The sequence below is a fragment of the Oreochromis aureus genome, linkage group 1, assembly GCF_013358895.1.
Source record: "Oreochromis aureus strain Israel breed Guangdong linkage group 1, ZZ_aureus, whole genome shotgun sequence".
Lineage (NCBI taxonomy): Eukaryota > Metazoa > Chordata > Actinopteri > Cichliformes > Cichlidae > Oreochromis > Oreochromis aureus.
Window position 1 is genome coordinate 30,951,528 of NC_052942.1, and position 72,089 is coordinate 31,023,616.

General features: G+C 39.0%; 1 protein-coding gene and 1 long non-coding RNA gene across 2 annotated transcripts; one reads left to right on the forward strand and one right to left on the reverse strand.

Moving 5' to 3' along the window:
- Positions 1–11,919: 11,919 nt before the first annotated feature.
- On the reverse strand, positions 11,920–23,246 carry LOC120440257. Its single transcript, XR_005613112.1, has 3 exons — positions 23,185–23,246; positions 15,551–15,678; positions 11,920–12,006 (listed from the first exon to the last, which is right to left on the reverse strand). It is a non-coding gene; the product is annotated as an uncharacterized LOC120440257 (long non-coding RNA).
- Positions 15,674–57,845, forward strand: insyn1 (inhibitory synaptic factor 1). Its single transcript, XM_039612405.1, has 3 exons — positions 15,674–16,648; positions 16,755–17,130; positions 56,989–57,845. The coding sequence occupies exons 2-3, from the start codon at positions 16,987–16,989 to the stop codon at positions 57,805–57,807; spliced, it is 963 nt and encodes a 320-aa protein (XP_039468339.1). The 5' UTR covers positions 15,674–16,648; positions 16,755–16,986; the 3' UTR covers positions 57,808–57,845.
- The last annotated feature ends 14,244 nt before the right edge of the window (positions 57,846–72,089 follow it).

The following is a 72,089-nucleotide window of genomic DNA, read 5'->3' on the forward strand; positions in this document are numbered from 1 at the left end:
AAGAAGAAGAAGCTGTGTCCCAGAATTCATAGCGCGGACCTGCTCAGTTTTCAACAATGGCGGCAGCTAGTTAGTTTTAATATCACTCTTATTATTCTTTCTGGGTCACAAAATAAACGTTTAACATATTTTCAGGCGAGAATATAGCTGTGTAAACCTCAAATATCTGCTCAGTTTATCAAGACATCACATATTTTCAAAAGTGCTCCGACGCTGGAGACGTCTGTTACCCACCAGCTCGATAGCTAGCTGGGGTTGACGGCTCACTAGAGCCTGTGAGAACACCGGACTCCCGGCAAATCGTTTTCAAACCCACCGCCGTCTTTCGCTACTCAGGTTAAACATGATATATAAGTCACTTAGATAACTTAAAAATGATATTGTTTGGCTTTTTTTTAGTATTTTATTTGTTCCTGAGTAAATCGGGTTGGCTGAAATTAAAGTTAGTTTTTACACAGCTGAATAAACGTCAAGCAGACAACTGATTATCAGAAGTGTGAGATGCTCGAGAAAGTACTCCGGTGTCCTGTTATATTTTAGATAGCAAGGAGCAGACGGCTGAGTTTTTTAAACTCCACCAAACAAACTACAAATGTCATTAAAATTTAATAAACTATCATCTTGTCTTTAATTTTAGTTAGCACATACCTTAAACACTTAAAGCTGTAAGTTAATGATAGTTATTTAAGAGCAGATGCATGCTGGTGAAATAAGCTGTACGTTTTACATCCAATGGATGCATGATCTGATTAGTCGACTAATTGCAAAAATAATCAGTGACTAGTCGACTATCAAAATAATCGTTTGTGGCAGCCCTAATTATATACCAGCTAGCCCATCTTCAGTAACCCTACAAAAGTCACTGCTGTTTAGTTTCCTGTCTTCATTTATGTTGGAAGTGACAGCAGAGCTGTACGCTTTAATTTTTTCAGAAATCTCTCAGTCAGAACATGCTATATCATGTTTAGGTAGAAACTAGCGAGCTAACTTCCTGCTAACTTCTAACTCCGTTAAATTTAATAAATTCTGTTTTCATGGCTGTCTGGATGTTAAACTTAATTTTTACACCTGGTAAAGTAGCAACACTGATCATTTTATTAAAGATGAAAGAATTTTTTAATTCTCAGTGATGCCGCAGTGTTCATTTGACTTTGGGGCCTGACTACGGTAGCCGTAATGCTCCAACAGTTCATCAAGCGGTGCGGCTTCGTAGCTTACCAAAGTCGTACTAAAATATTTTTTGACAGATTTTTGAGCGCCGCGTACCACATAAAATCGGTTCGAGGTCAGTAAGCACAACCAGAATTCATACATAAGGCGCAATGTCGATTTTTGAGAAAATTAAAGGATTTTAAGTGTGCCTTATAGTCCGAAAAATACAGTAGGTGACAATAAAACACCTTAAAAATGTAACTATAACAATACTATAATTAACTAACTTAATGTCAGTGTGCAGAGACTTCTTTGTATATGTTTTTTTAGCTAAATGTCATACTCTACTCTCCTTCCATTCAAAAATGTAATTGTTTTTCATAATTCTTTAGCTTTCCACACCCAAAGTGAAGTTTTTGACAGTGTTGGGTGAGCTCTGCATAAACAACTTGATAAGTCACTTAATTATTCAGTCTGCCTTGAAATATGATTTATAAGTAAATAAGCAGACTGCCAGTGGAATGGGGGTAATGTCACCTTTTTAAATGGCATCTCAGTTGCCTCGAGAGATTTCAAGAAAATCTGACTTTAAAAATAAATCAAAACTACAAGATTAATTTTAAGCAGAACACTGATAAGGTGTCCCTAAGTGTTTTATATGGCTGTCATTGTGCAAGTGGCAGTGATATTTTTTGTGGCTGAAAAATTTCACCCCTTTCTTCATTTCTCCAACCCCTATCTGTATATCTCTCTTGACAATCTGTACTGTAGGCAGAGATAAATCAAATTGTGATAGAAAATATTCTACTTAACTTATTGACTTTGCTCAGGTCACAGCAAAAAAGGAAAAGGCCTTGAAAATTACTTGATTACAATCTTGCTTTTATCACTTTGCTCCAAAATCTGCTCAAAATCAGAGGATTCCTTCTACGTGGTTGTTGCAAGTGACACGATAACAACCAAGAGACTGCCAGTGGTTCCATGTCAGCTTGTTATCAAAAAAGCTACTGTAAATTTTTGGATGAGTATTATAGATAAGAACAAGAAAAAGTGCATCCATTTTGCTTGAAGATTCGACTTTCCTTTCCTGGCTGCTACATCTTTCAGCTTTAACAGTAACATTCAGCCCCTGTTTTCTCCTTCTTATTGTCTATGTTATTCATGCTCTTATTAGCACAGTGCATGTAGGCATTAATGTCTGCTCCATGCATTTAGATATTTCAAATTTCAAATCCCAAAAGACAACACACAGTGGGTATTAATCTTTTTGTTTTTTTCCTTTGGTTACCCACTGAGATGTTGTGTGTGAGCTTTGCATGTGTGTGACAGAGAGCGAGCAGTTGCATTAGAGAAACTAGGTAGAGAAGAGCATGAGAGGTATTTGTTTTACAAAACTGCAAACTGAGAGTTTGTTAACTGCATGTTTTAAATAAAAATACATTTGAAGAGATCAAACTTGTTGCCAAGTTAGTAAAATATCTAAAGGTGTCACTACTGTAGTTTTAATGATGTTATTGATGTTAATGATGAAGGTAATATACACAAAATTGGTGCTATACATTTGTGGCACTGTACAGAATGCATGCAAGATATCTATTAGAAAGATAGATCGATCCTCTATAAATTATTTTGCAGAAAATTACATTCCCACGGGAGCATCAACACACACATAACACCACAGATCCCAAAAAGCAAAACAATATTAATTCCTAATCAAGTTAAAATCATATAAATGGGAAAAAACATCAGTAATTAACACTTGCAAATATGCAAACATAATCATTATCGTCATCATTATCATCATTATTATCATCATTATTATTATTATTATTATCATGCAATAAACAGTCTTATAGCAGCTGGTATTGTCCCCCCCCCCACACACACACACACCGTTTTGTCTGTTTGTTTATGGGCTCATGTGTTTGTTATTCTATACTATTCTATATTTAAAAGAAGCCACACACCATAAAAGCATGTGGCTCAGGATGACAAATCTCCTCTCACTATCTAAAGCCATGCAGCCCTCCAATGCATGGCCGGGGCTATGTTTCCTAGTCTCTGACATACAAGCAAGTGGCCTGCCTGCTAAACTACCCCAGCTCCCCAAATGGAGTTCTCATTTTCAAGGGGAACGGCTGCATGGCATAACGCACTTTGTCTTGGGAATTACTTTTTCTCTGCCTGTGTGGCTCCCCTGGATGGACATGGCTGGCTGGCTCTAGGGGAGACAGATGGAGGCTGCTGGCTAGCCTGACACATGTTGAGCGGCTGTGATGAGTCGGTGAAGAGGGGCGGCAGGATAGAGGGGCACAGCACTCTGTCTATGTGATGTGTTGATGAGAGCAGGGAGAATTGGAGGGTGGAGGCCTCACTTGGCCTGAAATCAGCTGCCGACAGACTGAAGCTACACTAACCTGTATAGTGAACGTTATTTGGATCAGACTAACTGCAGTTTTTATCACTACTGGGGAGATTACCCAACTCTCAGGATTTTAACTGATATTATAATGAAAATATTTATAAAACACACTTTCTTTTTTAGTGATGTCTTTGGCAAATTCAACTTAATTTGATCTAATTTAATCTGTATGTAATAAAGAACTGCAGTAGGTGCTGACTCTTCTTGCATTAAAGCTCCTGGTGTGACGTTCAGAGAGTTCTGACACATTCAGTAGGCACTGAATTGTTGAACCCAGCTATGATGATGTTGTTGTTCATGGAGGTGCTGTTACAAGAGTCTTAAACATTAATCTCCTGTTACCAGTGGCTATAAGAGTGACGTAAACATGTTGTAATTTCAGCTGGAAATTAGTTAATGACACTGACAAGGACACCACAGACAACACCAGAAAGATCAGAGAGGTCATTTACGTCAAGCATGATCACTATTATTCATTAATAACTACTTGTTTTCCAGTTATGATCAACATACACATCAAAATATATAATATATATGCCTGGTTCCACTCCATCCAGTGAACGTGGACCATTATATATTGTTATTATAAGCTTAAAGTTCAAATTCTAGCAAACCGCAGGTGTGAGCCCCTTGATTGCAAGACAAGAAAAGCCAGATAAAGAAATAAGAAATGTCACAGCAACATGACAATTCTGTAACAATCTGTAATCTTGTAGTTGAAACAATTGGCGATATTTCATATGCCCCACAGATGCGTCAGATCATTCATAAATATATTTTTGCTTTTTTAAGCTATGTTTACAGCTTTGCAAAGCCTTTAAAAGAAAACTGCAACCATGTAAGTCAAGCCAATGCAAAGATAATACTGATGTAAAGGAGCATATAGGCATTACTTTGCTTGTGAACATCATTAAGAAAAAACTTTCAAACAAAAGATTTTCCATGAAACCATAATGAGGCGGAGTGCGTGAGTAAAAAGTGAATTTGAGATGATAATGAATCCACTGATCCACTGTTCTACTGATTAATGTAATTCATGGCTGCCTGCATCCTAACAGTGCAAATGTTTATTAGAGGATCACACTTTTGGTGGTGTCTGGTGTTTCCTGCTAGATTCCAGACCATGGCAATGAGAGAAAAACTTGGGGTGCCTTAGGCCATGAAACAAAACTGGCAGTAGACATCAGGGTTGAGCTGAATAATTTAGCCTCACAATACATTTTCATATTCACATTCATTTTCACTGGCACGTTCACTTGAGAAGCTACCTCCTCTACTGCCCGACTGCATCTTTCCTTTCAGACCCAAAATAGCTGAATTAACTGACTCCTCTTGAGGAATAGAAAAGGCACCACCTAAAGGTTTGGTGTGATGTACTGTGAGGACTTTGTTGATGCTGATTAGGAAAACTGTCTCAGGGGTTGATCTGTTAGAGCAAAGCCATTAGTAATGACACCAGGTGCACATTTAATTTACAGCATTTCCCTGTGCGCTTGTGCTTTGCTGAATAGTGCCAACAAATTATTATTGTTATTGCAAGACAAAGAACAACACAAAGTCAGAAATTCTTTAGCAGTTAAATGGTAATTATGGTATTTCAAGAGATCAGTGAGGCAGATAACACAATTCTACTGGAAAAAATACTCAAGAAGCCAATAAATACAATAACACTGGAGAAAAATATAGACAGAAAACATTAATTGATAATTAAACTATGTACAATTACTAACAAAAAGACCTTTTAAAGTTTGATGCTAATTGTGTAAGCTTCAGATATTCATACTTGCAGTGGTGAGAAGTAATGAAGTGGAAATACTTTCTGTTATATTGATAAGTACTTTTAAATTTTATTTAACTTTTTACTTTGAATCCCTAAATTTTAATATAAATATTTGTACTTTCTGCTCCTCACATTTTCAAAACAGGCTTGTTACTTTAGGTTTACAACATTTAAGGGGAGTTATTATTTCCCAACACCTTACCCCTTCAAACATCAAACCGATTTAAGCCTAAACAGCAACACATGAAATCAATCACGTGGAAAAAGATGAAAGAAGCAAAAACATATAATTTATGCATAATTTATAGCGCTATAGTCAGAGGTTAACTTGAGCTGGTGTTTTTTTTTGGCACACCACCAGAACGAGTGCAGATGTCCATAAGTTGTGCTTATGGTACTTCAGCATTTGGACTGACTGGACTAATGTTTTTAGGTGGCAAGTAATTTCAAATGCAGCGTTTCCATCAGCTTAATAAACATCAGCAAACACACAAACTGTTTGCGTGCAGTTTGTCGCACACTGTCTACTAGCTAAATGTACAGCTGCCGTGTTTACTAGGAAGAGAAAAGAATGAGATATGACTTCACTAAGAGATGGAGTGAGATGTAAGTAAGACAGGAGAGGAAGAAGAGAGGTTAAAGTTAAATGAAAGAACTGCCCTGCTCAGTGGTATTTGATCAAATGGAAATGTAAAGCTTACACGCAAGTTCTCATTTGTTAAATCGGATATTGGATTTATATATGATGTGAAGTTATGTTTTTTTAATATTGGGAAAGGTCCTGCAAAACAACCTGAGGCATACAAACTTTGTGTTATTCAAATGTTGAATGTCAATGCTCTTCAGTTTAGTGTAAGATAAATACTACAGGTTAGCTTTTCTGTACTTGGAGGAATTTACAGCAAAGCACTGTGTTGGACTGGTGCACAGCTGCTGTGGCGTTCATGACAAGAGTTAGGTTAGAAATGGTTTTAATTTAAACTGCTGATGCTTAGATTCATTCATTGTGTCTATCTTAATAGCATCTAGCATAAAGACAGCATAAACAGTATACTGTCAGTATAGTGGAAATTAGCCAAGACAACTCATGAAACTTCTGCTTACGTTGTGTTGAATTCAGTTGAGAAAATCCAGAAAGAGCGGTAAACCTCAGAGCTCCTCAGTGTCCTAATATTATTTTATTAATATATTAATTTAGCAAAAGGTTCAGGTTGCTTTGCACAAAACACACATATCTATACTTCCACTAACTGCTGATGCAGTGGTCCAATTAGTCAAATCTGTTTATTGGTATAAAAAAATAAAAAAATCTGAAAACTCAAGCTTGATCTAGAAAAAAAATATAATCTTGTAAGGTAACACAGTCAGAATGGCAGCACCAGAATAGGTGAGTCTGAAAAATATTTTTAACGCACAAAATATTTGCACAAATCTTACACATCCAGTCTGTAACTATCTGGACACAATGACAAGAGGTAGGTTTGGAGGAGTAAAATTAAGGTTTTCAATTCCTTTGCATTCTGTCCCTTAATGCAAAGGATAAAAGATTAACACTGTTCAACACGTTTTTCCTACTTTTTATCAACAAAAATATACCACGTTTGCCGCAGCAGCAGTGCATTTCTATTACACAGGTAATGTCTGAATACCTGGAGGGCAGAGAGGATTCAGTATGTTGGACAACAAATCAAACAGATCAAACAGATACGATACAAGAAAAATGACAGCAGTTCTCTCTGTTTCTATTAAAGCGTTTCCCCCATAATATCCTACTTCAGAGCACTCTGTTTAATTAAGCTTGCTTGAACAGGTGACAAACACATAGTGAGGATAGTGAGGATTATTTTCTCTTTGAGTGAGGTAGATTTACACAAGAATAATGTTTGTCTTCTCAAGTCTTTTGCAGCAGTGAGACAAAACATACTTGTCAAATAGGCAAACAGGTGTGCAAAAAGAAAAGCATGACGAGGAAAAGGGAGAGAAGGAGGGGCAACAAGGAAAACGTGGAGACAGCAGAGATGACCCACATTGGTGCGAGTTGTTATGAATTCACAATGATGCTGCTGGGCTTGTTAGCACACGGCTGGGGAGCCAGGGGTGATGGGAGATGCACAGTCGGCTACCTCGGCTAACCCCTCTGCAATTCTATTACACTTGTTTATAGCTCTTGGCAAACCGAACACCAAAGATACTTTAGCTTCTCAGAGAAGGGCAGGGTTAAAGGGGGATGACTACTTAGCATTTCACAAGGAGACACAGAGGGCATCCTGAGCAAAGTGAACACGTGGGGGAAGTGAAGAAAGACTAGAAAGGAAGATGCAGATAGAACTGGGCTGACTTTTATACTGATGCATGATAATAGGACAAAACAGTAAAACAAACATTATGGGATTAAATATTACTTTGACTTATGTTTTCTTCTAAGCTTTCTGTAAATTCGGGCCTTCATTACGTATTCTGTGAATGATTTGTAAACATGTCCTTGGTTTCCATGAACACAATGTTGTTGAATGACAGTTGGTCATCCAGTTTCCGTGGCAGTTTGAGAGATACCAGCTGTCACAGCTAATGTAAGTGTTTCTGGGCAGCAAACTGGGGATGAGAGTAGCACCTGCAAATTAGCAACTCTTGTCATACACATATGCACAAGCACAAAAAAGTGTTTTTTGTCTGTTTACCTCTGCAGGTGTCAACAGTTTTTTCTCTATTAGTTAAACTGTGGCAGTTTCTTTACATTTCAAATGAAAGAAAATGACAAAAAATACTTTGCTAGATTAAACAGCAATTTAAATGAATGAATGTAAATTGCATAACTTCATTACTATTACTAATGGTTTCAACTGTGTATGGGAAGAATTTGATTGATTAAACTGTAACTTTTACATGATTAGAAAACATCAAAACACCTAAACAAACAGGACCACAGTCTGCACATCTCACACATACATAGATGCAACATGGATTTTCAGTACAGCAGTAAATACATTCACAAGAGATACCTCAACCAATGACAGTTACTGAAGGAAGAATACTGCAATCATGTTTTTCAGCGCATATGGCTTTCTATCCTTAAGGCAGTGAAAGCATATATAATGGAAGCCACAGTATGTCTCAACATGCTGGGCTCATTTCTATTTCCACTGCATCCTCACAGGAGGAGATAACCACAGTGACCCATAATAAGCAGGAAAGAACCATGACAGTCCCCATCCTCAATCGTGCTGTGTTCAAGTCACAGTTAACTGATGGGCTCGTCATGTGTGCTCATGCTCTTGTGGTGGAGTTAATGGGAGCTGAGCACTTTTTGTTGCCATTTCACATTAAAAGCTTCAAGTACAGTTTGAGGTACTTTTGGAATTCATTTGATTTAAAGCTCAGAGGCAGATGTGGTACATTTCATTCAGCTACAGTTGCAGTCATTTACCACATACATTTCTGTTCAAAATGTCACATCAAAACTTAAGATAAGCTTATGAAATATAATAAACTACTAAAGCCCACATCACAGAAAAAGCAATATGTAGCTGAGGTGTCATAATAGTTTATCTACAATATATATGGATTCTTCATTTTCCACTTTCCACTATTTTCTGAAATTAACAGTAGCAACAATATCATATATTTCAAGAAATAAGGAACACATGAATTTCTTGAAACCCCATCCCGCCACGCCACGCCACGCCACGCCCCCTCCCCCGCCCGCCCCATTGCAATGTTTACAACTTTGTAGCACCCCTTTCTTCTTTTAGCAACAGTCAGTAAATGTCTGAAAACCAAGACTAGCTGTTGTTGTTTGGGAGGGAAATCCTGTCCCATTCTAGCCTGATGTACAATTATAGCTGCTTAACAGCCCCCGGGGCTCTTCTTTCTCCTAGTTTTGTTTCATGATGTGCCAAATTTTTTCAGTTCGTGAAAGTTCTGGACTGCAGGTAGGCCAGTTCGGCACCTGGAGGCTTTTACTCCGAAGCCATGCCGTTTTACTAGATGCAGTATGCGGTTTAGCACCGTCTTGCTGAAATAAGGAGGGCCTTCTCTGGCATATGTTGCTGGATCACAATTCAGCTCAATTCAATTCAATTTATACAGTGGAAAATCAAAACAACATCAGAAGAAGGCTTTTTTGCAGTGTGGTGAACCCCTGTTTATCTTTACTTTTTAGAAATTCCACCATTTTTTTTAAATACCCAGTAATGTTACTGACCTGTTGCCAATTAAAGTGCTTAGGTGAAAATGTTCCTCCAGGTGTTTGTTTTTAGTACTACTTCATTTTAATCTTGTTGTAGCTCCAATCCCAATTTGTTTGAGACATGTTGTTGCCATCAAAATCAAAATGATCAAATTCTTTTCACTAAATAGTAAAATGTTTCATTTTAAACTTTTGATGTGTTTTCTGTTTTATTGTGAATAAAATATGGGTCTGTAAGTTGTAAGCCATTGTATTCTGTTTTTATTTCCAACACAACACAACCATAGCATGCAAAATTTTTTCATTTGCTTTTAGCATGACATTTATCATTGTTGTTAATGGCCCCATCCCACCCCAGCCAGGCCACACTGTAAATAGTGCATGGCTATAATTAAATACAATTAACAGACATAGCACAATTGAAAATTTCAGCTCCAAACGTGGCTTGAATATAAAACAGGTCTATGGTTTATAATGAGACAACAGGTTTTCTCTTGCCAGGGCCCCTAGTGTAGCTGCATGCAACAGCCACACTTTAAATAAGAAAAATCAATCAAACACTTAAGCTTCATTTCACTGTATGAGAGCATTGCTCCATCACAGGGTTCTATTGTCTACATGCACAGTTCCATTGATGGGGGAAGAAAAACAAACAAAAAAAAGACACACACACACACAGACACACAACACATACACCCAGAGATAGAACACACACAGGATGCCAGATGAAATATCAAAAGGTCAGTAGACAGGCAAGAGGATATGGTGGTGCCACTGTAAGACAGGCTGGGTCCTAGCTCTCTGTCCCCGAGTGTTTGTCTGTTTGAAATCAAGGACAACACTGGAAATTGTAAACAAGCCTTAATGTCTATGTTTATCCATGCATATTTTAGATGCCAGATGCGCCTTCCAATTCCTTAGATTCTCAAATCCGTCTCAGTCACCATAAAGCTAAAAATCCAAATACGGAACTATGATTTGCAGAGATTACATAGAAAAATACTTAAACCTCTTAGAGAGTGTGCAAATTATCAGTTGAAATGCTATAACTATACATACATTTAACAAAATTATGCTAGACACGAACTGAGTGCCAGGTGGTGCTTAATCCATGAGTATATGGTGAATGTGCACTGAAAGTTCCATTAATCCCCAGAGTTCGTGCATCATGGTTTCATGTGATTTATTAACACAGTGAATGTACCCTGTAACAATAATTACTTCAGGTCATCAGTCAAAAAACAAGAAACGTTCAACTTTTTTAATGTCTGTCGACCATTTTAGTCTTCAATCAAGGCAAATAAAAAGCAACATGTCACAACTGCACAACAGTGCCACACGATGGTCAGGAGAGGGAAAAGCATAATGGATAAGGATTAATTAAAGGAACAATACCTTAGATTGTAGCTTATCACTTGGCAGATGAGGGAGGAGGAAGTGTTTTCTCATATGTCTCCAAGTTATTAATAATCTCAAAAATATTATAACAAATCTATCAGAGTAAAACACCAGCTCGGGATTCATTTGATGAATGATCAGAATGGGGGATCTCTACCAAAAGAAATGGATTGTTACTGCTGAAGTCCAACACACAAAGTAAGAAACATAGTTGCTAAACGGAAAATAGAATTCTGCTAGTTTATTTAAGCATCAAACCAGAAGGACCACTTTATTACGAATGGGCAGCTACATAATTACATTCTGTATTCTGAAATTCAGTGGAATGGGAGAGGGACAATGTCGGCCACTGCTACGGTAAAAAAACGAAAGCATTAAGAGTCGTGGTCCACTAAAAAGCACGTTTTGTTTATGCACATAAGACTTATGTCCTTGCAGAAGACATGGCTCCATATCTTTCTTTATTTCAGCAGTAAATAGACGATAATTAAGGAAAAGAAAAGTATTGCTAGGGAATGGAGGGTGTGCAATCAGAAGCATAGAGGGAGAACAGTACCATACAGATCAACAAGGTGATACACAAAGTTACTTTTAAGATTTTTTCAGTAGATGTATCTTTCATAACTTAATATGTAAATATATTTTCTAGTCAAAACACTTTGCCATCCAAGTTTTTGATGGCTTGATAGTTTTTTTGGCCACAACTGTTTGCATATCTGCTACCTTTTTGGGCAGTTTTCTCTGCAGATGTTTTTCATTATGCAATTAGAGTACTGCTGAAATGCAAATCTTTTTTTGTTTTTTAGTGAAGTATTTTTTTCCAGAGAGTGCCAGTGTTTTATCCAAGATCGGGTAGCCTGTATGTACTTTAACGTTTTGGAGTTAGGTGCAGTATTATTGTGTAAAACTGTAAATATAAACCAATTACAAGCCAGGACAAAGTTTCAAACAAATATGGAAAACTGAGGAAACAGCTAGCCTACCTCTATCCAAATGACAGTAAGTTCTTGAAGTCTCTGCCAATTTCCTGGCAACCTCAAGGTGATGACAAGACTGCCAAGACTGAACCTGGCCAACAAAAAGAAACAATGCATTTGTTTTTTGTGGAAATCAAAGAAAGGAAAGACAACATATAATTTTAGTGGCATTGGTAGGTTGAATTAATTATTTTAGAATATAGCCAACCTCTCTGTTTCCTCTGGTTATATATTTTACTCCAAGATACTATAGCATTCATCCCACCTAGTCATCCTACCCAGCCAAACTGTAATGAAAATACTAAATCCCTTCCACAGCCTCAAAAAAGCCTCTTGAGTCTTTTAAATGAGAAATTTTTTGACTTCACTGGGAGATAAACTTGTTTGGAAATACACAATGCAATGCAAATAAAATTTCTCCTGGCTTCATTCTTATGGTTGGAAACTATTACTATAGTTTCTCACAGGTAACACCCACTCTGCTGTTTATATATGTATTTGGTGTGTGCGTTTGTGGGTCTTTGCCTGCACGTATTGGTGTGTATCTCTGTGTATATGCATCTTTGTGTTTGTCAGCCTGTGCCCAACTAGAAAAAAATTACGTTCTATAAAACGTCTCTATAAACAGCATGGCACAATAAATCCAAGGCAGAAATATTAAGTGGAACCAATATTTTGCTGGACTCACTCCAGATTTCTAGTAAAACTCACAACTTGTGATGATCTTAGCATTAAAAATATATATTTTAGAGGGGGAAATAATCCAACTCCATTTCAGCCAAGGCATCATTGTCATGGAGCTATCTGCGTTGTGCACCTGTGCCTTTCTACTGAGAGGTCATTTAGTTTACATTCTCTCTTTTAGGCAAAGCTCTATTAAATACACCATGCATACCCAAGCAAAAAAGGATTTTTTGCAATGTCACAAAGAAAGAAAATGACTGGGAGGAAAAAGTGCTGCAAACTGTTGCTGTGTTCTAAGAAGGAAGCCTCCCATATGTGCAGAGAAACGAAGCAGTGAAGCTACAAAGGAAACATGCTCAAGGACACCTGTTCCTTGCAGGGAGCAGTTTGTGAGAAGCATCTTGTCTGTGCAACACTGCACCAGTCATGTGTGAATGAAAAAAAAAGGGAACAGGATCCACTCCCTTATCGCCACATGGAACCACAATGTACTTTTGAACGTGATGACATATTAAAAATTTGATGGAGTCCTAGGATGACACAGCGTGACTGTGTACTTAGGAAAGTACAATGCCGACTTTGAAGCATTTCTTTATGACATTATTTTTAAGCCAAACTAGATCACTTATTGATCAAAGAAAACAGCAAAAGGTAATTACTACTGTAATTAGAAGTACAGCATCAGCATAATGTCTGTGATGCTGGTACTAGAAACCACAGAGGACTTCAAAACAAATTCATCTGCATGAAAGACCCAAGTACCCTGAATCAACTCAGCATTTCCCATTACAGTTATACCAAGGAATGTGAAGCCATACGAGTATACTGAATATACCAGCCTATATATACCAGTATAGACTGAAGAAGTCACTTGGATGAGCGACAAAACGCTTCTCCCACTGAAAACGCTACATCCAGATGAACAGAATCAACTTTTTGGGGCATACTACTGTAGGTGGAAGTGATAGAGTTGAGTTGCTTGTGGGTGTATCGTTTACTGTAGGGCAGGTGTGTGAAAACAGTATCGACACTATGATTATGATGACTAAACTAACGTTATATGTTAGCAGTTACATTATGTAGCTATAAAAGCAAAATTTAAAAAATGGATATCAAATGATGCTGCCCTCAATGTGGCTTAGACATGCTCCGTAGACACTGCAGCTATTATCGCTTTTTTAATCAATGTCACACAGTCACAGCTGGTGATTTTAATTATTTTTTAAATATAGTTGTTCTGGTTGTATTTACGTTCAGACCTTATGTCTGAACTCTAAAAACAATTACCAGACCTTTGTGACCACAGAGTTATATATCAGCATCTGCACAGAGCCTCTGTCTGTTCGCCACAGCTATCTGCCAAAAACTGCATTTTCAAGAAGCTGACATTTTCAATTGGCTTTTAAAATATTAGTTTCATATTACGTTGATTATGGTTGTGTTACGTATGGCTATGCATTGTGTAGAAATATAAATTTTGATAAAGAGGACAAGGGAGGAAAAAAAAGTCAGCATGGTCCTCCCTTCCTATTTTTGTCTCTCAGCGAGATGAGGTCATCAAACACCAACCTGCTTTGTATATTAATGATGCAACAGCCAGGGTTCTTTGGACACCCTGTCCCTGGAGACTGCTCGTCTGGCAGCAGAGGAAGACTTCATCTTGATTTAAGAGAGATAACACCCTCGACAGAACTGTGACAAAGGCTAGATAGGCAGTGTGAGAGGAGATAGTGAGGGAGTGTCGACACCAGTAGAGAGGAGAAGACAGGACAGGAGGGAGGCAGAGGAGGGACTGTGTGATACACTGTGCCTTTAAAGCACCAAGCCCCTCCTCCACAGAGCCAAGCAGAAGAGCCGAGTGGTGCTGGCAGGAGCCTGAGCCCAACGATAAACTCTGGCATCAGCTTCCCTTCATCCAGCAGTGAGCGAGGACACAGTGAGGGCGTAGGGGCAGAGGGACAGGGACGGAGAAAGAGTGACAGAAAGAGAGGGAAGTGTGAGAGAGAGGCAGAGAGAGACAAACCAGGCCGATAGACAAAGAGGGAGAGGCTGTCATAAGAATCACACAGCTCCTTTTTCACAGTAGCAGCTCAGTTGATCTGTCTGCTGCCTCCCGATGTAGGCGAATGCTGAAGGGGATGACGGGTGGTGTGTTACGGCAGCATAGCTATCTGAGTGATGGTAGCGGCCGCAGCAGCATCACAATCCGAAGCAGGGGCTCTTCTTGCCACTCTGGCTCTTAGTCATCTTCAGCGTCCGCTCTCCCTTCTCAGAGTGCTATCAGGGCCATTCATCGTTCCCATCTCATGCCTCCTGCCTCCTCCTCCTCCACAGCTTCATCCTCCACTTCTACTCATCCTCTGATGAGCCACAGCCTCAGAGTGAAATAACCCTGCTAATAGAAGCTTCTCCCTCTGTCAAGACAGTAAGTACGGGAGGAGGGGGGGAGAACTCTGTGTGTGTGGGTAAGGGAGAGAGGGAGTGTGTCTGCGTGTGTAAGACAGAGAGGAAAAAGAGGGAGTGAGAACGGCAAGAAGGAGAGAAGATGTTGGTGTGTGCGATAGAGGGACTTCTAAAGAACCAGCAGGTTGTGTGTAGCTTCAGTGATTCTGCTGTGCCTGGACAGTAAGCTCTGGGCATAGCAACAGCAAAGTGATGCACAGAAAAGGTGAGTAGGTGTGCGTCCCAGCGGATGTGTGTGAGCGTGTGTGAGCGTGTGGAGGTGAGGCAAGTGCTGCTGAAGTACGAGATGCATTTTAACAGAAGCAAGAAATAATCAACGCAGTTAATCCCTGACCATATCTGAGTCTTATTCACCCGACTGATGCTGCTTTTCATGCTGCTATGATTTAGAGCAAGCTTTAAAAAAGAAAGGAAGATGAGACATGAACGAATAAGTGATTGCTTTCCTTCCTGTATGACCAGGTGCCATGTGTGATTGGCCAGCATACCCTGTGGCAGTGGCATCGCCCTGGATTTGGCGAGAAGCTCTCCCCCCTGCTTGTTCTCTGGGGCTCCTTTGGGAAGCTTTCATGGGATTTATCTTGTCCTGCTGGATGGCACGGAGCTCTCTGCCTCTCTGAAAAGAGTCCACAGAGAAAACATACATTACACGGATAAGAAGTAAAATAATTATCCAATCACAGCACAAGCAGGCAGACCGGGTTCCCTTAGCAACAACTAAAGGAGACGAGAGAATCCTTTTCTCTTTCTGCTCCTTTGGTTTTTGGGCACACCCCTGTGGACTGCTGTGGGTCAGTCTTTTGCAAGAGGACTTCAAAAACATTTTTACATAAGACAAGCTATCTCCGAAATTCCAGAGGAAGGTGCTCATTTGCCTTCAAGTCAGCTTGTTACTGTGTCTCATTGGCACAATGAGTTTTTTGTTATGCCTCCACAAATTCGCATCGAAAGTCACACTGCACTGGCTTAGAAATCAATTCATTTTGATCCCACGCCACCTGGAATGAGCCCTGCATTTTGGGGGAGATTTGACACTGTGTGAAAAGACCCACTCTTACATTTCTCCCTGTCATGGACAAGAAATGAAGGACAACATGATTAGGTCATCAACTGCAAAGAAAATGGATGAGAAGCAGAGTTTATTTTGATGTGAGTTTCTACTGAGAGTCTTTTTTCCTCGGAGGAGGTTACACTGCACTTGACAGAGGAATATTCCCTTTTTTAAACAGGAGCTGTCCTTTCTGTCTTTTAAACAGTAGCCCTCAGTAATGGACTATTTTTAGAAGGCAAATCTTGGCCCGCTACCAATAAAATCGAACACGATCATTTTGAGAATCGAGCCACTGCTGGGAGTTTTATTTTTCTATTTCAAAAAGGTTATCGTGAACCCTTTCCCTGTTTTCACTTTTGTATGTTAGCCTGCCATTATGCCACTGTGTTTTACACGTAAAAAAGAGTGTTCAGGACAAATGGAAGAAAGAAAAAGCCTTTTCCCTGTATAGACAGGCATTTTAAATAGCATCTCCTTGAGAACAATTTCAAATATATACACTGACACATGAGATGAGTTGGCTCAACATGATTATGTAAGAGTTTCATACCAGCTTTAGCCCATGAATTTTCCCTCTTCTTTTTCGATGGATTTACAGCATTTGACTTTTCCCATGCTCCTTTTCTCTTCATTTTTGGAAGTGTCTTCAAGAAGGCATGGATGCCAGAGTGTGACCCTGTGCCGAGAGTGCTGGCGAGGCAAGGTGTTTTGGCTGCCGAGGTGCTTTTAAGATGTTGAGGTCTCCCTGCGTGGCCGGGGCCCCTGTTCGGATCAGTAGCACTGAGGCTCCTTGTAGCCAAAGACATGGACCCCGACTCGGCTCCCCCACGCCCTCAGCCTGTTGGCCACTGGCTCCACGTCACCCTGTAAAGGATGTCCCTCAGCAGAGCTCCGGCCCGGGACACCTCTGAGACCCCCAGCCCGAGAGAACGCATCCGCAGCCACATGAAGATGGTGATTGATCAGCTGGAAGGAATTCTCAAAGAGCTCAAGGATGTGGCCAAGGAACTCCGGGAGGTGAGCATCAAAATAAGTTTACAAATATCAGGCTTTTTCATTTACAGAGGACTATAGTAAGGAAGAAAAGCAGGCAGGGAGATGACAATGGGTGCAAGGTGGGCGTGCTTCTCTTGTAAGCTGCATTAAATTAAGTGTAAAATTCTTTTTCTAGCATAGAGATATTGATTAAGATTTGACAGTGATGAGATCTAACTTTTCTGTGTGTTTGTAACAAAAGAATGTTGTTTATTACAACCACACCAAGGCTTTTCTGCTCTTACAATAAGCCCACAAGAACACAGTTGCTTATGGGCAATTACAAATGTCCTTCATGTGTTCACTGGTGTCTTGTGGGAGGTACAGTAGATGTGAAGAGCCGCTGAAAAGCAGCAAAGCCAGGCTGAAAGGAAATACAGACACAGGCTTAGATAAGATACATGACTTAGCGCCGCAATAGTTACATAACCATTTTGTTAAGAATCAGCTGGATTCTTACTGTATTTTTGAAACTGCCATGGTAACACTGTAATATGTGCATTTTAGTGTGTGTGTGTGTGTGTGTGTGTGTGTGTGTGTGTGTGTGTGTGTATACACCACAAGGTCTGAACAAGGATCTTCAAAGAGACACTATGTGTGTTGTTATATGCACGTACAACCATGTAGACTTAAAAAAAATCTGCGTGATGTTTGATAATCAGTAGTACATCTGTTTATGTGGGAAAGTACAAAATCTCTTTAGGATCTTCCCCCTGCAGTGTCCTCAAAGATGTGAGCTCTTCTTGCAAAGCTCTTCTGCAAGAAGAGATGAAGGCAGATATAGACAGAGACAAATGAAACCTGAGTAAACAGTTTTGTCCGACCCATTCCATATCCTCCAAGCTCATGACATGATTAGCCTCCCACCTGCTTCTGGGATCGACACGTGTGTCTAAATGTGTTAAAAAGGCAAAATGGTGGATGTTGGTGCATATAATCACCCGAAGAAGGAGGGGTGTGGGTGGCTATCATAACTTAGTTCATCACCCCACAGGAACCTTTCCCCCCACATTCTCCCTGACTCCCAGCTCTGTCCTACTCACTACGCTCTACTTTATGTACTTGCACAGTTGGAGGTGCAAGGGCACCGCTTGCAGTGCACCTTCTCTCTGGTGAACAAGAGAAGTCGGCCCATGAGCAGAAGTGATTGATGGTTATGGGACAACTGCAAGTGGAATAATGCTGGCTGGAGCTATTTATAAACAAAAACACAGGCTGTGCCTCTGCCAGCTCCAGTGCATATTACCATTCTTATCCCAGACCCCATTAGAGAAGGCTCTGCAAAGTGGCTCAAATGTCATTTTTTATTGGAAGAGCACATTCCCACATATTAAAATGGTTAAGGAATCATATTAACTGAAGTAGCAACTGTGATACTGGTATAAATATCCTACAATTAACTGACCTTTGGGGTGGGAGTCTGTATCAAAGGGAAATGGAGAAATAGAATCAGTGTAGTGCTATCAGATGCATGGAAGCCTAATGTTCCATAAAATCTCTCATTCTTGGCCACATGAAAGGAACACTATAATAGACAACAACTGTCATATAAATAAATGATGAATTGCAGTGTGAATGTAGTGAAATAAATAACTCAGTGGAGGAGCGGTAATGACTGATTATCACCCACAAGGTCTTTGGGGAACTGAAGATAGAGCTCTGAGGAGTTAAAGCTGACATTCTAAAGGAAAAAGCTGCCCAGATATTGGGAACCTACGAGTGTGTTACTAAACTTACTTCACGGTACCGCTTTCAAAGCTCAAGATCACATATGTACCATGTCACTGTGCCAGCTGGTCAAAAGCTGAAACCAAGACGCGATTAAAACATCTAATTTTAACACATTATTAGTCATGTTGCCAAAAAAAAAAATCTACTTACATTTAATTTTCTTTTCCTCCATATTGCCTGCAGTGTTCATTTAGATCATTTAGTCAATGACGTTAAATGTCACATGAATTAAAACACTTACTTTTGGGAGGTTTTCTAATTATACTGTCTGGATTTTAGAGCATTATGTACCCACAGTTAAATAATGTATCCTCTGCGTTTTTAGTCGATTAAAGTAAAAAGGATAACACTTTCAATACTCATATAAAAGGGGAATCTCTTTGTGAACAATATAGATTTTTTTTAAATATGTATCACTGCAGAATTGTAGCCTTCCATCAAGAGACGTCATCACTATCTAGATTCTCAACTCAATATAACACTAGATAATTGGCACGAATAAACATCCATTAAATTGCTGTTTAAACACTAAACCCAGTCAATGTGCTGTTATAAGCTAGGAAAATAAGGCACAGTTTAAAAATGACTCAGTGCTTTTCTTCACCTTCACTCAGTCTTCCCACGAGTGACTACCATTTCTCATAAAGAGAGAAAAAGACTTAACATGGGGTCACTTTTGGGTCTTACTGGTTTTGACTTTCAGACCTCACCATTCCCATCAATAAGCATTCTTTCAACAGAGGATGTGCTCAACATCTTAAATGACACCAAATATAGGTTCACAATTGTTGCTAGAGTTTGAGCACCCATACAGCCTAAATGAACTCACCAAGTTTAATGCAAATCTGTATTATGCAATTGTACAGTATAGTGAGTGCATGCCATTCAGATTTACTTTTTTTTTTTATTTGTTATGAAAACAAAATATTTCTGGAAAAAAATTTCACAAAGATGGAGCTGCTTCAGGAAACTTTCAGGAAAGACTCAATGATTGCTAAATTAAAAAGCAATCTCAAGCAAATTTTCATATAAAGGCGTGCTTCTGCAAAATCTTCACACAATACACGGATATCTTCTCCACGCTAGTCATTTGGCTCAAACATTAACACTACAATCACCTTTAATTCATACAAATTAAATAACATGGCAGCCGGTGAAAAAGCACCACAGTACCTGACTGGTTTGATAAAGCTTGATCTGAATGCCAGCTGCACACAGAACAATATATATAGTTCCTCATATTTTGTGTTAAACATTTTAGGAAACCATGCCATATGGTTTTATACTCACATAAATATAACCGATTATGATAATACTACTAAAACTACCCATATGCACCTTCTAATATAATCGTGAACTTATCCAATATAAATTCTGAATAATCCTAGTGTACATAAAAATGTGATTATGGTACGAATCTTGAAATTGGAAGACTGTAAAATATCAAGGTTTTCCTTTCCATGCTGCAGCAATGTCTCAGGCAGCAAATCTTCCTCACATGTTGAAGAAAAATGTAACATGGAGCACGGGTAGTTTTTCAAGATTGCTCCCTTCAAAAGCCTATTACTGTCAACTGCAGCCTGTCTTACTTGTGAATCCCATTAAGGCTCCATGACAGGTAAAATGAAAAGGACCTAAAGGAAGGACATTGGAAGGTAATATACTGATAAACTACTCCATTTGTAGTAATAATACTGGCAGGAGTGGCGAGACTAGAGGAAATAATTCATTTAGATATCATGTCAACCTTGGACTTTTTGCAAAAATGGCAGCAAACAGAATGCAAAGTAACCTCTGAAAGTTATTGAGTTCTTACTTTTGCTCAAATAAAAATTTAAAAAGAAAAAAAAGGCAAATATAGAAATGCAAATGTTAGAGTGAACCCGTGATGGTTATTGGAAAAATTGGGAAATTGGAGATTAAAATTAAAAGAATTTAATGAAGTGCTACAGAAATAAAAATGAGGCACAGGAAAAGTGTATTATATTTGTTTTAAATGTTATGCACTTATGTGGTACATGTATTTTGACTTTTGTTGCCATGAGTCACTCTTGGAAATGAGATTTTTTTACCTGGATAGATAAAGGACTAATAAAAAAGCACCAGTGGCATCAACTAACGTAAAAGGTTTTGGCAAATTATATTGAAGCAAATACAAATGATGGGCTGTTATTATGTGAACATGGGTTTTATGCTATATGATAGCAAGAGCAGAAAATACTTCATGCCTGTGCTCCTCTCAAGATATTTAAACACAGGAAGCTAATCAGGAAGAGAGGAGATAATATAAGCTAGAAAAAAAAAGGCAATTATCAGAAGCATAAGACATCAGAGAACTGGCCTCGATCAGTCAGCCTTTTGGTAGTTGTATGCATATGCTCATGTAATGCTTAAGAGCGACTTACTACCCTGAAGGAGGAGGATAGAGGCAGCAACAAAAGGCAAGCGTCAGGTGAAATCTGTGTACTCCAAATGTCAGCTTTTTTTTCCCCCAGCGATGATGTATTGAGTAACAGTTCCATTAATGGGACTGGTCACTAAGCCGTTTCAGAATTATATAATAGAGATTTCAGTGTGTCATTAAAGGCACCAAGTGACCAAAAACAAACAAAAACAACAACAAAAAGCAGTCATCACCTTTTTTTCTTGTGATTAGCACCAGCATCTTTTGCTTTTAATTTTTGCTGGTGTTTTAACAAGAGAACTTGTGCTCAACAAGCTAAGTTCGCCTCTAAATGGCAGATGCATGCGGCACAAATGGGTGGTCTATTTAATTTCTATTCATCACCCAATACCATCTGCATGATCCCTCTGGCCTGGCTGTCAAATCAAGACATCTGTGCTAAAATGGAGTCTGTCAAAGAAAACTGCCATGTAAATTATCTGATCGGGAAGGCTACTATATTGTTTTCATGTGCGAGGCATACGTAAATGCCATGTTATTAAAGCCTGGTGTGGATAGTGAGGTAACCAAGCACCTGGCCTCAGCCTCAGAGCCATCTGCCAAGCCAACAAGCCAGTTGTGTCTCCTGATCAAGTCTGAAACCAGTTATGACACATCCATGTCGAAGTGGGGGTGGGGGCACAGTGCCCCTCTGCTGAAGCTACCATGCTCAGCGCTGAATGAAATCTGTTCCAAACCCAGAGGCAGCCTAAGGGAGACTCAAACCAAAATCAAAGGGCCTTTTTTTTTCTTTTTTTTTTAGAAGAAGAAGCCATATCCTCTCCTCACTCTGTTCCCTCCCCTGCTGCTGCTGCTACTGCTGCTGCTGAGCAGAGCAGGGAGCAGAAAACTGCTTAGCAAGAACACTTCAACATTTAACCATGAGAGTGGCTCTTGTAATCACTAGCACTTTAACTCAGTGAGTAGAACAATATAGAGGACAGTGGTAAACACACTCTCATACCATAACATTGTTGAGCCTATTACAAGAGAATATTTGCACAATTTAAGGGCATAGCAATGGTATTAGGAAATCCCCATGTGGAAAATGGGCCACTACAGAGTGATGTAATAAAGTTCCATTTATTTCCAAATTTTAGATCTGACCCCAATTGACATGTGTCTAATGAAATATCTTTACAGCAAATTTAAAAATATAGCCGTAATGATAAATGAAATCTTGGGAAAATTCAGGATAATAACTAAAATGTTTTTCTAAGACATACATGCCATCACGCTGGACTTACTACAGAGCAAAAACCAAAAAAAACTGTCTATTTCTATTAATACTCATGATAACTAATCAACTTGGCATGTGAATGGGATTCATTTTGTTTGTCCAAACGGACGCCTACAATAAGAAATTACAATGTAATAAGTCACAAAGCTGTGTTCAGATGTATCATTTTCCACAAAACAACCATTTCGACTTGGCTTACTGCATTGTGGGTTTTACTGCCCAGTTAACCACAGCCCAGTGATCTCCACTGAGGATGGCCCAGCCTGTTCTCCACTACAGAATCCATTTACTTTAGATTGAGGCAAGGTCGGGCCAAGTCTCTGACATGCGAACATGCCGACCAGCTGCTCCTTGCAGGTCAACGATACTCAGTGGCCAACAGTAAAAGCTTAAAAACACACAGAGAGAAAAGTGCCCTTCAACCTGACATACCTGGGCCAAAGTGTTTCATCTTATTAAAAGCCATTTGGAAGAAATGACAAGTACCCGCCTGCTGTGTCTGTCAATTTGTTCTTCCTTGACTGACCTCTTTTGTGCGTGCAAATTAAATTCCTAAATTAAACTTGGTGACGTGCCTCCAGCAGAGTTCTCCTTGCTCAGGAAAACAAGAAAAAGCAGGTACCTTTTTTTTTTCGGGCTGAATTCAGAACACCCTGCCATCTCCACATCTGTGTTGCTGCCTTGAGCTGAGCTCCCCATGAGTTTGTCCATTCCTGGAAGGAAGCAGGGGTTCAATTATTCTCAGGACTGAAGAAATTGCTCTTTGGGATTCAAAGTGAAAAACCAGATCATCTGTTGATTGGCTGATTTTAAATGAATTCTGATATGTCCACAGTTATTAACAAGTGACAAAAAGATCACTGCTTTAATAAAAGGACATTACCTTTTATTTTTATTTTTATTCCATGATCACACTATTTAAAAGTAAGCAGTTTTGAGGACTGCAAGGGGATCAAAGAAGGAAAGGACTAGTGGTAAACAATGTGTTAAGACTTAAACAGCATCTAACCTTGAGAGCTGTGGAAAGAATAAAAACTGCACCACGCAAAGCATTCCCCAGAGACTCTTTTACCTAGCTCTGCTGTGGAGCTCCAGCATTCTTTCGGATGCAGGCCCAGCATATTGACTAGCCCATCGTGCCTGTAAGACCCACTGGATTAGGTGGCCCTTTGAGCTCTGCCTCCCTCCGTGAACCCTGCACTCAGCACAGACTGTAATGAGGGCTTTAGGTTAGACCTCTGCTGAGATAAACACTCCAAAAATTGTGCTTGTTGTGTTCATTGATTTTTATCAGCCAACACACCTACTGTGGGCTAGTTACAGATAAAGCAGTGAAAATTTTTACCATGCATGTTTGTACTTTGTGATTCAGCCACAAACCCTTTTGCTTGTCCCAAGGCAAGGATAGAGTCAAACAGGATGAAAAAAGGGTGTTACAGGCAAAGCAAAGAAATACTGAGGGGAAAAAAGAGAGAGAAAGGGAGAGATGACGGGCGGATGGAGATAATGGTTTCTCCTGCTGCACAGAATTGCGACAGACTGGGTGGAACAGCTTAGATCAATTGTTGCAATTGTGCTCGTTCGTGGGCGTGTTTAGGATTGTTTTGGCCTATCTCTGTGCTGTGAATAAAACCAGTAGACTGTAGTTAATGGTGTGAAAAATGGCATCCATCGAAGTGCACAAGCAGCCTCCAAGAATAGCTACATCATTTCATTGTGTCAAAGCATACTGTACGCAGAGGGACAGCTTTCTCTCCATTAGGCCATCAGATTGTGTTTTACTAAGGTGTGGATACGTGATTTTATAACTGTTGAGATACATATAATGCAAAATAAACCGATTACTATTATGATCAGATTTTGAAGAGGCGCTATATTTTTCTTTATTTCCATTGCCTGTAAAAACGCTCAGGGCAGCATGGGCCAACCCACTCACCAGCGGTGCAGCTTAATCCAGCTACAATCTTTGGAACTGTGTTATACTGAGGGATCATCAGGAGGCTTTTTTTGTCATTCCTTTTATTTTTAGCCATAGTCTGTGATGCATCATAAATCAACCCAGTTTCGAATGAGATTGTTCAGTTTTCACCAGCAGAAATAGCTCAAGTTAGATGGCACACTACTAAGCAACTGGACCACTTCTAAAGCCTTTTAAGGGCTCAAGTTTTTACACGTCCGTCCTGACACATAACGCCAAACAGGTTCTTTCAGATAACACACAACAGGTGTTTTAGTGCTATTGATATTCAGCATTTCTGATATTTCCACCATAGGAAAATTATTGTGCATCTGGTATTTTGTTATGCATGTTAGAAAATCCTGCCAGAAACTGTGTGACAAGTTACAACAGTATGACTCACTTCTAATTCTGGCTTGGCATGTGTAATGTTGCACACTGTCTTAGTATAATTAAAAATGTGTTGTTTACAATATAGAGCCAGGATGCAGCTGTGACAATGCAATTGGGTGTTTTATTTTTAATCAGTATCAGCTATTAGTTTGTAAAGCTATCTAACCTGATTTTATCAAGTGTACAAATATCAGAGGGACAGCTCGGGTTGAGCAATTTGGAAACCCAGTTCTGGAGACAAGACTGAGATGGTTTGGTCATGTACAGAAGAGGGAGAGATGCCAGGGAGAAGGAAAAGAGGAAGACCACAGAAAAGATTCATGGATTTAGTGAGAGAGGGACGTGCAGAGGATTGGTATGATAGAGGAGGGTGCTAGGGTTAGATGGCTGCTGTGGCAACAAGGTAAGTCAAGAAGAAGATCCCTACTTGACTTACTAATTAGTCCAAAAGCAGCATTTTGTAAAGTGGAAAGTTTACTGAGCAAAGTTTGTAATTGTAAAGTGCTCGAGCAACAGCCCACTTAACTGTATCACTCAAATGAATCATAATAAAAAGGATTATAAAATTTGGCAGTAATTTGTCACAATTAAACAAATAAGGTCTTGCACAAAAAATAATTATATAAAGGAACATTTATCATATTCAGGGACAAGTCAGTGTTGTCTTTACTTCTTTCGCACTTTTATATAGTTGATGAATTTACACTTTGTGAGTTTAAGAAGGATGAAAGTTCTCTGGTAAGGTAAAGCCAGGTTTTATTCTCAATTATCCCATAAACATCTTTATGTGATAACGTGTACAGTTTTTAGTATCACAAAACACAAATGGTCAATTATTCTGTAAGAAAGTTATTGATTTATACATTAATATTGAATCTGGCTGTTTTATTACCATTATTACCATTCTAACATAAGTTTCTGAAAATATGTACTCAAGTGTATTTTTTCCACTATTTTTTTGTTTTTTAGATTGCATATTTTTAATTTCATTACTATTACACAAAATAATTTTGGATATGTGATGAATATAGGTACAGAACCTGTAGAGAATTTTCTGGGGATAAATGACAGCAGAAAAATTACCGCTTCAGTACGATGATAACAGAGTGTATAAAAGAGGCATGTCTCCTATCGAAGTCTCAATTTGGCTTTTGAAAAGCATTTTGCCAAGGCAACATGAGAACACTATGGAAGTAAAAAGTCACTGGAGACACCATGTGCTTTTCCTCAACAAAACTATCAGATCCATTTCTAGCAACTGAGTATTTAGAATAGAAACAATTCCTCACTAAACTATACAATTTAAAAATGCTACGTTACTGTGCAATATAGGCCTTATGTTCTTTTGAACATAAACAAAGATCTGTTTCTTTTACTGGTACAAATCAGAGCAGATGTGGTGTACTATATACAGTCAAACAGATTACAAATACTATAAAAAAACTAGTTTAAATTCTTAATTCAGTGTCTGCTCAGCAGGGAAATTAAATTACATCTTGAAAAATGTTCTCAGAGAAACACCCTTATCCTTTTTAATGTTTAAACACCTCGGCTACTTTATTTCCCCCAACGGCTAACTAGAAATGCAAATGTTCTTGAGGGATAAGCTTATGCCTAGTGTCATCCTGTTTGGTTCTTTCATGAAGTTCCTACCTAAAATGGTTGGTTTTAGTCGATGTTTGTCTCACTTTGGAAATGCTTTGTTTAAATTTGAAGTAGAAGAGCTTGTTAGGGGCTTTTCACAGTCTGGGAGTAGGTTTTTCTTTAGATCAGGATTTTAGTGGCCAGTTAAGTTTGTCTGGTAAGGTTGAAATTTAATTTAAGACTTGTAACATTTACTTCAAGTAGATTTTTTTTAAATTTTGTTTCTACTGTTTTGGAAATGCAGCATAAAACTGACACAACTGTGTGTGGTGGAAAATAGGATTAGCTGAATTTGCATTCGGTTCTGTGATTGCAAGATCACAGACTCTTGGGAATAATAGGAAATACAAAGGTAACACACCTTGCAATGTGTGCATCGGAACTCTACAAATACCATAACATTAAATTCTCTTACTGGGATTATTTTGAATCCCCTAATTAATGCCAACTAGCCCAGGATCCATTTAACATTTAAATGTCATTAATTACTTCACATTGTAAAGAGTTGATCTGTCTGAATATTTAAGCAGGTGGCCTACAATGTCTGATGCTATGCTAATCTGCATTGTGGACCTATGCAGAACCTTCTTATCAAATAAATCTCAATTTTTTGTTTTCACTTAGTATGCAAGTCAAATTTTGTATTTCACAATGAGAAAGAATGCAGATGTCTACTGACCTTAAGTGATGTGCAGTTTTTGGGATGATATCATTACCCTCCAGCTACACTGTGCTTCAAGTACTACAGAGCCAACTATATTAATCATCAAAAAACAGTGAATCCTGCAAAGTTGCCTCATAGACATCTTTACTAAATCTATGAATCACAAAATCTAAGCATTCATATAGAAAACAAGCGAAGCAAAACAGAATGACACACAGATCTTCATCAAGGCGTAGCACCTGTCCACTCAGGGAGCCTTTTTGCATGCTGAGAGCCAAATGAATTAACAAGTACTTAAGAGATTCTGTGTGTATGACTCTACGTTCCTACATTAATGTGTTTTTTTTCTCTTTGTACTTCTTTGTGTACTACATCTTTAGCGGTTTTGGCGAGGTGGCTAGTTGTTGGCTTGCATACTGGGTAGCTGGTATTAGGTTTTGTTGCGGATGGTATCCAAAGGGAAGCCATCTATCCAACATAGATTGAGGCTTGTGCCAGTAAGTGTTGGTGGAGCAGGTGCTGAGGCTGCAGGTGAATAAGTTGGCCATGAGAATGAGATATACTTCCAGAATGAATTCAGCTCTTCTGTGATAGAAGAAACATTTTGTTCTCTGAAAAGCAAGATGTAATGGCAGGTCATTACATCTCGCCTTTCTCATAATGCTGGTAATGTTAACACATTTTACTACAGTCATTCTAAAGAACAGCACCTTCAAATCTCTTTAAATTCAATGCCTTCAAAAGCAGCTCTGTGTTTTTGGAGCCTTCCTCTGACTCTGTTTCTCTCATTGCTTTGCACTGGCAGCTCACACTGACAGAAGCACGGCATGGATGGCTGCCACCACTGTCATTGTCAATAGCATGACAACACACTATCTAATGCAGGGCAGGCAAAAATGAAACACGCACAGCAGAGAGGACAGGCTAATTATTCAGACACACAGCTAAGAGCAGAAGGGGACATAACTTGTCAACAAACTGTTTGGGTGATTAATTTTTTTTGTCATTTGCGCAGTCACCTGTGTAGTTGGCGGTTTATGGTGATAAGATGACGAAGAATACTGACTTTTATGTAATGCAGCAAGGTGTAAGAGGGTAAAAATATAATGAGTCTTTAGTCTGCTGTTATTTTTAAGGATCTTATCTGGCGAGGGGGCTGCAGGTTCGTGTGGGCTGTGAGGACCATAAGTTACAAGGTTCTGATTAGAGAGATAAACACTGGAAAAATACTAATTATGATTATGCAAAAATAGATTAAAAATAACAATTATGTGTCTGCTCTATTTTCATAATTGTGCTATGCCAATGATATATTTTCATACATTTTTTTATGTGAAAAAAAATGTATTAATTCTTGGGAAGAGGTTAAAGAAACAGGAAGATTAAAAGAAATATCATTTTTCCGTGGTTTATATCCCGAACACAGTTTTAATAAAATCGTACAAATACTGAACCTCAGCCTTTTTACATGACATCGAGAAAACTTACATTTGTAAGAATAATGATCCAGAGACCCAATGTCTGCATTATGTCAAATGTTTGAATATAAATAAAACCGTATACACTAAAGGACAACAAAACCCCTTTTTGAGAAAGTTGGCCACAATAATCATTTGTTGTAAGCCATTTTTATTCTGTTATGTGTTTTGAATTGACAAGAAATAAACAACTTTTATTTCATAGACTCTTTTTGATACAGTAACGCTCATTAATGCATTTTTATAGAAAATATCTTCTGTCTCTTGCACTGAGCAGGATTCAAATGATCCTGCGCTTCATTTCAGTGTGAAATAAGTGATAGCTGTGTTGTAGTGTCACATAAAGAAACTGTTTATGGCCACTTGTGTCTCCAGTGATCACAATTTTTTCAAATCTCTAGGAAGCCTTTTCTGTTGTAAAATGACTCTATTATATACAAAAAGAGCCATTTAGGGGTTAAAATGCTAAATGCCTAAAATGAATCTCTTTCAGCCTCGTTAGCTAGATTTGTAATTATCAATTGCATGACCATCCAGCTATCTAAGTTATTACTTAAACCATCTGCATTTTAACATCTCTGAAATAAGGATTTGGAGAATATTAGGCATATAATCACTCAATGAGGTATCTTAAATTAAATAACTTACAAAGAAAGGAATACATGCTAATGGTAATTGATTACTGACTTAAGTAATTTTAAAACAACACTGAGAAGATGCTGATTAGTAGTACATAGAATATCCCCAAACTAAACGTTTTACATGACAACATAAATTCAATAAGATCATCTTGTGCTCTTGGGTACTCAGGTAATTTAAAAATATTTTTCCCAGATATTATATATTAAACTGAAAAAATTGTTGCTAAGTGCATGGGCTGATGTAACCCATGCACTTATGCATGCTCCAATAGAAAAACAGTGAACCCTTAATAATAACAGCTGATTTTAAGATAAAAAATAAACACGAAAGCCACTTTAAGATTTTATTGATGTGATGTTCATCTTGATACCTATCATTAAAGCTTGACTGACTGACTGATTAGCAGGACTGTACTGACCTCGTGTAATTAGTACTTTAATTTTTTCTTTCAGCTTAGACTGAAAATACATCACAAAATATAATCAAACCCTCCACCCTGCTACAGTAATCCATGGTTAACTGTGGCCATTTCATTAGAGAATTCATTATGCACGACAAATTCATATTCATCAACACCAACTCAGGTGTAAAGCCACACATAACACATACAACACATTCACTTTGACACAGTAAAATCCATATTTACATGCTGTGTGTGGTAAGGAATGCAAAAAAAGAAGAAGAGCCTGACAAGTAGACCCTCTCTGCTGTCCTCAGTTCAACTATGAGTCACAGTTTTGAGGCTTCTACTGAGACATACAAATACAGATGGAAATCAGATGGTTGGTAGAGATACTAAGAATGACCTTTCGGCTGGAAGAAGATATAGACGAGTTTTGTTAAGTGTTAAGTTACTAAACCACACTTGCTCCTATGGTGACATATGACGATGAAGAAATGTTATATCCTATATTTAATCCATTCTGCTGTCTTTGAATTTCTTGAAAATAAAAATGGTAGATTTATAGTTTAGTCATTAAAACAGTATGATGATCAATGTGTGGACCAGTGTAAAAAAAAAAAAAAAAGCCTTACAATCCATGTGATCAAGGACTAAGGGTCAATCATGACTGGAATGACTGTCATGCATTTTTTTTGTACTACCACATAAATCATAAAGCTCATTCTGCAGCTTGAGGTTTATTACCAATTCTGTGTGCATCTGTGAATTCCCAAAAGGCAAACTACGTGACTAATTGACCTAATGTTTAGAGGCCGTCCTTGTTTGGCTTTAGAGCCATTGATATGGATTGTAAGGAGGAGGTGAGGAATGATGAAGCAGAGTTGAGCTGCACTGATGACCTCAGGAGTGGCTGCTAAGGTCATAGCTGAAATGATAACTTCTAGAATCAGCTGTTCATTTTTGCAAAGAGGGCAGCTTGATGGAGTGGTTTGCCCAAAGTCAGGACTTTCAGAGTCAGGTGAGGGTGAAGACACAGGTCACCCATTGGTGGTTTTGAGTGGGGAGGCATCTGTCAGCACAAAACAAAGAAGATGAGGATACAGAACAGCACGGCATCCGACGTCCAAAACTGACTGTATAGGGGTCTGTGTGTGGAGAGAAAATATTTACAGACTAAAAATCAAGAGATGAAGTGGAGAAGGCGGCAGTGTGAAATCGAAGAGGAGAGAGGTGGAGCCACAGACAGACGGGGGGAAAAGAAAAGAGAGACAGACACAGCGAAGGCTTATCTCTTGGCCTGCAGACAACAGTTCTTTTTCAGAGCCGCAGCTCTGAAAAAGGGTGGGGGTGTCTCTTTGGGGTGCATGAGCCAGAGGGTCAGCAGTTCATCCCATAATTCTATGATTGCAAGTCAGTTGCAGATGCTCAAAAAATAATAAGAATAAAAATAAACAGCTATCCATTTAACACCTGTCATTCCAGCTTCTGACAACTAGAGAGGCTGTTAATCAAAGCATATTTGCTAGGGTTCTCTTTACCCATCTGTGCACTTGCTTGTTTGTTTGTTTTTAGATGTTACTTATATTTTAACTGATACTGGAATTCACAAGTCCTTTGCCCCCAAGAAGCATCGGATCCATCTGTCTTGCGTCACTAATGCTTTGCACAGTCATTTGTAACAACCATAAATAGCAGTGGTCTACATTTAGTCAATGACATCTGCTATGACCTAAATGGAGGAAATATTAAATGGGCTGCCAGTGGCTAAATTTATGATAGCACACACACACTTTAAAGGGATCTGTGTTTTCTGTACGTCTAAATTACAAAGGACAATGCAAACACTAATCACTAAAAAAAAGCATTTAAAGTCACAATGACTTTTACTGGAGATCCTTTTTTCCTTTTAATATATCGTATTTATAAAATATTAGTGCATATAGTACATACAGCACTTAACATACAAATTTGTTCTGATCAATGTGCCCTCTCATTCTGTTTAAGATAAAGGCCCAACTTTGCTGAGCTGTCACTATGATGCTCTAAAATGTATTAAAGAAAGATAACTTGGTCCTAATTCTTAACTCTTTAATAACAAAGTTACAAAGTGTTAAATACATTTAAAAAAAACTCTCTTACATTTAGTTCTACTTTATTGTCAGTGAAGTTCAGGGAAAGGCATCTAACCATCAGGCCTCATATGTGAATAAAAGAGTAAGAGACATGTTAAAGATTGTAATTTTAAAACTTTTTCTTAATGTTCTGCTTTGAAACAAGCAGGAGACAGGATGACCTTTGTACATAACATAGCTGTGAATGTAAATCTCACACAAAGCTCTTTAACTCCACTAATTGATGCCTGGAGCAAAAAGAATTTTTTTTTTTTTTTTTAAATTGCTGCTTTGACATAACCACATGAAGGCTTTCTGGCACTCCTGTACAAGTACACCTCTGAGAAATTTGCATTCTGTCAACATCCCTATCCTCTTTTGACCAGATGCAGCCCATCCAGACACCTGGAGGAGGGCGACACCATTACCTCTCCTCAGTCTAATTGCATGGACATAGCATTGGCAGTTGGGAAAGGATTCTGAAGCCAAATTCTGCAGGAGAAGTAGCAGGGGCTTGATGGGCCGAAATTCATTCTGACAGTCACTGCCTGATTGACAGATTGCTAAAGGTTGACTGCGGCCTCTATGCGCCACAGGTAGATGGGCCTTTGCCCCGCCACCATGGGGCTCCAGGGAGATTGGCTTTGGGATTGGGAAGCAGGGAACAGCTCAGGAAACATTTAGTGTTGGATTTGAATCTGGCTATAACTGTTGGTGGTCAGGCAATTAGATATACACAGTGCAAAACACAGCCTCATGCTGTTCTCAGCCCACTCCTGCCTTCCTGCCTGCCTAAGCCTATACATATGTATGAGTTTGTGCTCACAAAGTGGAAAGGAGTACCAAACCAGCCATAAACTATGGCTTTTCTCATTTCTGAATAGAGGCTGTCTTAATAGATAAGATAATCATGGTGGGTGGATGATAGATAATGTAGAGGTGGTTACTATTACTGACACGGGTTAATAGTTTTTAATACATCTTTTTTGGCTTAATACTATTCATCGTACATTTTTTTCATACATATCATCTGACCTGCCATGCTGTTTGCTGCAAAAATTGCAATCTGAGTAATTACTTAAAATGAATTACATTGATTGCATCAGATTTTATGCACTTGGACACAAAAAAGGGATAAAGATCAATAAAAACTACTTTCACTTCACAAATATACATCCTTTTCTTTTTTTAAAAAATCAGTGAGCCTAGTGGAGGCAGAGGATACACTATTGATCTCTAACTCTAGGACACGAGTGGATATCCTTGAGGAATAAACTTTGTTTCACAGCTAAACTAAGCTACATAGCCTATCAAAACACACCATCTGTATGTGGGGCTTCAAAATGCATTCTACCACATTCCTGAACAAAATTACCACTAAATAAATAATATGTGCAGGCATTGTGAACAGTTTATTTAAATAAGATATACAGAGGTTGCAAATTATTTGATTTTTTTACTAACCTCTGATCCAAAAAGATAAATGTACTGGATTTTATTTTGCACTCTCAATATACATGTAACTCATCGTTGATACACAAAGGGAAAAGCAGCAGATCATTTCAGCTTGATGATCTTAAAAAAGAAAAAGAGGAAAGACAAAAACAAACAAATGGAGGCTGCCTCAGGTATCATCTCATTGAGGGGCATCGAACCACTAAAAGCGAAAACAAGCTTCAAGGAAGGAAGGAAAAAGGAGCTCTGGCACTGCTAACAACATTGTCACACAGCCCACCCACCCACTTCTTACCCTCCTTTCACACCACATTGTCAAAATAACTGTCAGAAGTGTTTCATTGCTCAGAACTGCTGGAGAAAATGTTGGCCTTTGTGGGTGGTGGTGTGTGCTCACAATATTGAGGACAATAAAGAAAGAAACAATCTGGCATAGCAGTTCAATTTAGCAACATCATTTATTTGATGAAAGGTGCACCACACCGCGTCTAAGCAACTTCTTATAGTGAGACTTCGTTTTAAAGCAGAAGAGAATTTTTCTCATGACAAACCTGCTATAAACTTTTGCGGCAGCCAGTGGCTGTATTTTCCATCTATTTTATACTTTATTGGATTTCCTGCCTTCATCTGCTATTGCTGTATTTAGTGTTGATGATTTCCATTGAGAGAGGAAAAATAGGCCATCGAATTCTCTTAATTCACCACATACACTCTGGCCCCTGTCATTTAATTGATAGATGGAAGCTCTTTCTTTTTTCACTTTCTCCCACTCCCCACATAGCTCTCCATTTATCGCCACTTTCATTACTCGCAGCAGAACGGTAAGTTTCTGAGATCAGTGCTGGATATCTGGAGGCTAATGAGTTGGGTGGATTGCAGTGATTGCATGAGGATATGCCTTTGCTATCTGGCAGTAGTGACATGTTCAGGGTGACAATAGAAAGATGAGTGACTAAAAGCTATGGCTGCTCTGACATTACATAGAATACTCTGATTTCTTTTTTCTTGCATTTATTCCATTTGTCCTGTTTGCGTACTGCTAGGATTTTATCAATAGATACTCCTCACTGACATTCTTATTGGTACTAGTCTAGACATCTCACACTAAGCTTGAGCTATCTGGGGTGGGGTTTTTCATGTCAGCCTGCTCTTGATTCAATAAGCCTAACAAGCCATTGCGTTTGTGTAAAACAGAGTAGCAGCATTTTGGACCAAGTAACTATTGTGGAAAAAAAGATTTTTACTGGCCTTTTACTCTCAAAGATTTTTGTAAAAGGAGTAGTTGTTAAGACGTGAAGAATATTATTGTTGACTTTATCTGAATTGTGCCCATGATTCATCATCTCTTTGATGCCTGTGGTGTGTCAGAGAGAGGAAAGGATTCTGCTTAACACCAAAATGATACCTGCAGAAAATGTCATCAATTAGAACCTTTCTGCTGGAAAAAATTGTCTTCTTGAATATGTAACATTCTAACCCTAACAGATACCCGTTACTGTTGTCTAGGTGCTTATCAGCAATTTGGTGCTGACAAGTCTGGTACTGGAACCACTTTAAAATTAGTGATAGGTGTTGTATATAACCAAGTGCCGACTTATTAATGGTTGCAGTTGTAAACACAAGTTTACCAATCACAATCGCCTGCATACTGGAGGTCTCGAGATACATTTTCAAGTTTACTTACTAATCAATGTATCTCAATAATGTCATGCAGCTTGAGAGAGTAAGTATTTATTAATGAGCCATCTCTGAGCAAAATCCCAGCAATACAGTAGTAGGATATGCTGGTGTAAGTGTGGGCCTGAAGCACCCTGCCAACAGCACTGAGGCATGTCATTAGAAGCACCCAATCCAGTCCAGATACAGGACTGTTGCTCAAGTACCGGAATTATGACCACAGGCAAAAAACACAAACACTGGTCCTCCAGCAGGTGTGGGAACAATTCAGGTCTGGTCAGCTCTGTTCTCTTAAAGATGGTGAGGCCAGTTCCTTATATTCTTCTGGTTAAATTTAGACCATTGTCCTCTGCTGCAGACAGAATACTAATAAGGCCAGTGCAAAGCCAAAGAGAGCTGCAAGAGACTCCGCTCCTGTATTCCTCCCCCTTTTCTACCGCATTAAAGCTTTCAGGCTTTCAGAACATCGTACAACTAAAGTAACCCGAACCATAAGTTTAACTGTAGCCCTGAGATATATTGACTCCTTCTCACACAATTATGAGCAGCTTTTGAAACACCTTAGGCATTTTAGTGACACATTAAAGTCACTTAATGGGATGCTGATTTTCACCACTGGACTATCCAAATAAAGTGTAGCCCATTAAATGAATATTTCATACGCATTTTGATGGGATCTATCAGACACTCTGCAAACATTACCTATTATTTATTGCTCCACTAGCATACTCTGATTTCCTTTCATTTTGCATTAGATGCAGTGAACACTTCTGAAGCCCAGCCATTTGTTTGACTATGTAAATAATTGAGCAGATACAGTATAGTCACATACATCATTGAAGAGTTGCAGATGGAAAAAAATCAGCATTTAGTTTTTCCCGATCAATCATATTTCTGAATGCAGAACTTTTTGTAATCTAACATTTACAGACACTGCTGATGTAGACAAACTTTTTACATAATAAAACTGTTGTGTTGTGATTAATGGTAACCCTTTGTGCATATTAAAAGACTTGTCAATCAAACATAGCATGTTTTAATCTTTGATTTTCAATAACATAAAAGTAACACATGGATAATTCATTCTACTCTAAGTGCTTGAATGGGAACCCTCGCTAGTTATTCGTGCAGCCTGAAGCCAATAGGACTTTTACTGTTCATTTCTGACCAAGGCCTCAGTTCAACACCAATAACAACACTACTCCAACAACTACAGGAAAAGCTAGAGTAACATTAGTGCCTGACCGAACACACCAACCCCCATCTTGTTCTCTCTTCCTTCCTTTTTTTTTTCCTCTGGTAATGAGAGCAGATGCCAAATGAAACCACTAAGCTAAGCAGAGCAGTGCTGAAATAAGAAATAGCTGTAACCAGGACACACTGGGTGAATATTTAGAGCAATGTACATATTTTAGCATGCCCTTTCATGTGATTCCAGGTTAAAGTGGATCATGAGTGTGCCTTCACTGATTTAACTCCAGGTTTGAGAGCAAGTGCATGTATAAGTACAGTAGGACAGTGCCAAGTAAGCACTGTTGACACTATGTGTTATTCTTTTCAAAGATGGGACGTGGGTTATGAAAGGGCATGGTTTCTGCCTTCTGCAGTCTCTCTCATGCTCTGCTTTTCTTATTATCATGCTCTTTTAGTCCTTGAACTCCCCTGAGTCTACAGAGACACTCCATCTGGGGTCTGAAGTCAGGGAGCTGGTACAGTAGGATAGTGCCTACGTGTCAGCATGCTTGCTTCGGCCTTGGCTAGTGAAAGAAGGGTAAGGAAGGGTAGAATAAGGGCGAGACAAGAGAGCTGCAGACAGTGAAGGAGGGAGAATTCAGGGTGCTTCATCATCTCCAGCGACAACTGCACACAGAGGGAAGCAAAGTACATGTCCACTTACAATCTGCAACCTTATCCAGCAGGCTGCCAGCTAGCGGTCACCTCGCAGACGTCTGGCCAAACTCATCTATTAACCCAGAACAGCTGGCCACTTCCCAGCTTGCAAGACTGCGCCTTTAATTGTGCTTGTGGTCTAAGGAGAGAAGAGTGGGTGGTCTGCCACGATTATATTCTTATTCCAATAATATACTGCCCAAGAGACTCAGTCTGACAATCATCCACAGACCACACGTGGAACACCTCTCATTAAAAAAAAACAAATAAAATATGAGACGGAAGTGTGTACTGTGAAATTTGATGTGTGCTTTACTGTTAACAACCTTAACTGCCTAACCTCCCACCCCATCCCTAACACAGTCGTCTCAACTGCTGAATCCTGCCGATGCTGCAAAATGAGCAGGCATCTACATAATACAACAAAACTAATTTCCTCATCTCCTGCTGTTCTTGAGTCCTGAGAAGATGAAAATATTCATTGCTGTTGTCCTGAACACAGCATAATCATCTAGGATTTACGCTTCTAGCTTGTATCAAATTAATTGTGCATGGAGTGAGGAGGGTCGAGAGAATATCTCATAGAAATGGATTTCACCATGTCATCACACAAATGTATGAAGTAGAACTATAGTCTTTGTTTTCTTGTCTTTGATCACAGCAGAGTGCACATGGTCGCTGCCTTTTCCAAAACACGGAAAAGCAGAGCAAAGATATGATGCGGCGTTGTATATTAGCTCGTTTCCAGGCAATGTCACCACAGAATAAATAGGGGGTGGTATGTACAGTATTTACATTGAAACAGCTAAAAAGGCAACACATGATGAGACTACTGCCTTAGGATTATCCAGTGGCTTTGAAGTCTTCTGCTGATGCAGTGGTTACTTTTGCCTGAACACTTAAGCCCCTAGATGAAACTTAGCAGGAATTATTAATGGAGGGCTACTTGCCTTAAATGACAGAAACAGACTAAAAAAATGTGCATGTTGGTTTGATGTTACTAACAAATTAGTATGATTCAGATTCTTTATTCGTAATTGCCAATTGTTTGTTTTTCCTGGGATGAAGAAATCAAAGTCTGAAAAATATAGTTTAAGAAATATTGCTTTTCCTGCCGGTTTGCTAATTTATTTTGGAGCATGGACAGTAAGTATTACTCCCCATAAGGCATTTCTACATTGACTGCACTTATTTATGGCCAACTTCATGTCTGCACCTTAGTTGAAGCCAATCTCTACAGGGCTTTTAAAAATCCAATTCCAAAAGAAGTTGGGATGCTATTAAAATGGAAATAAAAAAAGAAAGATTTTTAAATCTCATGAACTCATATTTATTCACAATACAAATATAAAACATGAAATGTTTAACAAGAAATTTTTGCATGAAAAAAAAATCTTATTTTGATAGCGCTGCATTAAAAACAGGCATGATTCTGTCATGGGAATCATTGCATAGGTTCGGGAACACTTGAAACACCAGATATCCCTGTTTGTGAACACAGTTGACCTGCATCCACGAATGCAGGTGAAAGCTCCATCATGAAAAGAACCCATATGCCAGCATTATCCAGAAACACTGCCATGCTCTCTGGGGGAAAGCTCATTTAAAATGAACTGAAGCAAAGTGGAAAACTGTTCTTTGGTCAGATAAGTTAAACTCTGAAATTCTTTTTGGAAAACATGGATGACATGTCCTCCAGACTAAAGAGCTGAAGGATCGTCTCTCTCAGACAGAATCTCTGATGGTACAGGGGTGCATTATGAAAAAGGCAGCCTTCATATGAGAAAACGCACCATCAATGCTGAAAGATGTATACAGGTATTAGAACAATATATGCTCCCATCCCGGTGGCATCTTTTTCATGGAAGGCTTCCCATATTTCAGTGAAATAATGCTAAATCACACAACCCATGGCTTTAGTATTACAAGAGTCCAGGTGCTGAATTGGCCTCCCTGCAGTCCAGACCTTTTACCAATTTAATCAATTTGGAGCAACAAAAAGAAAATAAAAAAAATACAAAGAAGACTGTTGAGGGCTTAGAGTCCTACATCAGAATGGGACAACATTCCTCCTTGAAAGTCCAACAACTGGTCTCTTTAGTTCCTAGACATTTACAGACTGTTGTTAAAACAAGGAGGGATGCTACACAGTGGTAAGCATGCCAATGTCTCAAGTTTTCTGAGATGTTTTGCTGCCATCAAATTTAAAATGGCCTTATTTTTTTCTTAAAATTGTACATTTTCTTAGTGTCAACATTTGATTTGTTTTCTATATTCGATTGTAAATAAAATATGGGTTTATAAGATTTGCAAATCATTGCATTCAGTTTTTATTTAAATTTCTGCTCCCAAACTTTTTGAGAACTGTGGCTGTGCAACAGTAAACCTGATACTGAACACTGACTTAACACAGATTATAAGGAAAATATCTTACAAAATGATAGCAGCTTTCTGACTAGAATTGCATGGAGCGAACAGTTTTCTATTTGCCATCATAATCTGCAGATCTGGTCATTTCTCAGCCATATAAAATAACAAACCTTATGTACAGTTCCACTTAAGGTGCTTCTTCTATCTAGTAAATGAAAAATGTACACTTGAAAATGTCAATTTTACCTGCGCTTATTAATTTGCATTGATTATATCTGACAAGTGATGTTCACTGCAGATTTTAGGATTTGCAGCCTAAGGGAGCAGAAGCTTTACATTGGTGTCAACCACTCAAGTCCTCCAAACTGACTAACGAAATTACTGCCCTTGACAACAACAACTATTTTCTGATCTGACACCCGTATTAACAAGATGACATTATTTGTCATCGCTGTTGTCAATCTCCATTTGAAAAACAAATACATATTACGATCTGACAAGATGATAGTTACATTTTGGTTAGGTTTAGTTTGATTTAAAATGAATACTTCATTAAGGTTAGACCTACGTTATCATTTTTATTACAGAGCCATGGTAATGAGAGAATAGTGGTTTTTACTGATATTAAAGGGGAAAAAACGAACCACTCTCTTTTATTAAGGTTTCAAACACTTATTTATTAAGATCATTTTCTACTATATCATGCGCAGATTAGGACATATTATTACATTAATTTTCGGAAAAGAAATGCTCAAACAAAGAAAAGCCAGTGTCAGTGGAGTGGCCCAAAGTGAAGAAGGAACAAGTCATAATGAAGGGATAGATAGTGTGGAAATAAAAGATTGGAAAGAGAAGATTGTGCCACATTCATAAGCCCAGAAAAAGGGAGGGGTTGACAGTAAACCCTGTAAATCCATTTGGTTTTTCAGACATGGATGGAGAACAGAACTGACAATAGCTTGAGGGGCTAGTGCTCCATGGAGTGAATACCAGAGCGGAGGAGAGCAAAAATAAATAAAGAATGTGTCACCTAGTGGGAGGAGGCACCAAGGCAGGATCTGTCAGAACTCTGCTGCTGTCTGCAGATTAGATCTGGGGCTATTTAAAGAGGGAGAGCACGCCAGAGTCCCCAACACCAATGTCCACACTGCACCTACCACCAGTATAACATTACTGGCAGCCATCACCTTTTGAGAAAAAATATGATTCATAAGCGATGACTACAAAGGGCCAAGAGATGGGGACATTTTTTTCTGTCGCGACTGACCTGATCACATTGCGTGTTCTCTGAGTCCGTGCAGATAAATCCAAGGTCACGTAAGAAGGGAATTTGCATGATGTGTCATAGATGCAGTCAGGGCTGCCATATGCATTTTTTGGGTTATATCTGGTCTATTAAAAAAACAAACAAAAAAACCCCCATCTCAATAACCCTGAGGTCAGATTGACATGCTGCCATTCAAATAATCACCATTTCCCATCAGGATCAAAGTAACATGAGCCAGTCTGGCAGTCAGTGTGACTTGGCGTGCACTGTATATATATATATATATATATATATATATATGTCCGTTGTGCCTTTATGACACCGTTTTTTTATTTTATAGGGGAAAAAAGAGCTAGTGATTGATGCATGTGTTTGTGTGGGTGTATGAGTATCTGCCAGAAGATATGAGTTTAGCTATGAGTATGAGAATGCGTGTGTATATACTGTAGTTTTTTGGGTGTGTGTGTTGTGTGACTGCATGCTGTTTGTGTGTTTTCTGTCCTCCCACAGTAGATTGATTAGATAGAATGCTGTTGGCGAGGCCCTGCTGTGTGTTTGGTCACATCACTCTGACTCTGTGATGTTTCTCTCCTCAAATAAAGCAACATTAGCCCAGTCATGTTTGCCTCCCAAACATGAGCCAAGGATGATGAAGCTATGTGCACTACCAAACTGCAAGGCCTCATTTACCCTGTGATACCTTCTCCCTTTCCTGCTCCCTCTCATTCTTGCACTGCTGTCTCTTCCTCCAGGCTGCAGCAGACTGACTCTGTGCTACAGACTGAGTCATTCTCAGCCAGTCAGTTATCTCTCCATCCAGCCCTCAGATTTCACCACTCCTTTTGTTGTCATCAATCAAAGCTCGGCTGCAAGAAAGAGAGCGAGAAACCCATGAAAGGTGTCAAAACAGTGGCCAACTACGGACTTGCACTTGTAGGTTGGCGCCGCATTTATGCATGAACACAAAATCCATGGATTATTAATGAAGCCCCTTTTCAAATGTTTCCAGGAACCTTGTAGAACGGTGTGTGTGAAAAGCGACGAGAATGCATCAGAAGGTGCTTTGGCGAACACGATTGTTGTATCATGGAGAGTTGCAAACAGTAGATTTGGAGGATGGGATTTGCTGGCAAGCAAAGCATATAGGAGAGGGGGTCATGGACATGTGCGGGTGAAGACAATGAAGCGACAAAATCTCAGTCAGAATGATCCTCAAAAATGTTTTCCACAGATGGCTCAACAAGGCCCTCATACCATACCTCTACCAACTAATTACATGCTGCGCCTGACTTCGCACTCTCTCTTCCTTGCCAAAGCCAAGTTTATTGAAAAGATGAATATGCTTTACGTAGAACAATACATCTCCATTCTTCACTCATTCCAATTTGTGTCAACACAACAGTACAATGGGCCCACTGTTTATGGACTAGAAATTCAACGCGTGAAACGGAGGTGAAGTGAGAGGAGAAAAGAATAGGAAATTGCCTCTCCTGTCGTTCACCTTCACTGTACATTGGTTATTTGTCTGCTGTAATTGCCCCCTTTAATGTCCCTAGAGAATGCAGGTAAAGGGATCCCCACTGCACTGTGTGTGTGTGTTGGTTTTATTAATACCACAGCAAAACCACGGGCAGTATGAACGACATCACCCGTTGGCTGTCAAGTTGTGTTTTCAAGCTTTAAGATGAGGTCACCATCTTGGTTGCAAAAAAATGCATGTGATAAGGTGATGTGGGTTTGACTGTGAACCAATTGTGATTGGCCAGTTGATAGCCAGTGGACAAGTTGGACAATACCACCGTTAAGTCTCCATTTTCAAACATTATTAAAGATTTACAAAAACATTTTCTTTTATTATTCAATAAGGCTCAAAATGTCTGTGAAGGTTCTCAGTCATCCAGGTCATCGTAGTCTAAGGAGCTTGGAAAGAAAAGCGTCTGGACTTCTTTGAGTTGCTTGAAGACGTTTCACCTCTCATCCGAGAAGCTTCTTCAGTTCTAAGCGTCAAATGGTGGAGAGTCCCAGATTTAAACCCAGTGGGAGTATCCCCCCAAAGAGGGACAAAGGACCCCCTGAAGATCCTCTACCTAATCACATGAGCCAAGGTGTGAAAGTGGGTGTGGGTCCCAATCAGCCAGGGTTTCGGGTGAGCTCATTGTGAAACATGGCCCCACCCTATCATGTGATTTCCTGAGGTCAGATGGCCCAGGATGTGAGTGGGCGTTAAGGCGTCTGGGAAGGGATCTCAAAAGTGGATTATAGATGGCAGACAGTTGGTGTCGTAAACCACCACCTCTGTTCAAAGATGGTCGCTCACAGTGGACGTAAATGGCTTCTGAGGAGTGAAAGAAGCTATTTACGTCCACTGTGACCATTGACCCTTAGAACTGAAGAAGCTTCTCGGATGAGAGGTGAAACGTCTTCAAGCAACTCAAAGAAGTCCAGACGTTTTTCTTTCCAAGCTCCTTAGACAAGGCTCAAAATGAGTGACTAAGACCAAGACCTCAGCAGGGGAGTTTACAGAGGTCAAGACAGACAGCATTTTTCCCCCACAGACTTCAGAAGATATTTGGGTTGGGTAGCCACGGATTTCTTTCCCCCTAAACTATCTACTATGCCGTATTTGAGCTTGACAGTCAACAAAGGGCACGAGTGCAGACTTCTGGCTTAGTATAATACAAATGAGCCATGCATATATTAATTTTAAATGTATTCTTTAAATTATTTATTTATTTAAATATGCAATAAAATACTGTCCTAGTTAAATATTTTCTTTCCTCTCACTTTTGTGAGATGTGTTTACCAGGCTCCTTTTGCCCAAAGGGGTTGTGTGACCGAGGTAACGCTTCTCCAAACACCGTCGTGTTTCCCTGCCAACTCGGCAACATATAATTATCAAGAGACACACACACAGAAAGAGATAGACACATTAAATCACAAATCAAGAGAATTGTTAAGCAGAAAATAGGCTGTGATATTTCTCCAAGGGGAACATATATGTATTCTTGCCTCATTTCAGGCATGTAATCAATATGTTTTTGGGCTTATGGGTAGTATTTCAATATGTAATTAAAGGAACTGATCCATGCACATTGACTAATTGTTCTCTTGACGAGACAGCTGATGAAATCTATCCAAAACTGAGAGAGAGAGAGAAAGAAAGAAAGAAAGAGTGGATGTTACAGAGGCTTTTACTTAATGGGGAACAATGACAAAACATCTGGATTTTGATGACTAATTCATAGGCTGTATTTTACATTGGAATTTGTTTAAAGTTCAGTATTGGTCTCAGATGATAAAACCTTGGATTAGGAAAAAAATAAGGGGGGAGGATATGTGAAATGTGCAAATAAATACATGAGAAAGAGTGCATGGAGGCAGAGAGAACATCTATTAGTCAGGATGAATTTTGCAGTTTTTATTTGCTTAAGTTTAATTATATTTGACATTTCAGCATTCCAATCAAAGTAGTACATTGCTGTGAGTGTCCTTAAAGCATTCAAAACGTAGTCACTGTGGACCATATCAAAATACTGCAAATGTCTAACAAGCTTGCAAGTGCACGTCTGTGTTTCGCTCTCAATATCCTTCGCTTGTTTGGGAATGCACGTTCAATAACATAATACCAATAATCAGAATGCAACCTACAACGCTTAGAGAAACACTAATTGCTTTATTGATAATTCTGATACCCCAATGATGGTTGACAGCTGATTCCAAAGTCATGACAAATTCGGCTGAAGAAAATCCAGAATACACAAATATTATATCATGCACAGTACCTTCAGTTTAGGTGTTTCCATCTTTTTCATAGATTGTCTCACGACTTAGAGCCAAGTTAAATATAGGAGAAGAGTTCAGATAATGACAAAGAAGGTCACTGCTGGACCGGCAAGAAGCCAGCTGATTGTTCATTTCCATTGTTAGCGACAGCAGACTGTTAAGAAGATGTTATCCACACATTAAGGGGGAGATGTGTTGACATCTGTCACCCTGATGATTGATTGCCTGAAGGAATATCTACAGTTTGCTAGATTTTAGTTGCTGTTTTACAAGATGCATTCTGTGGGTGGGTGGACAGGAGAGTTCCTATAAATAGGAAACCCGGTGGTGGTAAGGGAGTGATGGAGGCAGGTATATGTGGCAGCCAGATGGTGCCTTGTGGGAAATGTCTCCCAGTGATTTTGTTTGCAAATAGGTCTCTGTAAAGTCACCAGCTCTTTTCCTCCAACTTGCCTGCTGTTATAGGCAGAGCTTTAGGAACTGCCATATCTGATAAAGGTGCTGCCAACTCAAAGATGTCCTGCCGCTTGCCAAAGAGAGAGTGAAAGTGACGCACTGTGACAGGTTTTGTCACTCTCTGAGGCGACCGCCCTACAGATTGTCACAGATAGAAATGGCAGAACCCTGGAAGCAATGACAAATTGTTTTGAGAGAAAGAGGTAGGAGAGCAAGTCATGCCAATATCTGTGGCCTACTTCATAACCACGGTAGGGAAGGAGGGGAGCTATCATCGTTCAGTCAAAGCATGTGTAAGTGCATGGTCTTAGCTTGTTTGATTTCCAGAATGATGATGCTGCTGTTACACACCTGCAAGAGAAACAATGGGCTCTACCTTTGATGGAAAAAGTATTAAATGGATGTTCACAAGAACAATTCTATTATAAAAAAATTTATAGTCAAAACTCTCTCTAGGTCATCAAGAGAGCAATCATTGATCTGTTCCACTGAGTGAGTCTAAGTGTGACATTGCGAACACAGTAACAGAAGCCAGGGTGATTTCACAGAGATATGGGCACATTTTCTGGTTCATAAGTGCTAGCACCTCAACAAGTAAAACTCATTTGGGTGTAAGAGCTCAAACAAACATTTTACGAGTACACAAATTTAATCTGCAGTTTCTTTTTTAATAGAGCAGGCACATGTTTTTATATCTTGAAGCCTTCAGTACAGAGGGTTCTCTGCTTCAATCTGTGATTCAGGAGAAACTAGCACAATTACTAAAAAGACATTTCTTTTGAAAGATCACGTATTTACTGTGGAAATGTATTTGCACTAAATGAGATGTGTCTTTTTGCAACTATTTTTAAGTTGAGGATTATGTCAATAACACCTTTAGATAATATATATCACTGTAAATAGGATAGCATAGCGGTTATTGTGGGAAGGTAAGATACCACGCTTATTTTAAACACCTCACTCCTCCAGACAGTGAGTCACAGTTAAAGGGCTGCGGATGAAAATGCTTTGTTGATGAGAGGTCAGAAGAGACTTTTTTCCCCCAGGTTAACGGTGTAGCCCCCCAAAAAAGTTTTTTTGCAATCATGTGAAAGAATAAGAATAAAGCCATCAAACAAGGTTGATCTACGACAGGAGTTAAAAATGTGGTCATATGATGATTAGCAGATTAGCAGCATTAGCGTTTGTCATTCTGGCAAAGACTGTCATTGTCCATATTTTATGAGTTTGCTTTCAAACAGCTGCAAAGTTTTCATGAGCTACAAATTATGCATCCTTGGCTGGCATAGCAGTTGCACCTGAACATGGTCACACTCTTTTAGTAGGACAATGCACTATCTGACTAAGCATGTATCATTTCAAGGAAACTCCAGGTAAGCTTGAAGGAGGATGAATGAAAATGCCTCTCCACAGAAATGTGTTTCTGCCCACTAATGCACATCACATCATCCTCTGTGGTATGGTTCTGAGTAATAATGCTGCCACAAACACTGGCTAGCCGATCTTCACTAAAGGCCAAAGAAGATGGAGCAGAAGTGAAACAGCAATTGAATATTCCTGAGGTCCATCATTGCTTCCATAAAGGCTCAGAGAGAAGGTTAAAATAAAAATAAATTGCATTAGTTTTTTGTTTTTTTTCTCCTCTGTGCCTCAGTGTTTTCACAGAGGCCTGTAGATCTAGCTATATTTGTTGGGTAATGATATATGTGTTCACACTATAAAAGAAAATGGGAGCACACTCCCATTAAGATAAGCGCTGCAGGCCAAGGAAACCTAGAAATGCCACTGGCATATTGATTGCATGCCCTGTATTAATAGTAGGGTTAGCTGCTGCTCTCTCAGCCCCGAACAGTTCAGCCATGGCCAGAAAACATTTAGCTGCAATGGAAACTAAGCTTATGTTAAACCAAAATGAAACATAGAACAAGTGAACTGAAATTCACAGTGCACTGAAACACGCAGCTAGTAGTCTGTTGATTTATCGTACTTTAGCCCAATGTTTGTTGAAGACTTCATATTTTAGATTACTGAGACTGTTATCATGGCAGATTCATTATGTAAAAATATATAGATAGTGTTACTGGTTATTTATTTATGAATGTTTGACATTTATAATCAATTGGACAGAAAAACATTACCATTTTTTCTTTACTGACACTGATTATCAGCAATGGACTTGTTTTAAACTTGCATGAAAACATACAATAGAAAATGTTCTGTGGCCGGCCATACAATGAAAAACTGTTAAAAATCACTTATATCACACACAAAGATTATTAATAAACACTGACCCTAACAAATCACTTATTTATCTAGTATGAGGCAACTAATTTCGCACCAATAGCGTAGCAACAAAGAGGTGGAGGAACATAATCTCTTGTGCTCAGTGCATGTTAGTAGACCTTTCTACTTGGTAGAGGTAATAAGGCGTCCTTTTTATGTTGTTTTGATGTTGCTGCTTGATTTTATTTACTGTTTTAGACAGGATTGAAAAAAGGAAGAGAACATCTATGCACTGTCAGACGCCACTGTTTCTCAGCTTCTTTCACTTTCTCAGTACTCAGTCTGTAATATATATTGCAGGGGTACAAATGTTGCTTGTAATGACTTTGGAATAGTTCAGAAAGCATTTCATGATATGAAAATGGTATTTCTGTGCAGTTTTTAGTAGGTTTGTCCAAAGTATTAATACATTCTTCAAAATATATACTACAGGTGTATCACAATGAACTGTCAATGCACATACGGCAGACTAGACTCCACCAAATGCTGCCGCTAGTTGCACTCCATATGACAGGAAGAGCAAACAGTGGATCGAAATCATTACTACATGGTGGTAAAGCAGGGCTGTAAGCAACTGGTTAAACAGCTCGACTTTTTAACCAGTAACTTGGACTTTTCTCAAAGTTACATCATTACAAGCAAAAAATACTTTTATAGTTTTATGCAGAGTTACAAGGTTAAGGTACCTTCATTTTTGTTATGTTAAAGTTTTAAGCAGTTATTTTATACTTTTATTTAAAATTTCCAGGGAAAACACTACCCACACTACGTTTGTGCTTAAATTTGACTTGTGCTGTATCGCTACTACTGCACTATAATGCTGCTGCTCCCGGCACCTTATTTCAAGAGATTGACACTTAAAATTAGGTAGTATGTTAATGGCCGTAGCTTATTGGAAAAGAACGATGGAAATGTCCTCGATTTGCATACATTTATAAATGCTGCTGCCTGCAAGTTGTAATCACCTGTACTTGAAATATTGTGATATGATAAAGGCTTTATAGACCATCCATTGTCTTGGCAGAAGATGAGACATTTTGCAATAAAGTTCAGTTGCTGGCATACATGATACACAGGTGATTAACAGCAAGCTATGTGGGTGGAGTCATTGAGATTTACACATCCACATATCAGAAAATATATCAAAAGCTGACTACACATACAGCTGCCTGTTCTACTTCTTCACTAACTGAGCTGATAGATTTGACCACAGATTCTTGTAAGGAAAGAGAAAAAACATCTCGTCTCCTATTTTAAAAAACCTTTGTCTTCAAGGTAGTTTTTTTAGCAACCTGTGTGCTGGGTTTGCAATTCCATTTACACTCCCGGAGTTGGGAAAAAAAGCAACTCCTGCTTCATTACTGATATGTTGTTAGGCAATATTTTCAGCCACAACCCAGGAAAGAGGACTGTATTATAAGGACTTTTAATTACAGAAAGAGAGCAGGTGATCAATGGCAATGTGTGAATCTGCATGTTAGTGGTAATGTGAGGGAGAGGTGCAAATGGTGTTTTATTGTAGAACATATTTTTAAAGGTATGAATATGTCATCACAGATGGAAGGAAAAGCAGGACTAAAGCAGACAGAAGGATAAAAAATATAAGTTAAGAGTAAAAATAAAACTGCATGAAGATTCTGATTTCTTCCCTGTCAGTCTTTCACCTTCTGCTTGGTTTCTCGGTCTGTCCGCCCCTTCATGCATCTGTTTCCTGTTTCTTTTGTTACTTCATAAAATAATTTTGATTTTGAGGTGTTTTACAAGTGATTATTAGAATTCACAAATTTAGATGATGCAGACTAACATGCAGATATAGATCTTTGTTTGCCTGACTATTTTGGCCAATGCTGATCAAAACCATTTCAAACGATGTAAAGTTTGGACTACCACTGTTGCTGCTTATATATGTCGGTGCTCTCCACTAAAATGCAGCAGAAATAAATAACTCAAACCCCAAGATGCACCCAATTTCAATTATTTCAACATATTAATTCAGTCAGTAATGAGATGGGTATATATTTAATATTCCATCAACATTAACTGTTTGCTCGACTATGCACATCGTCTGATGCAAATGAGCTTTGACAGCCCAGAAAATGTGTTTATATTCTGCTGTGATATGTTAATGTAGTAACATGTTTACACCAATTTACTGCCATAGTAGGAATTACGTGAAAAATTGTTACTGTAACAAATCAGATCAACTGTAAGTACGCTAAATCTAAATTTATTTTAAACATTGAAATTATGATTAGTCATTGGCATAAAATGGGATAAGCATGTAGCTATAGAATGGTCTGTGTATTCCCCCCGTCGGGATACACTTATTATCTGCTTATTGGCTGGCATGGAGGCAGACTTGCAGTTTGTGGTATTCTACCCTCTGCCCAAGAGAACCCCCCCATTTTCTAGTGCAGGTCAAATACATTTACCCTTCAACCCAACCCACACAAACACACAAACTACTATCGCTTCACACCTTCACTGGCCTTTGACAGAAAGACACCATGTTGCTAATGAAAACTCTGAGTCATTAAAATGGGTCAGTGTGGCCTGACTGCACTCACATGATCCATTTTTCCTTGCATGTGACCAGCATGACCTGACGGTACACAGGCCTAATCCACCTGCTATCTCAAGGAAGCAGACAGACTGAGGAGCCCCGTAGCGTGGCCCTACCATCTTTTTCTGGTCATTACCGGCACTAGGCCTCTCAACACGGATAGAAGCAATGAAGGAGAACCTCAATAAATGATCAGTGTGCTCTGCCAGCACCAACACATGCTGCATCTGCTACCTCCCTACTGCTGGAAGACAACCTTCCCATTTTCCTCCCTCACTGATTGTACAACCCATAGCCTCTTGAAGTATGATAGGATAAACCTTCCAAATTTGCCATAAAGTTCGAATATAAGACAGTCCAGTCTAACAGTCTAATGACCTAAATTTGGCTAAGGAAGTGGTTGATTGCCCAGGCCTACAGGGACTTCAGAAGCCCACCTCTTCTAAAGCCCCACAGGGATAAATGAGGCCCATTATGTGCTGAAGTTTGTAATGATGCTTTTGATTAGTGAGTTGTCAGGAGGTACTGGCCGTATGCTCATCACAGCGTTGTTTAGCACTTTAAGGCCTCCATAAAGATGAGTGTTTTTTGAGAAAAGATGAAAAAGCAGCAGGCATGTGCCTAATGAAGTCTCAAGCTTATAGCCCCTCTCATGACAGGATAATTACACCAAATGCTTCCAGCGAACACTTCAAAGGACATTTATCCCTGTGCCAACACTAAGCAATACATCTCACCAATCAAGATGGCCTGACCCTAATCAGGTCCCCCTGGCTTGTCTGTAATGTCTTCTGCCCAGTGACTCATTGGTCTGCAGAGTGAACTGTATTCAAATCCCGACCATGCTCATGCTCAATATACTTGGCTAGTACAAAGTACAATGGAATTTTGCTTTCCGACATTCGTGCAGAAACATGTTAAGTTAGGCCCATAGTATGTAACAATGTGTCACATGCAATGCTCTTGAAGAGGGAAAACAGAATATACACAGCAAACTGTACACTTCAAATAAAAAAAGAAAAAAGAAAAAAAAAAAACGGAAATGCATGAGAAGCTAACTGATCTCACGCGGGCCTTCTTTAATTTAAACTCACAGAACGGTCCAAGATCAGTGGCATAATGATTCAGTTACACACTAGGTGATAACAGGTTTTCTGGGGTAAGATGTCAATACAGATTTTAGGGAAAAAATTCTGATGTGATAAATAAGCTAAAATTAGGTCTGTCAAGACACTTAATGTAATGTATTATATATCATACCGTAAATCAGCACCACCATTGACTCTGCTGTGATTAGAGGGATGCACCAAACTGCACTGATTCGGATCTGATAACTATCTGTTCCTGATTCAGAACCATAAATAAGATAATGTAACAATGTGATGAACTGTTCAATTCACTGTTGTTTTTTAGCACACAGCACCTAGCAGGAGAGCTGAGGAAACATGGGGGAAGCTAACGGCAAAGCAGCACAACGGAAGTATTTCACACCTGTTATATCAACAGATTTTCTTTGTATGTTTGAAAACTTTTTTATTCAACTGCAAATCATCAACTGGGGGATCTGACGAGACAAAAAAACCCCAAAAAACAAAGACTAGACAATGCTTTGGCTTTTCTCTCTCATCCACTTTTTATGTTACACAAGATTTTTCAAGACCTTGCTTGCGTGTGCATATTATCTGTAAAACAGACATGAAGAGTAACGGATATTCATTTGTCATCTGAATCACATTTGCAAACCCTCTGTTAAGCAGCCCCGTCTCCTTTCATGCATATGATTAGGGGGGAATGATGCAGCATCTATTCCTATGCATTAACCTAAGTTCACACAGTCTGGAAAAATATATTCTGAAGGGCAGCTGAAAAAATGTTAAGCTTTATTAAAGTGATTCAAAGCCATACATTAGTTTGTAGTTTGCTCCGTTTTGAAACAGAGACACTGTGGTTAGGTTGTTATCAGTGGTATTGCATTAATCTGCCCCGATGCACAACCCTAATCACACTCCAAGCAAACAATGTCATGTGTAAAGATCTGCCCGAAGTCCAAACTCTCAAGCCAAGCAACATTCTGTGCAGATATGAAATACTTGCATGTTCTTCACATACAGCAGGGTACTGTTCAGTACATTACAAATTTTAAAATGCTCCCAGAATTCCATTTTATCCAGTAGTGAATAAAGATGTCTGGAAGAGATTACACAAGTTTACAAGTCACTGGACAATTTTGCTAGTGAATCTGGTAAATATGTCCTTTCAGCGTAAGTCGGGGATGATAAATTAGGTTCTGGGGGATAAGATAAACCATATCACAAAAATATGAGTGGCTTGGATGCCCCCCTCTTCTCGGCTTGAGGAGAATTCAATTGAGGGGAAATAAGGAGAGGATACAGAGTAAGAAGGAGCTGCAAAACTGCTGCAGTTAACTGCATTAAAACAATATTTGTGAAGCCTTTACTTACAAAGCCAGCATGCAAGGCCATTTTGATAATTGCTGAGACTTCCTAACTGGCATTAACCGCTTTCAGTGCTGAAAGTGCTGCACAGTGGAGGGCTGGAAATCTATTGTGACATGTTGAGAAAGAAATAACACTTAGATTTGTTTGAATAGCGCCTCTGAACATTTGAGATTTTCCCATGAAAAAAAAAGAAAAGCTATGCTAGACGCTGGATGCTGCATAATTAACAAACAAGCACTGCAAACTTCTCTCAGTCTGCTCTGAAAATGACTCCTGGAAGAACGGGTGGCACAGGAACAGATGGAGAGAGGCCACTTGAACACAGCGTAATGAAGTGATCCACAGAAAATTCACTCATACTGTGTGCATTTCAAATGAACCCAGTGAGTGTGTTATGTCTCATTTATTTTGGTAACTCACACCTGATTTATTTTTTACATATGTACAAACTGCATTTCTACTGATAGCATATTTCAGAGCTGTTTCCTACTTTCTGGTAAACACTAAAATATGTAATGCATACGGAAAACCAGATACCCTTTCTACTGGCATCATTAGAAACATGTTAAAGATGCACTTTTATGTAAGACTTGCAAAGAATTGTAATTCCCATCTGTTTACTAAGCAGCTAACAAAAATCTTTCCACACAGAAAACCATCAATGCGCATCAAAACAAGCAATTCCAGTTAAACATCTGCTTAAAGACCAACTGAGTGATTAGAACATGTGGTAAATATCCCCTCCTCATCAGAGGCAATTTCACACCTAAATTTTCACATTTGCTGATTTTGACCTCTGTCTGAAATTTTCAACAACATATTAAACATCAGATTTGGGAAAAATTTGTTACAGTACTAATGTTCTGGTCCAATTTTAATTAGCCATAAGAGAGAGGAGACAATCACTTTGGGGGAAAGAAATCAGGTGCCCAGCTACAATAAATAAATCAAGAGACCAGGTGGTGCTGAATATTACAGAAAAATCACCACTCCTGAGGGGGGCTTCATTAATAGTTTTTACACAAATCTGTGCTAGATAATCCCTGCCTGTCTTTTCCGTCACTCTACCTTTCTGTTACAGACAAGGCTGGAGGGTGCCCTCTTTCAGTCTGACCCTCAATTACCCAGGCCAATCATTTCAGACAGGTGTTGAGGTACAGTAATAAAACCTCGCCTGACGCTACTGAGGCAGCCTCTCTTTTAAAGCACCTCAGAGAGCTTTGAAATGACTCAACTCTCTGTTGATCAGGTGATATACCCACAATTGACTTGTGACTGCTGGCTGATAGTGTGCAATGAAACAGAAAAAAAAAATTACAATGCCATTTATTACTCAGTTTGTGTGTGTGATTCTTCCTGAGCAACCCTTAATCTAAAATGAACACATCATGTTCTGAAATACTACTGAAAAATGCTTGTGTTCCTATAATTGTGTATGCTCACCATTCACACACAGAAAATCATAGTTATTGTTATAGTCATCATCATACTTTTTAATAGCTTCTATAAGACAGCATTTACAGTAAAGCAAGTAAGTGAAGTTGTCAGCAGAGGCATGGAGAGAAAATTATAGACTGAAGTTAAAGTCTAATCCCCAGCACTTTATATCCATGCTTATACTATACATTACTGCTTAACTGTGTTGCAAATGGAGTCTTTTCAGTCACAAGGATATGCCATCGCCGCATCATAAACTTTGTAGTATGAATGTGCCGTGAAGTCTGTGGGGGATACACAGCCTGACTCCAGAGGTTTATCACAACTTCAAGCTTCCAGAATTTTACATTTTTGGAGGAAATAAAAACAACTCAAAATAAGCACCTTATGAGCTAACCACTATTTACCTTGTAGGCCTATGTTTCGACAATAAAAACCATACCCACATCGGGAGGGGGTTTATAGCTTGTTTCTCTACATGATCTCTGGAATTCTTTCATTTACTTACTTATTTATCCAGTTGATTAATAACCCACGTGCAGTGATGTCCACATGAGATAAAGTTCCGTGTTACACTTTTCATAATTACTTCATAATGCATTCTCACAATGCATTTTCTATTTCCAACACATTGTGCACAGTGTTAATAACTTGTTCCTGATGTGTTCATTCATCCTTTGTGCTAAAATAATCTTCTCATCCAATTCCATCCACAGATCTTCCATCACACACACTGGAGGGAAAAAAAAGCAGAGACTAGACTTCTTTGTTGCTGCACTGAGCATGTGCAGCATTGTGACAAAAAGAATCAGCAGATCCTTCAGGCTGAAACTGTTATCAAGCTAAATTAGCCCACTACATACTGCAGGGAGAGGTCACGCTAAACAGTTGAAGCATGCAGGAATGCCTTTTAAAATAGAAAATAAGCAGGTCCAGGGTCACTGCAGAGGTACAGCAACATTCAGTATATATTTGGCAACTAGAATCTTGATTTGTGCATTACCCGTTACCTTTCTCTGAACTTACCCCGGTATGCTGTAAGTGCTCCATCTGTTTAAACGCAAATTAGAAGATTTATAAAAATGACTTGTTGCTCATGGCAATAACTACTAACCAAACAATAATAAATTTGGGTTTAATAGCAGGGTTGAGAAATACATCTGATAGCTATTCTTTTAACACACTGATTAAATTAGGCTTTGCAATCAAGTAAACAAAGCTATTCAGACTCCTCTGGCCCTGAAAACATCTTACATTAACAGCTCCATGAGTAAAAGTCTGCAAATCACACAGCAAACAGGTGGAGTAATTCAAGGATTAGAGGATTCATACAGCCTAGTTCCCTCCGGGCAGCATGCCAATGGAGAAGCACAGTCCAGGTACTCATGAGGTGCACGATGCCACAACTGGCAGATCTGCAGAGAAGCTCATTGACAGATGAGCCAATGCTGTGCGTGCAGAGGTATACAGCCAGATTCAAAATGCAGGTGCTTTGACTTATCAGCACCAAGAAAAATTCAGGATTCAGATAAAACGGCAGCAAGGAGAATCTAACCACGCTTGAGCCAAATTTAGGATGGAAGATTTATTCAGTCTTATTCTTAAGCTTTTATCGAGCACACGAGCAGCATGTTTGAATTTACAGCTTTTAAAGTTGGACAAAGAATGAATTACGATAGCAATTCCACATACAGAGATAAGACTTGGAGTTTTTGATACAAGCATACTCATTTTGTAGTCATAAGAGTCGGAAAGAAGCAAGCACTGCAAATAATTATAGGGGGGAAAAAAGAGATCATATTCAACAAATCTCAGGGTGGAACTACACTTTCTCTGCTGTTCGGCAGGGCAAATCGAGGTGTACACATTCTAAAAAAAAAAAAGTTTTCTGAGTTCAAAACACTGTGCTTAATTGCTGAATAGTTTGGGGAAATGTATCATTTACAAGCTACATGAATGCTGAGTGTTTTCATTTCACAATAGATTGTTGTTGAGAGCAGAACATGCTGATTAAAGGTGCTAAAATGTCAAGTATAGAGGGCTCGGATTTTAGGTGCTGTCAGCAAACCAGCATGATTTCCACTGAAGTGCTTTCTATTCATCAAACACTCAACACTGCTGCTGATGACAAAGGCATTGAGGTTAATTTTGAGGTAACAATAAATGAAATGCTTTTGTGGTACATTTCTGTGCAGCAGGTGAACATTTGAGTTTATTTTGTTTGACATGGGCATTACAATAGCACTACAATTAACATCAAAGTGCAGGCATCAAAAGCACTGGATTAGGGGTTCATACTGTAAAGCTATAGGTCTAAGAAGGTTTAGCTCATTTTAAAATGAATCAGCTACTGGATTTAGGATACACAGCTTGGTCTTAGAGGATTCTTTGGTGCATGTCTGTTGCCTTTTCTGTCTCAAGTCTCTTTCATGCTACAGGCTCATTCCAAAGGATTGTTTAATTTTGTCTTAATATAGCATGAAGCAAATTTTCAACACCTGTCTAAGGAAAACCTTGGTGGAAATAAAAACAATTTCCAAACTATGAGCGAACAATTATAGATTTATGGATGAAAGGAGTGTAATGGCAAGCTGTAAAAGCAAACTGAGTAAATGTTGGCTTTTGTTAAACTTCCCAGTGGGGGGCAATTCAGGGGCATGCGAAACATCTAGAGATTTCATATAATTGGAGTCGGTCGGTGTATTCATGTACTGTGTCTGCAAAAAGTAAGACCATTATCCCTCTTTGCATTTTTTCTACAAGTGCAAAAATATTTCTTTTTCAATATGCATTTATGACATAAATATGCAAAAATGGCAAAATTGCACGTGCTGTGTGTTCTAATTATGTTAAGCATATAAAAGTCCAGCCAAAACAGAGCAGGTGATACATGCACTTTTTCTATGTATATAAAGCTTAATATACATTATTACGCCTTTGTTCAGAAATATAACTTTTAGCTTTTATCCTAATTATTGTGCCTGCCTAAGCTTACCTTTGGACACAGAGGCCTTTGGAGTTAAATGATAACGATGACATATTGGAGGTAAAATGCATCTTATGCTACTTACTATAGGACTAAACATAGAATAAAGGTCAAGTTGAATCTTTTGTAAGCATTTGGTCGTAAACTAACAAGAAGTAGAACTTATTCTTGATTGCACAACAGGAGTTGGGAAAGTAAATGCAATTCAATCTAAGAGAGACATAATTGCACCAAATATTGCTGCAACTAATCTATTAGCTTTAGAGAAGTTTTACCTCATGACCTCGAGTTAATGATAAAGTCACTACAGTTGGCTATTGATTCATTCTCTGGAAATCTTGGCAGAACATAAAGAATTTAGTAGCAATTCTTAAATATATGAACCATTGTTCAGAGATTTATGATTGGATCTTTGTGACTGTTAAGGCTAAAAAAAATGATATCTGGATCAAAATAATCTTTCTTCCCATTCTATCTTTTACCTAAAACTGTTTATTCTCTTTCACAGGTGGTGGGTCAAATCGATAAACTAACGTCTGACTTTGACTTTGACCTGGAGCCAGATGACTGGACCGTGGCCACAGCCAGCAGCACGTCCAGCAGTGAGCGGGGCTTGGGAGAGGCCTTCCGATTGGACTTCCTCAATGCAGATGTCCTTTCTGACAGCTGGGAGTTCTGCAGTTATCTGGAGGCTGCTGGTGCAGCCGCTCGCAGATCTAGCGGGCAACCAGGAGATCCGCAGCAGGAGCTGGGTCGTGGGACCAACCTCACCCAAACACAAACCCCCACCCCACCCCCCACCACTGCGTCTGTCTACTCTCAGATGAATGGCGGGCTGCCCATCCCCAATGGGCCACGCATTATTACTCCAGATTCATCGAGCGAGGAGGCCAGCAGCTCCACGCACAGCCACAAGACTTCCCGTACCTCTGGCACAAGAGAAAGAGTCCGCTTCAGTGACAAAATTCTGTACCACGCATTGTGCTGTGACGATGATGAAGAGGAGGAGCAAGAGGAGTTACAAGAGGATAAGAGTGGCTGTGCTACACCAGATAGCGATACTGAGCCCAGCCTCCTGGCCAGCTCAGTTGCCCCCAAACGTTCTTCCTCTGAGCACTCACTCCTCCATAACTGTCTGGACCCTTCTTATGTCTCCTCACCTGTGAAGGGGACGACAGGAGCTCACACACTACCCAGGAAAGGTCTCTTAAACCCCGGCTGCCGCAAAAAACTGTTACGAAATAGCAGCACACAAACTGTCTCTGACAAGAGCACCCAAACTGTACTGCCCTATATTCCAACCAAACAGAAAACAAAGGACCACTGAGAAAGCCCGAAGTTTATCGTAAAATCTCATGAAGGACTGTGCATTATTTAATATTAAATACATAGCTCATAGATTAATACACAAATAAATTAATTACTAAATAAATAAATGATATATGGGAAATCACTTGACTACATAAAGTCATTCTGAGGCTCAGGGAAAACACGATGAATTGAAGTCAAACAGATCAAAAGGGTGAAAAGTTAGAGGCAGACCAAAAGGTTCTAATTTTAAAACACATACTGAGTGGACTCACCATGTTGGATTATTTCAAATGATTTCAGAGATTTAAAAAAAAACAATCATTTTTACCAGAACATTTAAGTGCTCAAAATCACAAGAATAAAAATATGAAAAGTTTATTTTCTACTCCTCACACCACAGTATAACTTAAAAATTGCTATAATGTGGATACAGAAGGTTGCTCATTCTGTACTCTGAATCTGTATAAACACTGTCTTTTTTCATGTTCCAGGATTTTAAATGTTAATGGGATGGTTGCTTCCAGCGGGGATATGTATCTAGATGCACATGTCAAGCCTCTTCTTCTCACTGATGTCAACAAATGATTCTGAGTGAAGAGCCGGAGAACAACACTATTTATCTGCCCTTGATTTTATAAACACCAAATTTGGAGCTCTTCTCGGTCTGCTGGAGAAGCTGCAACACATAACATAAAACTGACAGAAAGGGGGGGGAAGAAAAGAAAAACAGATATATACATTGTCATTTCAGAAGGTGCAGTTTACAGAGGTGCCATTTTCAATTTTTCTCTTCCTACCGGTGACGTCATTAGGCTTAGGATTTGAGCTGAATAGCAGTCCACAAAAAAGTGCTAAAGGTTTTTGTCTCTTCATTCAGTTGCCCAGTGGGGAACTGAACTCAGTAGAGCAGCATTTTATTCACAGGGCTGACGCCAATAAGCATTCCTGATCAATATGTTAGAGGGAGGTTGCAGTGAGAGGTCTCTCTGCTGAGCATGCATGCCACTCTCCTGGGATCTCTGAACAAAAACTCACAGTCAGATCTATTTACTTACACTAAGCGAAACAAAAATTAGAACTGTTGCCCTAAAGAACTGACATTTCAAAAACTGTGCGTCCAAGAGTGAGAGTTGATGGTGAAAAAAGAGAGACCGTTAACGTTCAAAGATTTTCTTCTACAAAGCAATAATCTACCCTGGGGAACAGCTTTGTGAGTATGGTCCCTGACTTGGAGTTTCAAAAGAAAAAGTTAAATGTTGCAGTCTTTACAGGAAAACCCTCTTTGTCTCCCATGAAGCTGACCTTTTTGCCTCTGATGACCATAACCTTTCACGGTAGGAAGACTCTGCTTGCAGTATACTATTCTACCATACACTCTCTTATTCCACTTAATAAAAAAACAAAACAAAACATGAAATATTGCAAAAAATATGAAGTAAATAAGCTTTGTATTCAAAGGATTACCCTAAAAGATTGACTTTATAAAGAATTATTCCACATTCCCAAGTTGGTGTTACGGGTACACTGCTTAAAAAAGCATCAAGTGCTCCTCTTTTATCTCTTTCCCACATAAAAATATACCTTTAATGATGAGTTTTGACACCTCAATATACAGTAAAGATGTGGTTTGGCCACCATTAGAATAGTTTCCAGGTTCTTGCAAGGGTAGCTGCAAAAGGAGAGATCACCCTAACCACTTACTCCTAAGGCAGGCCTGAAATATGAGAAAAACTACTCGGTTCAGAAAAGAGCTACGAGCGTTACTCCTAGCAGGCTGTCAAGGGGTAAAGACTTATTGTACAGCTGGTCACTGCAAAACCCCCATTTCAAAAATTCGCCCCAATAATGTTGCAGGAATAATGACAACTTGCCATGGCACATGCTTCTTTCTGGTCTTTGACCCAGATAAGGGTTTTTTTGTTTTTTTTGTTTTTTAAAAACTAGAACACCTCACAACTAATTTAGAAAAAGTGAAATGGGAAGGTGTATGTGTGATCTTTTACTGTTTCACTCTGTCAAAGAATTCATGAGAAAACAGTTAAATAATTTAAGCCATCTCTTAACATAAAACTGCAAATTACAAAGATCTCAGTAAAAGGGGCATATATCAGTTCAAATTAGGATTATTAGGATTTGATCATTTAAGGAACATAATATTATTATTAAGCAATAATGCCAATTCACCCATTACAGGGTGAAATCCCTCAGGTAGTTAAAAATCCCCTTGGGTGGATGACATTTACCATAAGTTTCTCAAGGCTCTGAATGTTTTAGGGTTGTCCTGGTTCACATGCTGCTGCAACACTGTGTGGAGTTCAAGACAGTTTCAAAAAAGGGGTGCGTGTTTTAACTTCAGGGAGATAATGTCCCTTTCTTCCTGCCAAGGTCTATTCCAGGGTACTAGAAAAGAAGAGTCTACCTATTAGCTGTGCTTCAGATTGGCCAGGGAACAATGATCCAGCTCTTAGCTGAATCACACATAGACTGCTCAAACAGTCTACATGAGCTTTTAGGACTTGGCGAGGGCATTTGATCATGTCCCTCAGGGTGTCCTGTGCTTCAGGGCATTGCTTACAAGCTGTTCTCTTCCTGCACAATCATAGGTTTCTATTGCTAGAAGTAAGTCGGTCCGGTTGCCACTGTACTCTGCCAGAGGTGCCCTTTTTCATTGATTCTGTTCATAACTTTTATGGATTATGTTCATAGCTTTTACAGACAGAATTATGAAAAGAATTTCTCAGTGCAGCCAAGGGGTGGAAGGTGTGGAATGCCTCCAGTTTGGGGGTCGGGATCACAGCGTTGCTCTTTGTGGATAATGTGGTCAAGCTGGGTTTATTCTTCTTTGACCTTCAGCTCATGAAGCCAAATTTATAGCCAGGTGTGATGTTGTGTGATTGGGAGTAAGCACTGCCAAGTCTTAGCCAATGGTTCACAGCTGGAGAAAGCTGGAGTGGGGAACCTGGAGTGTTTTGTTGTCTTGTTTAAGACTGGTAGGAGAGTGGAGCTGGAAAAGGATTGACTAGTGGACCATCTGAAGTGATGTGGACTATGCTATACTGTTATACTATACTATAAGCATGAAGGTGAAGTTGCCACAAGCTGTGGGCAGTGACTGTAAGCATAAAAATGTAGATACAAATGACATTAATAACCTTCCTCTGAAGACTGTTTGGGCTCAGTCTCAGAGACAGATTTCCTACTAGTAGCAGTCGCACGGGAAAATCCAATTCCAAAAATCTCTGCTGTTTTCACTAAGAGAAGACCCCAGGAAGATCAACAACACACTGGAGCAACTTTATTTGATCTGGTTGGAGAACACGCAGAGGGCTAGAGAACGTGCGTCTCTGAGAAGAAGGTCTAGATATCTGTACTTAGGTTGCCACCTTCAAAACGGATGAATGGAAGGATGGATGGGCGGACAGACTACGGAGAGATCTGCATTTAATGGGCAAGCAAAAACGTAAATACTGACTGATCTTTTGACAGATTTGTCTGCAGTGGGAAGAATATAATGAGCTCAGTTACTTTCAAAAGCCATTGTCATTAAACACAGCTTGTTGCTGCATACATATCAAAGGGTTAAAACCTTTCCATACAAAGAAAAAAAATATATAGATTGGGCCAATAGATGGAGGCCCTAATACTTTTAAGATTGACTTTTTTGAAAGAAAATGCTTTACAAATAGAATTAGAAAATTCTTTGACAAATACAGCTTACTTCAAAATAAGAGGACAGGGACTGTCTAGCTTGTAATCTGTGCACAATTCATAAGCTAGAATCCACAAAGGTATGAGAAAGTGTTAGTGCACATGGTATGGGTAACACGCAGTCTTTGAAGGGACCAGAAATCATCACCTTCAGGGAAGGCCTCATTTGTTTTAGCACGGCAATGTCAAAGCACATTCTGTAGTGAGGAGTCTGGCTGCTAAAGTGGCCTGCCTGCCTGCAGACCAGACCTGCCACCAAATGAAAACATATGGCACAATATTCAACAAAATAAGATAACAGAAGGTCCAAACAGAAATCAAGCACTGGTCTCCTCAGTCCTCTAATTTTACAGTAAGTCATATAACTGAAAATGTCCCATCTTTTAAGATCGCTGGCATCATATTCAAAATCAGCATATCTTAAAAAAAGACAAGCACTGCAAGCTCTGTACTAGTTTCAATTAAATGTAGGGTTTTAATTGATTTATAATTGTTTGCATTCTATTTTTAACATTTTACACAACACCACAACTGTTTTATATATGAGTTAATATATTATTAATGACAGAGATTACTAACATCCATAAAAGCTTCTCTGTTTCTGTGCCCCTTTGTAACATTTACTGCATAGTGCACTAGTTGGTAGAATTACAGCTTGGTGGAAGCTTTAATTACCTTAAGGCTTATGTTGCATACGTACATATAATAAGAATAATTTTTGAGTTACATTCATTTGTTTTGGTGTTATTAATGTTTTCCTTTGTCTTGCTCTGGCTCAGTTAATCCTAAATACCTGTGAAGACAGAGGAGCTGAAGACAGATCAATGGCTCACTCCCCAAAGCAGTGGCTGCCATTTTCCTGCTAGACTGCGGACCAACAGGTCATCACAGCCATTAGCATAAACAAACAAAGCTATGCCACCACACAGGCAAGACATCAATTACAGGAAAACAAACTAAGCCCTTATTTTGATGCCTATACACCTGCCAGATATTACAATGCGAAAAGAATTTTTCTTCTTTTCCACTCTACAGGTTTTATAAGTCATATCTGCAATGAAATCACTTTTTCAAATATAGACCTGTTTGGCACAGGCATAGAATACATTATCATTGGGGACAGATTTTAGATTTTTGAGCAAAACATTAGCAACGTCTCTTTTGCCAACAGGCTCATTATTCATCTCTAATAGGACAGAGCTTTGTCCTCGGTTCTCTGTAGGACAAGGGTGGGAGGCATCCAAAGGTTATGAAAACCTGAGCACACTGATGCCAAATCATCTGCCTACCAGGAAGTTCATTTTATGATGCCACCAGACACAAAAACAGATGATGTGTGTTTGTGTATGTGTGCGTGCATGTGTGTCTCCTGTCTGTATCTTCACTGCCTTTATGTCTACACACTCTCTGAGGAGATGCATGGTATTTTCTAAATTACACCTAACATACAATTTTATATTTCCCTGTCATAGCAATTAATGGGGATCAATACAAATAGACACAGCACATCCCTCTGGAAGTCATTTGGCCAGACTAGTCCATAAGACAAGATTAAACAAAATCTCCTTCAGAAGGCTGCAAAGTGAGTCATGCCATCTGTATTTTGACATTAGCAGTGGGCATGCATTAGTTCAAATCCCTGATCAATTTTCTAATGATAGCCAGCGGGACACTGTTGAATGACTGACAAATAATGTGAGGAAAAAAAGACTTTAAAAGGTCATTATGGTAGAAATATACATGGGCCACAGTTTCCTTACACACCCTTCATTTATAATTACCACACTTTATTCTCACTGGCCTTTGTCTCCATCAGTGAGCACAGGAAAACAGATGACAGATCTGTGTTTTCTCTGCTGATTGGTAAGGGTCCATGAAGCGGAGAGCTCAATGCAGTCTCACTGATTACTATGGATTGGCTAACAGCCGGGGCTACCTAAGGTTGATTTGTTTCATCTTTGTGCCATTGATATCCTGCCACTACAAGAGCAAACTATTTCTATTGTATCTCCCTCTTTTTTTTCTTTACCTGCAATCTCCTTCCATTGCACACACCATTTTCTATTTGTGGCAATTGTGGATTTTAGTCACATCAAGCATCTTCTAGTGAATGACAAAAAGATGGGATGATAATTTTGCATCTCAGTTTCTGGTCAAACTAGTACAAAGTTTTTTTGTCAATGAGTAGAGGATTATGGTCTCCAACCAATATTTAAAACACTTGGAAATCAAAGTCAGGCTAAGAACACAACACTCCTGATGAACCAGGGTGAGCAGCAGCGGAGCAATGTTATCTACTGTACTGGACAGTTTGCACATTGTTACATGGCTCAGTTTTTCTACATATATAGGGGAACGCTGCTCTTATGCACACAGAAATACCAGTAGTATTAGGCTGCAGGATCTATAGTGCCATGGTCAACCAAAAACCAATACCACCATCTGAAGGATGGCCGAACAAGGCTATGTTAACCATCAAGTACCATCTGATTGGAATCAGGGAATGATTAATGAACAGCCATTCAGGAGTAATAGATAAGATACACCTTCACAGGTGATGAAGGACAGGGCCTGTGGCCATGAGGGAGGATTTGGGTGATTCTTGGGATGAAACAGTGCCTTCAGATGACTTGGCACACTTTAATTAAAGTTAATGAGAGTCACTTTTGCATACACCATGCCATTATGATTTATCAGGATGATATATATGTAATAAAAAACAATGGAAGGTCAAAGGAGCCCAATTATTATTCTATGATACGTCAAAGAGAAGATAACTATACGGCCTTGATCAAGTAAAGATACCCAATAAATTCTAGAGTTTGTACTAGATTATGGGTAGGAAACACTATATTAATGTGCACCCTAGAAACAAACTTGACAGGAAATCAAGTGACTTTTTGTCACTATCACTCTTACTTTAAGGTGGCAAACTGTCCTTTTATCATCTGTGATATGGGAAAAAAAGTAAAATTAAGTGTCTAATTCAACAGTCATTTTTACAGGATGCAGTTACAACATTGCTTCAGTTAACTGAGGTTTGTGGGCATTTGTTTACAGTATGTACCGCTCCCTTTAGATCCCACCACGGCATTTCAATTTGGTTGAGGTCTGGACTTTTGATGGGCCACTGCAACACCTTGATTCTCTTCTTTTTTCAGCCATTCTGTTGTAGATTTTGTGCTGTGCTCATCTTCCTGTTGCACGATCCAATTTGACTAAGTTGAAGTTGTGGGACAGATGGTCTCATGTTTCATTCTAGAATACTGATTGCAAGGCGCCCAAGGCCCTGTGGCTGAAAAACAAGCCCAAAACATCATCTCCCCTCCACCTACTGACAGTTGAAATGAGGCATGTTTGCCGATCTGTTGTGGTTTGGTTTTTGAAAGAGAGTTGCAGCCAAACATCTCTTGCCCGTCCACAGGACATTGAGCCTCATTTACTAATATCTGCGTGGAAACGTTTTTACCCTGCACAGAAAATGGTTTGAGAAAATGAGAAAAGTGTATACCATTCTATTTTGTTCTCACCACCATGCGTATGTTAGCAAATCTGAATTGTTGGAACCAATAGCATGTGGAATTTCCATACAATTTGCTAACTATCCGCATGCTGTCCTGCCCCAATTTCTCTATATAAGGAAATGCATACCTCCTGCTAAAGCTGAGAAACTGGTGATGATGTTGTAAGAAAGAAGACTGCACATCTAAGGCAAGTAATAAGGAGACAGTCTGACGGTAGAAAATTGAATAATATTGTCTGAGGTCCAAGGAGGAAGCCAGAAGAGGCACAAGTTTCCAAAGTATCTCCACAGGAATGGAAACAAAACAAAATTAATAAATAGAAACTTTCAGGCTAAAATAACAGGAGTGCTGAATATCATTTCCCCTTAGAGACTCAATCTCAAGTTTTAAAAAACTGAATCAAAGATGATATGAAAAACACTAACAGACTAAAAGAAAAAGAAGAATATAGGTAAAGGACAAGGGTCATGCAGTCTGTTATCTCTGTTAGCTCCACACGAGAAACTCCATGCAATAAAAAAAAAAAAAAAGAAAAACGAAATAAAAATCCAGATTCTCAAGCATCCATGGGATGAAGCCAAAAAATTATACCATAGATAACAACATCTAGCTATGACAGTCATTTTTACATGTAAGATACAATGATATGAGATATGGAATAACAGAATATGTTTAAACTGACTGACTGGGGCTGCAATGCAAACACTGCACACTAGTCAAGCAAGATAAAGAGATGGTAAAGAGAGAGCTTAGCATTAAAGAGAAGTGTTTGATGTTCCACCAGATAAGCTTCAGGAAGTTGCTGGGGAGAGGGTCATTTGGGCTTCTGGGCTTATGCTGTTGCCCTCACAACCTGGTCCCGGATAAGCGGGAAAAAATGGACAGAGGGAAGTTAAAGCCTACACCTTTCTGTTTAGTATTTTGTTTTCCTTACATGCATTTTTTATTGTAATTCTGAGCATTTCGTGGCTTATGATGCTTTGCAAAACTGCAAATGATGATCAAAAAGCAAAATTAAGTATAATTATGCAAAAATATTTAAAAACTAATTTTTCTGTGAAACACTTGCACACTTGTGCATACCCACCGTTAGTAAAGGAGGCCCATTGTTCCTAAAGTTTTGTGGTTTGTTCAAATGCAACTTTGAAAACTGAAGTTATCTTTTTAGAGAAAAGGCTTTTCCCCCACTAACCCTTCGAAACAACCTATACCTGTTCAGTCTTTTTCTACTTGTACTTCAACTGCGTGAATTTGCTGACACGTCCACTTGTGGGAAGATTTTGGCATTGATCTAATACACACCTGAATATTCCAGACAATTAAATTGTTTTTATAAAGGCGGTCATACCAGTTATTAAAGACTAAATCAAGTGCATTTAATTAACAGTATCTGGCAGCTACTTAACCTCCTAATTCCCATAGAAGCTTAAAGGGTGTATTTAGTTTTCATGTTACTGCATAGAGTCAAAAGCTAACGAAAAATGATCATTGCTACAACTGCTCCATCTGGTGAAAGAGAAATACCAAACAGATGGATATAATTTCATTATGTAATGCACTTGACAATAATTGATCAGCACACCCAGGCTAAAGACAGAAAGTTACCATTTTCATCACATTACCTGAGTGATAATTGGAATATCTCCCAATGTGAATTTAAAATGTGGCATGACCGAGCAAGGCAGAGGAGTGCAGAATCATTGCCGAGGCAATTTTTGAAAGCCAGTTGAAAAAAAAAAGACAGAGAGAAATGATTGTAGCTGAAAAACTATGAGTCCTCAAATTGAACCACCATAGAAATATAACCTTGTTGCATACTGCATTAAATTGCACACAAATGATGTGTGTAATGACATGCTCAGCTGAGCGAGGAATACATCAAGAGACAATTGAATTGGTCCAGAAAAATACACAATTACAGGAAACATTACTGACAGACTGCGGGAATGGGAGATGCATGTTGCAGGGAACCCCATGAACACAAAACAGATATTACCAAGTTCCTACTAAACTACGGGAAGGAAAGAATAATTTAGAGAAATCCATTGTTAATTGAGTATCAGTCTGAAATACTACCTAAGTGCAGGTCTGTGCATATAGATCTAATTCTGACAGCACATGGAAGTCAAGTAAAAGCAGCAGCAGTCTTTTCTAGACAGCTCTGGTTTGGCAGTCTGTCAGCATTTCCATGAGATCTTACAGGTAAAGGCCAAGAAGGCAGGGAATTGCTGACAGTTTAGCACAGCAAGACCAACAAATAAGAGTTAAATGATGATAAGACAGGTGCAATGTATACGACAAGTCCCCAAGTGCCCCTTATTTCACCTTACAAAGGGCTTTCCCAGTCTCTCATATTTAGTACTTTCTCCACAGTCCACACCCTATACTCTCTCCCCCTCTCTCTCACACTAACACACACACACACACAATTATGTCCCTCTGTTCATTCTCTCCGCTATCCTGCGCTCCTCTGGCTGTAATGAGCTCTCCACTCTAGCCCAGGAGGCTCTAACTGAGGTCTTCATCAAAAACGCAGATATTTTAAAGGTGGCAAGGACAGGTAAGAGTCATTCTTTTGCAGTTCCATTGTGGAGCAGAAGGGAGGGGGAGAAAGCTAGAGTTCAGCTGTGCTACAAGACCATGTACCATAGACTGATTCCTGCCTTCTGTTTGCAAAAATGAGAGTGGACCTTGTAAAAAGGCTCTGATTGCAATAATTACAACTGTACTTAATGAGAAGAATCTTTTAGCATTTTAACAGCTTCCCCTTTACTCAAACTATAAAGTGGGTCACCAGACGGAGAGAAGTGCCTGCATGTTGTGTTACGCTGCTGTGCATTTCCAATACATTATAGCAGTGATCACTCTGAAATGACTGCAATTAGTCAAATGTCAGGCTTGGTTTGTCAGTGAGCCACCATGAGTGCACAAAGTAGCTCAGAGGTATGTCAAAAGATTAATAGCTGAGGGATTTTATTAAATAAGGTGCTAGAAGGAAACTGAAGGAATAAACAAAATTAATTACAACTTCTGTGCTTTCCTGTAAGTTTAGTCCATAATTAAGCACATAGAATTTATTTATTTTTTTCTACCAGGCTTAGCCAATTATTTTGTTGGCCTGCCATACTTTACAGTCATAACTCATTAAAGCTCATTGCTACTCTTATATTACCATGCAATTATTGTTATATTTACTGGACAAAAAAACTAGTTACTGTTAGATTACAAAGGTGAATAAAACACACAAAACAGTAAAAATACTCAACATTTCTTGAGCTGTAAAATTGGATAGGTCTTAGCATTCATCGGGCTACTTCTATCAACAAGTCACATCATCAGATTGCTGATTTAGCCAGTCCTAATGATTTTGCTATAGCTCTGATTAGGGATGGGTATTGATAAGATTTTCACGATTCCGATTCCATTTTCAATTCTGTTTAACGATTCGATTCTTTATCGATTCTCTTATCGATTCTTTTTTAAAAAAAAGGAGAACACTTGGGTCGATTAGCTTAGAACTTTGTTTTATATCTTCTCTTTGAACAAGATAGAAATTTAGGAGTAACATGGCCTTACAAACACAACAGTGAAATCTTAAGAGATCCACAGCCTACGGCTCTTCAATGGGGTGTCACAAGGTCCCCAGGGGAAAAGATTGTAAATGTAAAATAATAAAATAAATATTCTTCTGTAGCGATAACAAAGTATAAAATAAATTATTCTGTAGCAATTACACAAGAATATCCAGTAATGTCCCTGCCAACAATTAAACACATTCACTTACCGAAAATCGGGGGCATCTGCTGTGGCAAATGGGTGCAAGCCTTTGACCACAAACTTAGTCACTGCTTGGTGACATTCGCCCGAAAGGAGACGCTACCGGTAGACTGCAGCGAGAACTGCCAGCGAGCGCCAGCCAGACTCTGTCTGTCTCTCTCATCATGGTCACCTAAATGCACAGTAATGGCAGGTTTTGTAATAAGGCAGATCGCGCTAACACTGCACTGCACTGTTAGTTGATTATTTACCTGCCGCACTAATGGGAGAGGACGTGCAAACGTTACCGCTGCTGCTGGGTTGAGATTCACGAGTCCAGAGCGGAATTAAAAACACGACATTCAATTAAGGTTATCGCGTGTTTTGTGAGCAAATACTTTTGCATATTCGTAGTGTTTCCTCCCTTAAATGAAATATCTACTTTGCAAGTATTGCAAGTTGCCCTGTTGTCATCCGTTTTCGTAAAGTATTATTAAAACTTTTGAGCGTTTGAGCCGCTTAGGCGCTGTGTTTCCTGCCAGGTAAGTGACGCTCCGCAACGTGGTGACGTCATTCGGGGCGACTGGAATCGATAAGGGAATCGTTTGCAAAAATGGCAAACAATTCCAAGGAATTGAAACAGTGGGAACCGGTTTTCAACAAGAACCGGTTTTCGATACCCATCCCTAGCTCTGATAAGTTTCATTTTAATTTTAGACCAATGATAACTACTTGCGATCATTTGCATTAGCATGTTTTTTGGATGTCATATTCAGAATTCCAGTTCATCCTGCTACTTCTATCGGTAACTTACATCATCAATAAACACCACTGAGCCGGTTCCAGTGGCAGCAATACATGCCATAACATTGCCTCCCCCATGTTTAATGATGGGGTTTTCTGTTATGAGGATGTACTTCAGATCACGGACTGTTCCAAACTCTAACCCTTTCTGTTTCTTCATACTTTTCTATCCCCATCATTTGGGTACAAGTTGATCTTGGTTTCATCTGTACAAAGATCCCCTCTTAGCAAAGTCTAATCTGCCCTTCCTGTTCTTGAGTCTAACCAGTGGTTTGCAACTTGTAAACCCTTTGCACTTACATAAATGAAGGCTTCTCTTGATTGCAGACTGTGACAATGAAACTCGTATCTTCTTGATAATTTTTTTTGTCTTGACTAGATTTTGAGAAGGATTTTTCTTGACCAAGGGCAGAATTCTGCAATCCATTTTAGCTGTCTCCTGTGCTCTTTCAGGTATGTTGTTGTTAATAAGCTGACCAGTGCATTCCGTCTCTTAACTGATTTAGCCAATCCTAATGTTTTTGCTATAGCTCTGATAGGTTTCATTTTAATTTTAGACCAGTGACAACCACTTGCGATCACTTGCATTAGCATCTTTTTTGGATGTCATATTCAGAATTCCAGTCAACAGCTACCATGTGCAAGTTCAAAACTTAGAATGAACTCTGAATTATAATAGAATATGATTCACCTGCCCATAAAATTGCTTGTCAGTCAAATGTCCTATTATTTTTGAGCCTTGTTAAATGGCTCTAATTCCAAAGCAGTTAATGCAAATCTTTAGTTAAACCTGCTGAATTAAAGATGAAAGACTGCATTTCAATCAAACCTGATTGTATGATTGCTAATGTACAAAGTCAAAATCAATAAAAAATGAATTATGTTGAAAATACATCTGGCCGTAATTATAGATACTAATTTGAAATTATTAAATAAATTAAATTTTATACATTTAAAAGAAATGTTAAATAAAACGGAATAAGTGATGTAGCACAACTGGTGATCTGCCAAGCTGCATCATAAACAAAGATCTACTGCTTTTCTATTAAAATTGATCCTAAGGAAGCAATAGGCTTGTAATGCAACTTGGATAAAAAGCAATCAGTCGGAAGTTTGAAGTTATGGCATCTTGGCCTTGTCCAGCTGGCCAATCAATGTTCTCTTTTGCTTGTGTCCTCAGTGCATCACCATGGACTATAAAGCCTAGAAAGCCAGCTGTAAAATAGCTGTGTGGGCCCTTTGCTGGCCTGGTGTTTGGCAATCTGGCAAGAGTTTCTGGCATCCTTGCAGTCAAACCAGGACATTAAGAGCATGTAAAATGTAAATCTTGCAGCTGACAGACTTATCTCTGCTGTCTCCAGACTGAATTTACCACCTTGCACAGAGCTATAAAAAGCTAGCTGTATCAACATCTTATTCCCAAGGAAAATTTACAAATTATGAATACCTTTTCGCATACGCTAGTAGTGGGTGCTCTGTAGGTTTCAGCACTATCTATATTTTCATACATTCATATCTAAATGACATTTCACCAGGGTATATAGCGGCAAAAAATAAGAGTAAAGGAAAACGTAAAAGCTAAGATACTGATTGGTTTTATGCACTGCTCAGCTCATATTAGTTCACGTATGTTCACTCTAGCTATGGATGAACAAGGTAGAGCCTTATTGATGATCCCCTGGCTAGTAAAGCCTAATTTGTTTTCAAGCTTGATCCAAGGTGGTTTAACATTAATTGAAGAATCTGATTTACAGAGTCTCCTGATCTGAAAACGTGTTGTTATTATGCAACTCCTGCTGAGTATAGCAACTTTTGTAGCACAAATCCTGACATAATAAGCATCCTCAGACTACTGAAGGAACTACTACACTTCTTACTGCAAGAGACAGGGCACAAGTGGCCTGGCCAGATATGATATGCAAATGCTGGTGCTAACAAATCGTTTTTACATTAACCCAAATATACTCCAAAACCGGGTCAGAGGTCTTTTTTTCTGTTTCATGAGTCCTGTTATCTTGTCCATATCATTCACAGTTGAATACCTGCATTGCACTATAATAAATCACTTCAATACAGCTTCTTAGCTAATCAGTTTCAACTATAAGCTTAATTAACTAAATAGTCTGTTATGCAGTAATAACTGTCAAAGGTTTCTACCCCCAATACTACAGTTCAGCAAATGCGCATAAGGAAAGTCTTCCATTAAGACAAAAGTTCTAGTCTGAATTGTAATGTTGCCTATGTAGAATAGAATAGAATAGAATAGAATAGAATAATCCTTTAATTGTCCCACAAGGGGAAATTTGGTTGTACACGACCACACTGAATTTTAAACAATCAATATTTGATCAAACAGCAGTATTTGGTACATCAACTACATTTAAAAGTCATTGTGGTGACGTACAGTCTGTAAATGTCCAAATACTTATGGACCTTATTATACTGTTTCATTGATAGCTGAAAATTTCCAAATAGCAAACAGCTATCAAATGAGTTTTGCTCTTGT

Bases quoted from the DNA above. Each gene is read 5' to 3' on its own strand.
- insyn1 (XM_039612405.1), top strand. From the start codon at position 16,987: ATGTCCCTCAGCAGAGCTCCGGCCCGGGACACCTCTGAGACCCCCAGC. The intron at 17,131-56,988 runs GTGAGCATCAAA...TCTCTTTCACAG, and splicing joins TGGCCAAGGAACTCCGGGAG to GTGGTGGGTCAAATCGATAA.